The sequence below is a fragment of the Papaver somniferum genome, chromosome 6 (genome assembly GCF_003573695.1).
Source record: "Papaver somniferum cultivar HN1 chromosome 6, ASM357369v1, whole genome shotgun sequence".
In the NCBI taxonomy this organism is placed as follows: domain Eukaryota; kingdom Viridiplantae; phylum Streptophyta; class Magnoliopsida; order Ranunculales; family Papaveraceae; genus Papaver; species Papaver somniferum.
In genome coordinates this window covers 121,114,813-121,186,901 of record NC_039363.1, presented here as the reverse complement: position 1 = coordinate 121,186,901, position 72,089 = coordinate 121,114,813, and the positions used below count along the sequence as shown (strand labels likewise).

The 72,089-nt window shown below is 37.4% G+C and overlaps 3 protein-coding genes across 3 annotated transcripts; 2 read left to right on the top strand and 1 right to left on the bottom strand.

Annotated features, from left to right (window-relative positions):
- Positions 1-30,587: 30,587 nt before the first annotated feature.
- Positions 30,588-35,760, bottom strand: LOC113289090 (protein S-acyltransferase 10-like). The gene is made up of 11 exons (XM_026538261.1): positions 35,339-35,760; positions 35,145-35,259; positions 34,355-34,429; positions 34,145-34,213; positions 33,855-33,992; positions 33,573-33,606; positions 32,626-32,735; positions 32,192-32,278; positions 31,880-31,963; positions 31,180-31,245; positions 30,588-31,068 (listed from the first exon to the last, which is right to left on the bottom strand). Exons 1-11 carry the CDS (start codon positions 35,430-35,432, stop codon positions 30,897-30,899), a joined length of 1,044 nt encoding a protein of 347 aa, XP_026394046.1. The 5' UTR covers positions 35,433-35,760; the 3' UTR covers positions 30,588-30,896.
- A 2,329-nt stretch (positions 35,761-38,089) lies between these two features.
- On the top strand, positions 38,090-39,651 carry LOC113291402. The gene is made up of 3 exons (XM_026540938.1): positions 38,090-38,236; positions 38,570-39,003; positions 39,315-39,651. Exons 1-3 carry the CDS (start codon positions 38,090-38,092, stop codon positions 39,649-39,651), a joined length of 918 nt encoding a protein of 305 aa, XP_026396723.1.
- Positions 39,652-55,854: 16,203 nt separating this feature from the next.
- On the top strand, positions 55,855-56,430 carry LOC113291401 (zinc finger protein ZAT12-like). The gene is made up of 2 exons (XM_026540937.1): positions 55,855-55,965; positions 56,002-56,430. Exons 1-2 carry the CDS (start codon positions 55,855-55,857, stop codon positions 56,428-56,430), a joined length of 540 nt encoding a protein of 179 aa, XP_026396722.1.
- The last annotated feature ends 15,659 nt before the right edge of the window (positions 56,431-72,089 follow it).

Below are 72,089 nucleotides of genomic sequence, written 5' to 3'. Positions count from 1 at the left end.
TGACAGAGTTGATTGCTTTTATCTAAAATCACATTGCTTCAGTTGTCGATATCGTCGTCTAGATTTCTTTGGCTTGTAAGTCTTCTTTGTCTTTTCACTTTTTGAGTTTTAAACACCTTTAATTTGTTATTGTCACTTCCATACAATATAATTGCCACATTAAACGTAATGTCTCTACAAAATATGTAGTTTGACCTGATCTAAATATATGCTGTGAAATCCAAATTATTTGGATTAGTTGGAGAGGAAGCTTTGCTTTGGATAATAGAAAGGAACTAAAAATAAAAATGACTGGATTGAAGTTAGATAAGATTCATAAGACAAGTTATTGGACATTGATGATTTAGTTTTTCATTTCTAGTTTCCCTTCAACATCTTCATACAGCTCCTTCTAACCATAATCCATTTTGGTATAAACTTTTATATAGGAATTAAACACCAAAAGTTATTGGATTTCTTTTTTATACTTTTTTGGTAACTGAGACTTGTGTCATCTTCTAATCCCTATGAATTAAAAGAGCAAAGATGACTTTTATGAGAAGTACAAGAACCTGAGCTCTTTTCTATGTTGTTGCTTTTATGGGTTCATTTTTTCCATCTGATTCTTATTCCTTCGGATTTATCTGGTCTCCTCTCGGGTCTTTTTACAATTGAACTTTCTTGTTCTTTAAGCTTTAACGCGTTCTTAGGGTTGAAATAATTGTATATATTTTTTATTTAATAAGGAACCGATCTATACATTGTCACCAAAAATGTAGTTTCTCTTTTTACCCATGCCTCTTCCGCCTTTAGCAGCTGTGAATTCTTTTACTAATTTTAATATTTTCTTTGGATTGTTCCTACGGGCACTTTAAATTTTAAAAAGAATTACATAGTCGATGCTAATGTTTTTGATGTGTACATAGTTATACACATGTTGATTCTTCATGTGTACATAATTATACACATGTTTTTGAATGTGTACATGGTTGTATACCTGTTGATTTTTCATGTGTACATAGTTGTATACCCGTACATTTGTTAATGCGTACGTAATTGTACACCGTGTCTTACAAGATTTTGTTGTTGTGTATGAACTATAGAAGGAAATTATACCCAAACTTTATATTGCTAATTGTAGAAATCTTTGGTTATTGAATATATAATACGATTCTAGGTAAACATTATCTCGCATCTATCCTTCTTTTATTTTCTTTCTTTTTTATTATATTTTTATATATTGGGTTCCATGACTCGTAAGTTGCTTAGGCATCTGGATACATCTCTCTGGATGCACGCTTGTTTCGAAGTGGTAACTTAGTATATGCTAAAGTAAAATCAGAGTTGATGTTGGTCTTTGTCAAAGTGAGACAAAAATGTGGCACATGATATTCTCTGAGACAGTGTTTTTATTGACATAGGAGCTTGTTGCAGTGTGTTCATTGAAAGTGTATTTTATGTAAGGAAATACGTGAGCCAAAGTTGTTAGTGTACACCAATTGATTCTTAGTGTGTACATAGTTGTACACCTTTTTATTTCAGATGTGTACATAGTTATACACATGCTAATTATCAATAGTTTTTCTTATTCAAATCCGTTAATAGTGGGGCATTCAGTAGTAACATCTAGATGCAAGTTTAGAAATATGGATCCAAGATCGCTTTCAACTGTTAGGACATTTTAACTCATTTTTTGTGTACACATGGTTTCTTAGTTGTGTCTGAACACGTTATGAAAGGTGTTACCGATACTTGCATTTGGAATGAATTTATATATATGTCGTGTGGTATTTTTACTTTCATTAAAACCCTTTGATTTTTTATTCATTTTTCTAATTTTGATGATCAAGGAGGTACTGGATCTGGTGGTCGATCGATACACCTTAGTTTCTACTTGCGCAAGGTGTAAGCCTTTTCGCTAACATTATTGCCAATATTTTGGCTGCAGGTGGTCGCGTGAAAACGCGATGAATCATTTCAGATAGAAGGTGAAAAGAAAGAATTTTTTGATGGTAAAGAATAGTGTCGAGAAACACTGAGTATGTCAACAAGCTTCACCGAGCTGGAATGCGCACCAGCGAGTTCCATGGAGGTAATTCACTTAACTTCTATTCTCATAAAACTTCAGTTATAGGGGTAGGTAATAATTCACTCACCTGTTGAAGAGAAGTGGCACTGAAACAAGATGACAGTATCAGTAATTTTGATGTTTAGGATACATTTTTACTCCAAATTCTTAATCAAAAAGGTATACTTCATATTAGAGTTTTCCGAATTTGAAATCAGTTGGTAAATTGGGTTTTATACCTTAAAATGTTGAGCTTACTTATCTTAGATTATTTTTGTGACTAATTCTTTTCATTTCTAGGATAAAGACAATTAGTTTTTAAAAAATGAAAATTATATTCATATGGGTACTCTTTTCGCAGGTCCAGGGAAAGCATTAGTGGTATTTAGGTAGACGATTCAAGGTGTATGTGGATTTAGTGCAACTTGACTTGTCTTTGGATTTTCTAAATTTTTGTAGATGTGTACATGTTTGTACACCAGTGTAAACTAATATTTTTTAGAAAATGAAAATTATATACTCATATGGGTACTCCTTTTGTAGCTATCGGAAAGAGCTTCCCAAATCTATAAAGTTTGTAAATTTTGGACAAACGGTTCAAAAGATAAATTGTTTTTTATGTTAATTAAAATTGCTGACATCATCATAAGTCATTGTGGACTAAATTGCAAATATTTGGACTAAACTGTAAATGATAAGGGTTATTAATGTACTTTCCCATTTTTTTGACTAATTTGTACCTAGTTGACCCAGACTGGACTAAACTATATTTTTGGACTGCTTTTGGACTAAACCGTATTTTTTCCATCCCCGATAGGTTTTCTTTAGACCGGGTCTTATGGAGGTTCCCAGCAGAAAAAAATACTAAAGTCATAGGGCATGTCTCAGTAAATAGAAGTGGAAATTGAATTATTGTCCCTACTTCTAATGGGTCTTCACAAATATTCCTAACAGACTTTATAAATGTCCCTGATGGCATAATTGAAATTTTCTTTAAAAATATAATTATCATATTTCCTTATATAGCCTTTCCTCTTACTTTGTTCTTCTCAATTGTAACAGCAGAAGAAAGAAAAAGAACTCATCTCTCTCACCATCATCTTCTCAATCGCCCCCTGTCACCGCCAAGATTTCTATCGCCGCCACCACAACCAGCACCACCATTGTTACGTCCGCCGTTAGTATCAACAAATCTACCACGATTTTTATGTCCGATTTCAACTGATTTCAAGCCAGATACAGAGATCGATTTGATTTTCAGTTTTCGATTTAGTGGTTTCTTGTTGAGATTCAGATTTCGAGTGGACTTTGAGTTAAAAATTCATATTCAGTGATTTTGAGCTCGAGATTTTTTTGATTTCGAACTAGTTGAAATAATGTTATAGTAAGGTTTAAATCAGATATAACGAGATGGAGATTTGATTTAGGATTTGGTGAAATAATATATTGGCAGATGATTCATTGATTTCATCTATCTACGACTTTTTCTAATTTGTAAGTAATTTCGTTTAATTGATATGTGCACCATTACAATCTGTTTTCTATAATTTCAATTTTTGTTAAAAAATTCATTGAATATGTAAATGTCATTACTTTACCGCAGCTATGGTTCTTAAAATTATTTGGAATGAGGATATGTAGATCAAAGGCTTGAGGTATATGAAGGTGCTCTGTATCATAATTGAATATATCCATCTTTTTTATTAGTGAATTTGAGGTCGGAAGACTTTGGGTGATAAGTAGTGCTTTTTATTTGTGTTTAGTGAATGTAATTAAATAATCAAGGCTTTGGAAGTTGGCTATCCATGATAAATTAAAGGTTTGCTAGTTCATTCACTTCGTGAGTCTAGGCGTATAAGCTGCAGAACAGAACATTCAGCTAGTTATGAAATGACATGTGGTTTAGTATGCGTAGTTCGAATTAGCAAAATATCTTGTTCTGTCTACGATAGCTCGTGATTTCTTTGGAATTCTTATGTCTCAGGTAAAAAATTTATTTATGTTTATTTACAAGGTTTTGAGCTTGGTGATATTGCAAGCCGATATGGGATCAACTACGATTGTTGATCTATTTGTGGGATCAATTCTTGTTGTTGATCCATTTTTTTATTGGATCAATTCTTGTTATTGACCCAATTTTTTATGAGATCAACTATTGTTGTTGATCCTTTTAATTCCTATTGTTTACAATAATTCTTTTGGATAAGTATAATAATGCTTGTAGTTTAAATCATGTAAATTTCTTCCAATGTTGAACTTGTGGTGCAATGGTAGCATGACTGACTCCATGTCAGATGATGCGTGTTCGACTCATGCCAAGTTCACTCCATTTACATGGATCAATTTTCATTGTTGATCCAATTTAGGGGATCAACTACTATTGTTGATCCACTAAATTGGATCAACTTCTACTGTTGATCCTTTTTTTGGATCAACTACCATTGTTGATCCCCTAAAACTAGATCAACTTCTATTGTTGGTTCTATTTTTATTTGGATCAACTACTATTGTTGATACAAAAATATCTGAACCAGTGGTGGTGGCGGCGGCGGCGGACTGGTGGTGGTGGTGGCGGCGGCGCACTAGTGGTGGTGGAGGATTGGTGGTGGTGTAATAGTGGTGGTGAAGGAGTGGTGGTAGAATATTAGTGGTGGTGGAGGTTGGTAGGTGGTGGTTGTTGAACGGTGGTGATGGAACGGTAGTTGAATGTTGGTAGTGGTGGTGCTAGTGGTGGTAGTGAAGTGGTAGAGAAAGAAATTTGTTCCATTTTGAAATAAAGAAAAATATTATATGGGTGAGGGCACTAAGGTAATCTAATTTTAGATGTATAAGGTTATTAAAAACTAGGGACATATTTATTGTTGCATAAGGATATATTTATTGGTGTCCAAAAGTAGGAACATATAAATAATATACCCTTCTTATTATACCATCTATGGATTCAACGACGCCCCAACGAAGCCGCTAGGAGACATCGTGTTAGAAGTAAAGGCATGACCAATGAAGATCAAAACCCGGTTCAGTGTGGTCGATGCTCCTTCTCCCTACAACGCCATCATCGGTCGAAGATGGGTACTGATGGTTTATCAAAAGTGATTGTAGTTGAAGTGGTAAAACGGATTCGTATCATACTTGTGAAGAAAACAATTTTTCTAGATTTAAATTAAACACGCAAATAAATAAAATAGTTCAAACCTTTAGAGAAAAACACCAAGACTTGGATTCCACCATTGATCCATTATTTGATAAATTCTAATAATTAATGTTCATGCAATTTTTCTTTTAGAGTGATTCTAATATTATGCCTTTTGTAGATTTTTGAAGTAATAAATGTAAACACCAAGCATGAAACATCAAGAGTCTTAAACTAAGCATGCTCCATCAAAATGAATCACAATTATTCAATAAAAATCAATTTTTCAATAAAAATTCCATGCAAATAATCATGTAATAATATTGCAAATAAATAATAAAGTTAGAATTATACCATAAATAAGGACCAATGGCTTCCTCCGTCGCCTTGGCTAAGGGGTTTAGCTCCTCATCCCAAAAACACACTCACAAGATAAATTCATGGCTAAAATAGGTGTTTTTATTGATGTATAAGATGAAACAGGAAATTGTAACGCTGTGAAAGTGTTACAGCATCACCGTTACAAAGGGGTCACTGTTACAAAAGAGTATGGTAATTTAAGACTGATGTAAACGATAACTATCTACTGCTGTGAAACAACAACAATGGTATTGAAAATAAGTCTGCTGAAGAACGATAGACTCTGCGAGTCTGTTCTTCGTGTTCTTCAGAAGCTTTAATGGCAGCAACGGCAGCAGCGCTGTCTCCTCTATAATTGCTTCTCCTAGGCTCTCATCGACTCTAAACTCTTTCCTAAGGTTTTCAAAACTTTTCTTTGATGTAAACCAACACTTATATAGCCCAACAGATCCATAAATCTCGACTAAATATGCGATTATTCTTTTTCTTCTTCTCATGCAGTTGAAACGATAATCGCTTCTGTTGGATATAAAATAGCTACCAAACTCTTCCATAATCTTGAATAGGACCATGTACATGTTAATCCAGCGTCAAAGTCCTCCAGAAATCTCTCAAAAATATTCTAAAAACCCAACAGAGAACACGTCTCTTGTTGGAAACTTTGAAACCCTCTCTCGGCCATTCCAGCCCAATTGGTTGGTTCCAATCGATTGTACTAGGCTGTTTAGTCCATCCCAAGTCCAGCCCAACTGATTTCGGCGATTGTATCTCGTTAAAAACTCCATCAAAATTCGATTATCAATCTGCCAGTGAACTTCCCGCCAATTGTCCAATTCAAAACGTGAAGAAGGTGGGTGCCCTTATCCTGTGCTGTTCTCCTTTAGCAGCTGCCTGGAAATAGGTCACCCCTTAGTAATTAGGTTACCCCTTATCCAAAATCGAGGGTCTTATAGTGATTTCTCTGGGACATTTCCGCACTTTTTTCGGGGTTCCTCCGGATATTCCTGGGGTACTTCCGGTATAATTCTGGGCGCTTCCGGCACGTTATCAACGGAGGTCCAAATGCCGCATTTTTAGCCAATTTTCCACAAAGCCTTATTCTTCCAAAAACACCTACAAATAAATAAAATAACCAAATAAGTACGATATCGAGCACTAACAATATATACAAATGAGCTATATTAGACACATAAATGCGTCTATCAAATACCCCACAAATTATTATTTGCTAGTCCTCGAGCAAATCTAATCTAAATAAAATGACTACACTTAGCACGTGCAGTAAGCCGTTTAAACCACTAGGTGGCCCTAGTGGCGGAGTGTTGTCTCCGGAGGGTTACCAGAGGTGTACCCACAAAACCTTAATACTCCAGAGCTTAGCTATCTACGCAGAACCTTGGAAGGCACTAAAGAATCTCCTTGGTTGGCATACTTATTGACTACAGGAAGAAGTACCCTGATGCGAAATTCCAATTGTTGTACACGAGTTTGCACTCAAGCATACTAAAATTCATATAAAGTGACAGAGCTCTACTCAGATAGTTGCACTATGGACATCATATTCGGAGTCAAAACTAATCACATGGATAGATCAAGAAGATGGATATAGAAAACATAGATGGTTTTGATTGTTTACTAAGTGAACGACGTTTCCCATATCTGTCTGAAGGCCTCGCCAAAATGAACCTCCTAATGGATTGAGATACTAGTCTGACTAATATCAACACACTGGCATATACAAGGGTACCAGTGGTCGATAACCTAACTCTAGGTCAAACACAACTGGCATATACAAGGGTACCAGTGGTCGACTTTATTGAATTTATTCCTTTTGGTCAAATGGTCTGGTCTCAATTTCTTTCTTCTTCTTTTTTTTTGTTTTTCTACTTTTGGTAACTACCATTTTTTTTTCATCTTTTTTTTTTCATCTTTTTCTTTTTCAACTTTTTTTTTTCATGGTATCTCAATCACTCTAATTCACCCTAGCATTGGTAACAACTTGAATCGTGGGCCCCACCTATCACTTAGAGAAACATAATTTAAAAACAAAATAAAATTAAAATAGAAGTGAAAAGGACTCAACGAGATATGGTGAAACTATCATGTTATTTCTAACACCTGAGCTCTGTGCTTTTATGAATAGACTCTTTAGATGTTTCCATCTAATCAGATTGGTTCCTCAAACTCCTACAATCAAAATGCTTCCATCCACTTAGATTAGTTAGTGCAATCCTCAATAGGCATAATTTCTAAGCTCTGGAGTTTATTTATTGCAACTAAAAGCCAAAAAGTGTTTCTTCCCCACCCCCAAACTTAAATCTAACATTGTCCTCAATGTTTCTACTTATGAAATTAAAGCACATACAAGGAGAAAATGTTACCACTGGAGGGAAAAGAAATAAGGAAGGATATTACCGTATCACAAGAACGCGGGAGCCTCCCAGTAAATGCTAAATTTATAGTCATTAGCTAGACATCAAATACCTCAAAAATAATTTTCACCTTCCAAAGTCGTATACCAATAGTCGAAACAATTGTGGGTCCATAAGACCAAATAGAACTTCCACTAATAGGAGACAAATAGTCAAGAACAGAAAAATGAGCAGAAAGAGCACAACCTGATCTAAAGTTTCTCGCAAGACAATTGGATTTATCTGGAGTGCCCAATTGGGCTTCATATGAGTGTCTCGGGAAACATATTCATCCGAAAAACGGGCCTCTAACATATGGATTTTCTCCTGGACAGTATCAGGAGGATCGGGTTGTGGAGTCTGAATAGACTCAGGGAATACCTCACTAGGCTCGAGTCCCAAGTTAGGGACTTCCAATGGGGATACTTGACTATCACAAGAATCATTACTACCTCCAAACATATTTATTGTTGAACTGTAGGGTCCTTGTACTAGGGATACTTGAACTGTAGGGTCCTTGTACTAGGGACATATTTATTGTTGCATAAGGATATATTTATTGGTGTCCAAAAGTAGGAACATGTAAATAATATACCCTTCTTATTATACCATCTATGGATTCAACGACGCCCCAACGAAGCCGCTAGGAGACATCGTGTTAGAAGTAAAGGCATGACCAATGAAGATCAAAACCCGGTTCAGTGTGGTCGATGCTCCTTCTCCCTACAACGCCATCATCGGTCGAAGATGGGTACTGATGGTTTATCAAAAGTGATTGTAGTTGAAGTGGTAAAACGGATTCGTATCAGACTTGTGAAGAAAACAATTTTTCTAGATTTAAATTAAACACGCAAATAAATAAAATAGTTCAAACCTTTAGAGAAAAACACCAAGACTTGGATTCCACCATTGATCCATTATTTGATAAATTCTAATAATTAATATTCATGCAATTTTTCTTTTAGAGTGATTCTAATATTATGCCTTTTGTAGATTTTTGAAGTAATAAATGTAAACACCAAGCATGAAACATCAAGAGTCTTAAACTAAGCATGCTCCATCAAAATGAATCACAATTATTCAATAAAAATCAATTTTCCAATAAAAATTCCATGCAAATAATCATGTAATAATATTGCAAATAAATAATAAAGTTAGAATTATACCATAAATAAGGACCAATGGCTTCCTCCGTCGCCTTGGCTAAGGGGTTTAGCTCCTCATCCCAAAAACACACTCACAAGATAAATTCATGGCTAAAATAGGTGTTTTTTATGATGTATAAGATGAAACAGGAAATTGTAACGCTGTGAAAGTGTTACAGCGTCACCGTTACAAAGGGGTCACTGTTACAAAAGAGTATGGTAATTTAAGACTGCTGTAAACGATAACTATCTACTGCTGTGAAACAACAACAGTGGTATTGAAAATAAGTCTGCTGAAGAACGACGGACTCTGCGAGTCTGTTCTTCGTGTTCTTCAGAAGCTTTAATGGCAGCAGCAGCAGCAGCGCTGTCTCCTCTATAATTGCTTCTCCTAGGCTCTCATCGACTCTAAACTCTCTCCTAAGGTTTTCCAAACTTTTCTTTGATGTAAACCAACACTTATATAGCCCAACAGATCCATAAATCTCGACTAAATATGCGATTATTCTTTTTCTTCTTCTCATGCAGTTGAAACGATAATCGCTTCTGTTGGATATAAAATAGCTACCAAACTCTTCCATAATCTTGAATAGGACCATGTACATGTTAATCCAGCGTCAAAGTCCTCCAGAAATCTCTCAAAAATATTCTAAAAACCCAACAGAGAACACGTCTCTCTGTTGGAAACTTTGAAACCCTCTCTCGGCCATTCCAGCCCAATTGGTTGGTTCCAATCGATTGTACTAGGCCTGTTTAGTCCATCCAAGTCCAGCCCAACTGATTTCGGCGATTGAATCTCGTTAAAACTCCATCAAAATTCGATTATCAATCTGCCAGTGAACTTCCCGCCAATTTTCCAATTCAAAACGTGAAGAAGGTGGGTGCCCTTATCCTGTGCTGTTCTCCCTTTAGCAGCTGCCTGGAAATAGGTCACCCCTTAGTAATTAGGTTACCCCTTATCCAAAATCGAGGGTCCGTATAGTGATTTCTCTGGGACATTTTCCGCACTTTTTTCGGGGTTCCTCCGGGATATTCCTGGGGTACTTCCGGTACAATTCTGGGGCGCTTCCGGCACGTTATCAACGGAGGTCCAAATGCCGCATTTTTAGCCAATTTCGCCACAAAGCCTTATTCTTCCAAAAACACCTACAAATAAATAAAATAACCAAATAAGTACGATATCGAGCACTAACAATATATACAAATGAGCTATATTAGACACATAAATGCGTCTATCAAATACCCCCAAACTTATTATTTGCTAGTCCTCGAGCAAATCTAATCTAAAATAAAATGACTACACTTAGCACGTGCAGTAAGCCGTTAAACCACTAGGTGGCCCTAGTGGCGGAGTGTTGTCTCCGGAGGGTTTACCAGAGGTGTACCCACAAAACCTTAATACTCCAGAGCTTAGCTATCTACGCAGAACCTTGGAAGGCACTAAAGAATCTCCTTGGTTGGCATACTTATTGACTACAGGAAGAAGTACCCTGATGCGAAATTCCAATTGTTGTACACGAGTTTGCACTCAAGCATACTAAAATTCATATAAAGTGACAGAGCTCTACTCAGATAGTTGCACTATGGACATCATATTCGGAGTCAAAACTAATCACATGGATAGATCAAGAAGATGGATATAGAAAACATAGATGGTTTTGATGTTTACTAAGTGAACGACGTTTCCCATATCTGTCTGAAGGCCTCCGCCAAAATGAACCTATCCTAATGGATTGAGATACTAGTCTGACTAATATCAACACACTGGCATATACAAGGGTACCAGTGGTCGATAACCTAACTCTAGGTCAACACAACTGGCATATACAAGGATACCAATGGTCGACTTTATTGAATTTATTCCTTTTGGTCAAATGGTCTGGTCTCAATTTCTTTCTTTTTTTTTTTTTTTCTACTTTTTGGTAACTACCATTTTTTTTTCATCTTTTTTTTTTCATCTCTTTTTCTTTTTCAACTTTTTTTTTTCATGGTATCTCAATCACTCTAATTCACCCTAGCATTGGTAACAACTTGAATCGTGGGCCCCACCTATCACTTAGAGAAACATAATTTAAAAACAAAATAAAATAAAAATAGAAGTGAAAAGGACTCAACGAGATATGGTGAAACTATCATGTTATTTCTAACACCTGAGCTCTGTGCTTTTATGAATAGACTCTTTAGATGTTTCCATCTAATCAGATTGGTTCCTCAAACTCCTACAATCAAAATGCTTCCATCCACTTAGATTAGTTAGTGCAATCCTCAATAGGCATAATTTCTAAGCTCTGGAGTTTATTTATTGCAACTAAAAGCCAAAAAGTGTTTCTTCCCCACCCCCAAACTTAAATCTAACATTGTCCTCAATGTTTCTACTTATGAAATTAAAGCACATACAAGGAGAAAATGTTACCACTGGAGGGAAAAGAAATAAGGAAGGATATTACCGTATCACAAGAACGCGGGAGCCTCCCAGTAAATGCTAAATTTATAGTCATTAGCTAGACATCAAATACCTCAAAAGAATTTTCACCTTCCAAAGTCGTATACCAATAGTCGAAACAATTGTGGGTCCATAAGACCAAATAGAACTTCCACTAATAGGAGACAAATAGTCAAGAACAGAAAAATGAGCAGAAAGAGCACAACCTGATCTAAAGTTTCTCGCAAGACAATTGGATTTATCTGGAGTGCCCAATTGGGCTTCATATGAGTGTCTCGGGAAACATATTCATCCGAAAAACGGGCCTCTAACATATGGATTTTCTCCTGGACAGTATCAGGAGGATCGGGTTGTGGAGTCTGAATAGACTCAGGGAATACCTCACTAGGCTCGAGTCCCAAGTTAGGGACTTCCAATGGGGATACTTGACTATCACAAGAATCATTACTACCTCCAAACATAGGGTTTTCACTACTCTCAGTCAAACCTTTAATTATTGCTTGGATTTCCGAATCTTCGGAGTCCTTGAAATGCTCAAGAGCTTCTTGTAGTTCTACAGTAGGTTCACCTATCTGTCTTAGTAAGATTGTCTCATCAAATGCATCCACACAATCATTAAATAAAGTGTCATCCCAATTATCCTGAATTTGAACTAAAGTGCTAATCATATTCACTTCCTCTAAATCATTGGAAGGTTGTCTAGTAACATTAAAAACATTCAGTTCAGTGGTCATATTACCAAAGGATATGTTCATGAGTCCAGTCCTACAATTGATGATAGCATTAGATGTGGCTAAGAATGGGCGACCTAAAATCACCGGGACGTGAGCACTTGGGTCCTGAACTGGCTGGGTGTCTAGAACAACAAAATCAACTGGATAAACAAACTTATCAACCTCAATTAGAACATCCTCTATGACACCACGAGGGACTTTGACAGACCTATCAGCTAATTGTAGTGTCATGTTGGTCGGTTTCAGCTTACCAAGACCTAGCTGGGTGTATACATGATACGGGAGTAAGTTAACACTAGCTCCTAAGTCAAGTAATGCCTTATCGACCATGTGATTACCAATTGCACAAGATATGGTAGGGCATCCAGGGTCCTTGTACTTAGGGAGTGTTTGGTTCAGAAGAATTGAACTTACTTGACCAGCTAAAAAGGCTTTCTTATGGACATTAAGCTTACGTTTTCGTGTACAAAGATCCTTAAGGAACTTGGAATAAGATGGTAGTTGCCTAATTGCTTCTAGTAACGGAAGGTTTATGGTAACTTTCTTAAAAACCTCCATTATGTCATTAAAGTTTGATTCATTTTTTGTTGGTGCCAATAACCGGGGAAATGGGGCTCTGGGGACAAAACCAGGCTCAACAGGACCCTCATTGGTCTCTTTAGAGACTCTATCAGTCTCCTCATTTTCTGGCTCATAAGGGTGAACTACAGCATGTTCACTTTCAGGTATGTCGACCTTATTATCAACTTTCTTTCCACTCCTAAGGGTCGTGACAGCATTCACATGATTGTACGATTTCTCTCCTCTAGGGTTAGGATCAGTATGACTAGGGAACCTTCCATCTTCTCTCTCACTTATAAACTTAGCTATTTGTCCTACTTGAAGTTCTAACTTGGCAAGACTCTGGGAAGTATTCTTCAATTCCTGCCTAGTTTCTTGTTGAAAGCTCATGTGGTTCTTTGATAGCATGTCATGGTTACTTACTAACATAGTGATAGCTTCCTCTAAGGTAGAGATCTTTTTCTCGGAAGTGTTCTGAAACTGGGTTTGACCTGAAGAGTTCTTAAAACCAAAACCTGGGGGAGGCTGAGAATTGCTAGACTGGCCTTGACTCTGGCCCTTAGACCAAGAGAAATTAGGATGGTTTCTCCAACCAGGGTTGTAGGTTTCTGAGTATGGGTCAAACTTCTGACGGTTCTCAAACCTAGCATTGTTATAGACAGCATGGGCTTGTTCTTCACTAACCTGACCTTCCCATAATGAATTATCGGGCTCTATTCCACAACTAGAGACTTGAGAGGCTCTATTAGGTTCAACAAGGGACCTATTTTTAGACTGGCCCATTTCCAAAGCTTCTAACCTTCTAGATAAAGCAGCAAACTTAGCATCTGAACCAAAACTTGTATCTACCACATTGGTGCTACTTCTATTGACTAAGAGTCTTTTAGGGGGTTCAACACAAGATTCCCACTGTTGGGATTTTTCAGCGATAGCTCCTAAGAAGGTAAAAGCATCATCAGCATTTTTACTAGTGAACTCACCAGCGCACATAGACTCAACCATGGCTTTGGTCGAATAGTCTAAACCATCATAAATAATCTGTACGAGTTTCATATTATCAAATCCATGGTGAGGACACTGAGATAGGAGATCATTGAATCGCTCTAAAAACCTATAAAGAGACTCTCCCTCTTGTTGCACACTAGCACTAATTTTCTGCCTAACAGCTGCAGTTTTATGCTTAGGGTAGAATTTCATATAGAAGGCAGCGATAAGTTCCTGCCATGTTTCTATGGATTCAGACGGTAGGTTGTTCAGCCAGGTCTTGGCTTTGTCTCTCAAAGAAAAGGGAAACATCTTAAGTTTCAAGACTTCATCGGTAAGGTCCTTTATCCTAATTGTCCCACAGATTTCCTCAAAGTCCCTAATATGAAAATAAGGGTTCTCATCATCTTTTCCTAAGAATATAGGGATCATCTGAAGAATACTAGGTTTTATCTCGAAATTAGCCGTAGTGGCTGGCAATTTAATGCATGAAGCTCGGTTGGTCCTAGTTGGGAACATGTAATCTTTCAAAGTTGCCATCGCTGGCACAACAGAAGTACTAGGGGTACTTTTATCACTCAGAGATAAATTCTCAAAACTGAAGTTTCCAAAAACAGGGCTCTCAAAAGAAGAGTCTTCGAGCTCCCTGCTTAAATCAGAAGAACTACTAGGTTTTTCGCTAATCAATCGACCTAGAGTATCTCTTTTCCAAGCCCTATTAACAAAATCGGGCATACACTAAAAAGAATTCAAAAAGAAATAAAAAATCCTAACAGGAAGGTTCTAGCAATCACACAGCAGGCTGACTCGACTTTACCACAGCAAACCTAAAGATTTCTAGCAAACAACAAGCATGATGGCTCCACTTAGATTGTTTCTAGACCAGCTTCTAATCCTTCGAAAGGGAATTCGTTACAATTTGAGCAAACCCCTCTGGAATCAATCCAAGTTAAAGCAAGTTGAATCGAGGCGAGGGAAGCTCAGTGGAGCTTTGATACCCAAAACCTCACCGATCCTATGCGGCGCAGTCACGCATTCAACTCGCAGAAACCGTCAAGAACTTCGAGGTGTGCTTAAAAGAGTAACCAATATTTTTCGAATGATTGTCCTGTTAAGCTCGATACCCTATAGGTCTCTTTCTAGTCCAAATTTTAGGCTTAGGTTCGCTTTAGGTTTCGTTTTCCTAAGGCGGGCAAGAAGGGAGCGGTGATGAAATCCGAACCCTTATCTTGTTTAGGCCAGGCCTTTCCCTTTACTAGGAAAATAAAGACAGTCCGGTTCGTCCTCAAACAATTAGCACCTTAAGGAGTACAGTAACTCGCTTGCAGGGGATTCGCGAGTGTTTCGATTGGACTTACCTCCCGTACCAGACGGGAGAAGAACCGCTGTAGTCGACTCGGGCCACGACTCCTATGCCGTGTGCGAACCCGAGGGGCCGAGACGATATTGTAATCGTCGTCCTTCCCTGTAAACAGTTTATATTTAAGGATACCCTTCCGTAGGGTTTAAAAATAAAAATCAAAATGTCCCAAAATTAATGTCCAAAGTCCATAAAAAAAAATACAAAAGAAAAGAAAGTCTAAAAAAAAAAATTACAAAAATAAAAATGTCTCTCTTTTTTTTTTCTCTTTTACAAAATAAAGAAAATCTTCTTCTTTTGCTCCTTTAGCTTTGCTTTTCGCTCCCAAACTTTAAGTAAATCACCACAAGCTTTGGCAAAATTGTCTTTCGCTCCAATCTTCAAAAATTTGCAAGGAAACAAAAAAAAGCCAAAAAACGTAAAGAAGAACAAAAATAAAAAAAAATCTAAAAAAAATGCTAACTAAACACAGGTCCGCGTCGGCGGCGCCAAAAATTGATGGTTTATCAAAAGTGATTGTAGTTGAAGTGGTAAAACGGATTCGTATCAGACTTGTGAAGAAAACAATTTTTCTAGATTTAAATTAAACACGCAAATAAATAAAATAGTTCAAACTTTTAGAGAAAAACACCAAGACTTGGATTCCACCATTGATCCATTATTTGATAAATTCTAATAATTAATATTCATGCAATTTTTCTTTTAGAGTGATTCTAATATTATGCCTTTTGTAGATTTTTGAAGTAATAAATGTAAACACCAAGCATGAAACATCAAGAGTCTTAAACTAAGCATGCTCCATCAAAATGAATCACAATTATTCAATAAAAATCAATTTTCCAATAAAAATTCCATGCAAATAATCATGTAATAATATTGCAAATAAATAATAAAGTTAGAATTATACCATAAATAAGGACCAATGGCTTCCTCCGTCGCCTTGGCTAAGGGGTTTAGCTCCCCATCCCAAAAACACACTCACAAGATAAATTCATGGCTAAAATAGGTGTTTTTATTGATGTATAAGATGAAACAGGAAATTGTAACGCTGCGAAAGTGTTACAGCGTCACCGTTACAAAGGGGTCACTGTTACAAAAGAGTATGGTAATTTAAGACTGCTGTAAACGATAACTATCTATTGTTGTGAAACAACAACAGTGGTATTGAAAATAAGTCTGCTGAAGAACGACGGACTCTGCGAGTCTGTTCTTCGTGTTCTTCAGAAGCTTTAATGGCAGCAACGGCAGCAGCGCTGTCTCCTCTATAATTGCTTCTCCTAGGCTCTCATCGACTCTAAACTCTTTCCTAAGGTTTTCAAAACTTTTCTTTGATGTAAACCAACACTTATATAGCCCAACAGATCCATAAATCTCGACTAAATATGCGATTATTCTTTTTCTTCTTCTCATGCAGTTGAAACGATAATCGCTTCTGTTGAGCTTTTTCACGTGCTGTTGGCTATAAAATAGCTACCAAACTCTTCCATAATCTTGAATATGACCATGTACATGTTAATCCAGCGTCAAAGTCCTCCAGAAATCTCTCAAAAATATTCTAAAAACCCAACAGAGAACACGTCTCTCTGTTGGAAACTTTGAAACCCTCTCTCGGCCATTCCAGCCCAATTGGTTGGTTCCAATCGATTGTACTAGGCCTGTTTAGTCTATCCAAGTCCAGCCCAACTGATTTCGGCGATTGAATCTCGTTAAAACTCCATCAAAATTCGATTATCAATCTGCCAGTGAACTTCCCGCCAATTTTCCAATTCAAAACGTGAAGAAGGTGGGTGCCCTTATCCTGTGTTGTTCTCCCTTTAGCAGCTGCCTGGAAATAGGTCACCCCTTAGTAATTAGGTTACCCCTTATCCAAAATCGAGGGTCCGTATAGTGATTTCTCTGGGACATTTTCCGCACTTTTTTCGGGGTTCCTCCGGGATATTCCTGGGGTACTTCCGGTACAATTCTGGGGCGCTTCCGGCACGTTATCAACGGAGGTCCAAATGCCGCATTTTTAGCCAATTTCGCCACAAAGCCTTATTCTTCCAAAAACACCTACAAATAAATAAAATAACCAAATAAGTACGATATCGAGCACTAACAATACATACAAATGAGCTATATTAGACACATAAATGCGTCTATCAGGTACACAAACTCAAAGGAGTAGCAGCAACGTATCACCAATACCTTAGATTCCCAACGCCCGAAGGGGTAATGGAAATTAAAGGAGATCAGGTCACCGCCCGAGAATTTCAAATTCTGCAAAACCAACTCAATAATGAATAAGATGAGCAACGTAACTCCCGGAGAAACAAAAACAAAGAGGTCGCCAAGGACAAGGCAGTTGACCTTTATCTCGAAGAAATCTCAAGAAAAAGCTTGACTAAGGAAAGCACCGTTCTAAACACTGAGGCAGGTACCTCAGCAGCTAAGGGGGCTGAAGAGCCTACCAAATAGCAATTAAAGAATGTCCCTCTCCTATGGGAACCAAAACCTACATTCAAATCTGTAGAACCCACGAAGGAGATCAATATAGGGACCGAAGAGAATCCGAAGATAATCAAGATAGGAACCTTAATGGATGAAGAATGGGAAATAGCGCTAATCAAGTTACTCAAGGAATATGCGAACATATTTGCGTGGAAGTTAGGAGACGTGTCAGGAATTGATCCGAAGATAATCCAGCACGAGCTTCGTATAAAGCCGGGAACGAACCCCTTTAGACAAAAAGTACGAAAAAATTGCACCAGAATACCACCAGGAGATTGAGAAAGAACTTGACAAGCTGTTAGAAGCTGGATTCATCAAGGAGGTAAAGTACCCAACGTGGATTTCGAACATGGTCATCGTGCCAAAGAAGAACGGAGGAGTGAGAATACGCATCGACTTCACCAACCTCAATAAGGCATGTCCGAAGGATAGTTATCCACTCCCAAGCATCGATCAACTGGTAGAAGCCGTCGAAGGGTACGAAGAATTATCATTCATGGATGGATATTCTGGCTACAACCAAGTAGCCCTGGCAGAAGAGGACCAACAACATATAACATTTTACACCCCGCACGGCCTCTACTGTTACACAATGAGGCCCTTCGGACTGAGAAATGCAGGGGCAACATACCAGAAGATGGTTGATGCTATCTTCAAGCCATGGATTGGGAACACTTTAGAAGTCTATGTTGACGACATGCTCGTCAAGAGTAAGTTGCGGAAATACCACCATAAAAACTTGCGAGATATCTTCGACGCCATGAGGAAGCACAAGATGAAAGTGAATCCAGAAAAATGTACGTTCAGTGTCATGTCGGGGAAGTTCCTTGGATATCTAGTGACGAAGAGGGGCATCGAAGTTGATCCCGCTAAAATCCAAGCCATTGTGGAAATGTCGTCCCCAAGAAACTTGAAAGAGGTCCAAAAACTCAACGGATCACTGGCAGCATTGGGAAGATTCATCGCCAGATCGTCGTACAAATGCAAGCACTTTTTCAACATCCTCAAGAAAGGAAGTAAGTTCGCATGGACCGATGAATGTGAAGAAGCCTTCCAGAAGATTAAGGAATACTTGGCCATAATCCCGATCCTCCAGAAGCCCGATCCTGGTGAAGTGCTGGCCCTTTACATAGTAGCAACCGAAGACGCAGTCAGTGCAGTATTAGTCAAAACCAACACAAAGGTCGAACAACCAATCTACTATGTCAGCAATATTCTCAACCCGGGAGAAAGAAACTACACGAAGATTGAACAACTCATACTAGCATTAGTATGGGAAACCCAAAAGCTGAGAACCCACTTCTTAACCCATTACGTCCGTGTCCCATGCAAGGCACCGCTGGAAGCTGTCCTCAAAAACGACGGGAAAGTAGGAAGAATAGCAAAATGGAATACTCATCTTGATCTATTCAATATCATCCATGAGATCCAAACTGCACAAAAATCACAAGTCTTGGCGGATTTTCTAGCAGACTTACCCCTGGACAATGACGATGAGGTAAAGGACATCCCAGAAGCAGAAGAGGAAGATAAATTTCCGGTTGATGTAATCGAACCCTCAAGTCAAAGACGATGGGGAAGTTTTCGTGGATGGATTGAGGAATAAAGAAGGAGCGGGCATAGGCATCGTTATCACCACTCCGGCCGGAGATAGGATCATGCACGCATTAAGACTGGAGTTCAAGGTGCATACCAACAACATCGTGGAGTACGAATCCGTAGTACATGCTCTTCGGTTGATAATAGAAATGGGAATAACGGACGTACGTCTAACAAGTGACTCACAACTAGTCATTCAACAAGTGGAGCTGGAATACAATGTTTATGATGAGACCCTGTCAGCATATATGGCTCTGGTCCAGACCCTAGCATCACAAATATCCAACATCAAGTTTCGGCATCTATATAGAAGAGACCTCAGGCATGTTGATTCCTTAGCATACATATCATCTATGCTAAGGGATGAAAGCGTCAAGGTCATCAAGATAACAAGAGTATATGAACCTTCGATTAACCCGCAGCAATCCTTCGCTAAAAATCGTGAAGACGATGTGGGGGAGGACATCGCTGACGACAATGCTGAAGAAGATATCAAAGAGGACTTTGTCGAAGATGATATCTTGTCACGAGCCAACGAGGATGAGGATTTCAGCAACGAAGAGGACTGGAAAACCGGAGTTCATCGATTTCTTAAAGAATGAACGCTGCCCACAGACCTGAAGCAGGCCCGAAAAATACAATCAAAAGCAGGGAGATATGACCTTCGTGACGGAGTTTTCTACAAGAAGTCCTTTCTGTGTCCCTTATTACGCTGTTTATCCAGAGAAGAAGGACATCGTATCCTTAAAGATATCCACTATGGAGATGCAGGCAACCACCGCGGAATGAGATTATTAGCCGACAAGGCCAAGATGCAAGAATATTACTGGTCGCAAATGATACTGGACACAACCAGGATATCTAGAAGATGTGAAGAATGTCAGCATTTTTCCAAGAGAATCCACGCCCCAGCAACGAAGCTAAATTCAGCAGATATCCCTTGGCCATTTTCAAAATGGGGAGTAGATATCGTTGGGCCCCTGATCGAAGGGTCATGGAAAAGACGATTCTTGATCGTAGCCACGGATTACTTTAGCAAGTGGGTGGAGGCCAAAGCTTTAGCCAGAATCAGATTTGTGGACGTATTCATATTCGTTTTTCAGAATATTATTTGCAGATTTGGCATTCCTGCAGAAATCGTCTCCGACAATGGTAAGCAGCTACAAGGAAAGAATATAGACATGCTCTTTGATACCTTCAATATCAGGAAGAACAAATCGACTCCCATCTACCCCCAAAGTAACGGCCAGGCCGAAGCCACAAACAAGACTCTGGCTCTTATCCTTAAGAAATCGTTAGATGAACACAAGGGTTGGTGGTGTGAATAGCTGCACAATGTGCTATGGGCTTACAGAACCACACGCAGGTCCGCCATCGGTGAATCCCCGTTCCTTCTAACTTATGGGGCAGAAGCAGTCATTCTGACAGAAATTATCATGCCAACCACGAATACTGAAGCATAGGAGAAGAACCTAACAACGGATATGATGTTGGAAAGGCTCGATGACCTAGAAGAACGAAGGGAGACAACGCTAAAAAGAATGGAGAACTATCCACGAAGATTGGCAAGAGAGTACAACAAGAAATTAGTCATTAAAATTTTGTAGAAGGACGGTATGTGTTAAGGACTATACCACAATATCAACGAGAGAAAAGGTGGGGAAAATTAGCACCAACATGGGGAGGGCCATTTATAATACACAACATCGCAGGGAACGGATCTTACTATCTGCGTAACCTGAAAGGTAAAATCCTCGGGCACCCCTGGAATGAAAAATACCTCAAGCCATACTATCCATGAAGCAATGCAGTTCTGCACCTGCATGAAGAATACCAGAAGAAGAAGAAGATGGCGCATCCGCTTGACATGTTTCTATCTCTGGTCGAGGAGTAGCAGACCTCGACACATCAATCAAATGAATCTTTTGCAAAAAATCTATTGGGGAAAGTAATTATACACGATCTCTCAGGACTCCCCTATCAGCGACTATAAGTATAGGACCATGGGGAAGGATTCCAGTAGAAGGAGATACCCCACCAATTAATAAAGCAGTAGCTCATCATAATGGGTGCATGTAAATAATTCAATAACCCATCATATGTCTGAGAACGCTGCATTAACTCCCATCGATCGGTAATCCTCTGGCCCAGGGTTAGCCGATGGGGCGACAGGTCCGAAGTCAATGACGAAGGTACCTCCCTTCGTTATTGCTTTCAAACACTTTTCATTACTTAATCATTTCTCAACATTTATATAGGATCACTATATAAAAGTTTATATGAACTAAAAATGCAGATAAATCATGGTTGTACATATCCCAACAAATGCTAATCCATTCCACAAAAGTTGATTATAAGTTTGGGGAATTAAACAAGAAATACAGAAGATACACAAAAAATGGCCCGGAGCCAAGTAATCAACAAATATCAACTTTCTATAACGAACATAGAAACCTACTTCCCTTTGGAAGACTCGACGTGATCAGCTGGATTCTTCTTCTGAGACGAAGGGACACTTCCTCCCGAAGAAGGATCGGAGGTGTAGGTTACGGGCTCAGGCATAGGACAGCGAGGGTACTTCTTAACAACGCCATGATCCTTCATAAGGCTCTGCTCGATCTTGGTCAAGGTCTTGTTAACCTCTTCGGCAAGATGGAAACGATCCTTATGTGCGATAACGGTGGCCTTGAGTTCATACTACGACAACGAAGACTTCAATCGGGATACTTCCTTGGCTGCCTCCTTCGTTGCTTCGTCCCGAGATCCATCCAACCCTTCGTAGTACTTAGTCTGACCCTGTTGGTGCACTAAGGAAGACTGAGCCTCTTTAAGCTTTTCATTTGCAAGGCTAAGCTGTCCCTCGAGCTCTAAAAAAAGTCACAGATGGGTTATAAAAATAAAATTATGAAACCGCCCACGTCCAAACAAAGGTATACCTTCGACACTAGCTGAAGCTATCTCATATTCATTAACTACAGCATCCCGGGCTTCATCGAGAAAATCATACTCGTCCGAAATTTTCTTATAATCCAATTGAAGATTTGTGAGAGCAAACTGACATTCATCCAACTCTACCTGTTTCATGGAGTCTAAATGATGAAGGCGATTGACTTCATCACTCATTTCTTCTATCCCTTTAGTAAGCCTATACATATTAACTTCAAGATCTTTCTCAGATTCGGATAAACGAGCAACATCGTCTCGAGAAACACTTAAAGCGTTACCTAGAGCACATGCCTCTTCCATAGCATCGTCTCTTTCCCGAGCGAGCCGTTGGATGTAAACCCTAATGTCAGGATCGTGGGACGAACGAACGTTACCTAGGGCACATGCCTCCACCAGTTCCACCACCAACATCTTCAGCACTTCTGTGACTCTGAGGAGAAGTACATGTGCGCTCCTCATCATCGGTATTCTCTTCATCAGAATTCTCTTCTTCATTAACCGGGTTGTTCACCTCGGGGATCTCTTTCTCTTCTTCACCAGCAGTGGAAGACTGAACGAGTCCGATCTTCTTCTTCTTCGAAGACTGTGACAAAGCACCTGATCAACTTCTGATTCCATGGGAAAACATACATAAAACAACATACTTTTATAAGTAATAGAATCATACCTTGATAGTGGTGGTACTCTTCAAAGGAAGAACCGCATCGGAACTCTCCTCTTCATCAGAAACATCAATAGCATACTCAAAGTTCATGCCATCGAAATTTAGTTGCCAAGGGAAGAAGTCACCATAGCGGGATGGGGCATTATCACGAGGCTGACTACCAGCAACAGGACGCCACCCATGTTGACCAGGTACCCAACCATAGGCCCAAGGACCAATAACTTCAATAATGGTGGAATTCCACTCATAATCATGATCATGCTTGAGTTTCTCATTCTTGGGGAACAACCTTTGAGAAGGAGTCCCTTCGGTACCAGGGACATAACGAAGCTTTGAGTCACTCACTTTGCTTAGAAAACGAGCCTCACCTTGAGAAGCCGCAATCGTACGAAGACCTACACTCCATGGCTTACGATTTATACCATTAACATAATCCCCGAAAGAAGCGTTGAAATTCTCAGGAGTATACCAATCTTTCTCAGCAGGGTTGGGAACGTAGCACGTCATCGACATCTCGCCTTTACTCCGAAGATAACACTCTTTCAACGTACGAAGATAATTTCCACTCAGTTGTACCACTGAACGACAGTGAGTATGAGGAGTGGAACCCTCACGATGGTCTAGAGCGTCATAATAAAAAGAATCCCCCGACTTATATAGAGGCAACATCAAGCCAGCTTCGAAGGCCTGCACGGTTGTCAGCAAATGGAAGTCATCGTACTTATAGTTCACAATCATATCATAAGTAAGATCATCATCTGGCGCATAAAACTTAACTTCAAAAGCCTCGAGGTCATGCTTTATCTTGAACGCTTCGAGATCAACATGCTTAAAAGTAACTTTCTTCTTGGAAACCGAGACGCTTCGTATAAACGGGGAAACGTCAGAACTATCAGCTTTGACCGATGAAGGTCTCTTCGGAGAACTCATATCCGAAGCTTTTCTCTTGGTTGAAGGATTCCTCGAAAGGTCCACCTTCGGTGTAGCGCATTTAGCAGAAGATTCATTTACGGGAAGGGTAGACTATGGAACCTTAGGCTTCTGAGAAGGCATCGTAACTGGGGCAACAGAACAAATAGGCTGCACATTCAGTGGTTCAGCATGATGAGAAGAAGGACGCTGCACATTTGTCGGTTCAGCGCGTTGAGAAGAAGGATTAACGGAAGGACGGTTAACTGCGTATCGAGAACCCTTCAGTGGATCCCCCCCTCTTTGTAGATGTAACCCTGGGACCTGATGAAGACGAAATCTTATTAGTACGAAGATCCGGTTGAGAAGACCTACATGGACCACCCTTCGGCGGAGATATATCATGACTTCTAGATGGAGGAGATCTGTAAGGGCATGACGGAGGAGTACTATAAGGAACACGAGGACGATCATCCATGTCTGCAAGGGGCAGAAAGAAGAACGAAGATCAGAAAATAGAATCTACAATTATCATAGTTCATCAGCAACATCATCAAAGCATGAGAAAAAGACTGGAGAAACAATCAGTTTGATGAACTCCATGAAGTCCGAAAACCCTAATCCAATCATAGCCATAAGAATACGAAAAATCCTTGACCCGAAGATCAGCAGAAAAGCTCTAGGTTTTTTGATAAATAACAGGGGAAAGTATATATACTTTCGTATATTATGTTCTTCATCACAAAACCCAGACACAGCAGCAGCAGAAAAGGGAAAATAAATCAACACCAAAAGCAGGAAGAACACCATACCTGAATTGAAAGCGCTACGGATGAACGGAGATGATTGACAAGCACCTGATGAACGAAGACGGCGATATAACTCCAAAGATCTTGTCAGAACTAATTAAAAGCAGTAGCTTAAGTGAACAGTAGTAGCAAAATTTAAGAAAATAAAAAGAAGAATGAAGAGGTTCAGAGAAGAGAATGAAGAGTTTTGGACTGACAAGAATGAAGAATAGAATAAAACTTATTTCACTTGGAACCTCTCTCATATTTATAACACAAACATGAAACCGTCACATAGTTCAAGGAGAATTTATTGCTAGTAGTGGGAAACGTGCCCTAAGTATAAGGAGGAGTTAATGAGAGGAGTGGGAAGACTGTGAAGACAGTTTTCTCCCAACTTTGACCAACTTCAATCTTGGAGAAAAGGGGCAAATTGTATACACATAAGTTATCTTCCACCACGTGTCGAAAGAATTACACGTAGAAGGCAGACGGCTCTTGAACATCGAGATAGGATGCCACATCTTAACACCCAAGGGGCATCTGTCATCTACATCTATTCATCATCAGACCCATCCAACGACATAGGATCAAGGGGCACCATAAGAATGAGCTACCGCGAAGTACCATAGAAGGCTGAGGGATTTACTTTACTCCATACCGAGGAAGATCCGAGATCAAGGGTAGGGATGAGTTTTGCAGACAAAGATGTGACAGGGGGACCAAACAGCCACCTGACGCGTGCAGGCGACCCCAACCACCCGCATTAAATGACACAAGCATAGGATACGTGTCAAACATCCTATGGAGGAGAAGGGGGCTCGCCTTCGTTTCTGCATAATGTCGTTGGGGGACGATGGGTCATAACGAAGGTAGCGTCGGGATGACGCAGTAACCTAGAGGATAAGGACTGTTGTACTCTAAGAACGAGACCCACAGAAGAAGCCTATATATACCCCTCTCCACTAAGAGAGAAGGGGTCGACCATTTTTTAGTGAGAGTAAGAGAGAACCCATGAGAGAGAAATGGGAAGAGTAAGTATGAGTTTTATTTCCCTCTTAGCTTCGTTCCTCAACCAAAGTCATTTGACTATCTTTGTAACCTTTGAATACATAGTGCAACACCAACCCCCGTAAACGTATACCTTAGTGCTGAACCACGTAAATCCGCGTCTCATTTACTTTCTGCATTTTACTCTTCGTACTTAACTATCATTTTTGCCCATCATCATAATTTTCATTATGATGAAAGACGAGGACGAGCCCGAAGTCTTTGAATCTCCCTTATCATAAGTTTTATTTACATTCAATCATTTATTAAGTTTTGGTTGTATTGCGAACATTGTTTGTGGACACGAAGGTACCATTGTTATTTCCGTGTTCACAAACATCATGAGTAAATGCAGATGTAACGAATTCAGAAGGAACGTACTTACTCAAATGTTGTATAAGAAGTTTAGCCAAGTCGTTTATCGAAAGCGAACTATCAGCTACAACATCATATAATCTTTCTTATGCTTCTCATAACTAATCTTGAGATGATGATGTAAGAACCAGCAACTATCCTTGGTATGTCCAGTTCGCTTGCAATGACCATAATTGTAGTTCTCTTTTTTATGCTTACTGTAATGAATTTGCTTACCTTTTTCTGCTGCGAAAAACGTATCAACAAGAAGAGCGCACTCGTGTTATTCATCTCTTTAACAGTTTCCGGCTCAGCACTCATAGATTTTCTTCGAGTTTCTTTTTGCTGAATCTGAGAAAGTAAAATTTTCTAAAATTGAAACTTCCATGGAATTAAGAAGCCAAGATCCAACAGTATGATTTCTTGATACCCACTTCTCATACTTGGATTCTTCTTTAGACGGTGACAGTTTGAGTTTCCATTGATAAAACTCAATTTCTTTTTTCTACCAAGAGTCAAGGCTATTATATGGGACCAAATAACATAATTCTTACTATTCAGTAACACAATGAATAATCTCAAAGAAATATTGCTTTCTTCATTTAAAAAAAATACTCCCAACAAAGTGAAGGGAAAAGAATAATATCACAGGGACGATGCTTGGTCGATGATACCATGAAGAATCAGTTGGCACGAGTGAAGATTGAACAAAAACACAAAGGATTAAAGTGGTTCGGCTCTTTAAGTCTACATCCACAAGAGAAGAGATGATTCTTTCTTATTAAGAATCTGTTACACAATAAAATGGAGATTATACATGAGTGCCACTTTTATATGGATGATACACCATCCATTTACAGAGAAGATACGATCTCCTATAGGGAGTAAGTTTGTTAACGGGTTAATTGTTATAAGGAAACAATATAATATTATACCAGCAATATCTGTCCAGTATCAATACTTCCTTATTCTTCACCAATAAGGTATATGTTGCTAAAGGATGAGGAATAATATTTGTTTATTTTTTTGGACACATCCCTCCATATTTTTGGTGATTTTTGTAACATCTCCTTGTTGTTTGTTCTTTTATTTTCAGAGGTGTTCCTGCAAAGGTATTCCATTCAGCAAGGGTATTTGTAGAAACTCGGTGAATTTTTTTGTACGTAAACATGACATGGGATCAGTTCCACCACTGGAAGAGCTTGAAAAAATATCAAGACCCTACACCTTCTCGGATGTAATATGCTGTCATTGTGTAAAGTTATATCTTTCAGAAAGAACACTTATGTTAGAATCTTCGGTGGTGACTCGTGTAACTCATGAAGCTTGTATCTATTTTTATATAACAATATTGGGAGGGGTATGTTTTTACATTGGATTTATTACTGGTTTTCAGAAACCCAAACCCTTTTGACGAGTTTTTAGAATTTTTTTGGCTGAGTTATGTACATACATTAATTTAAAAAACTGACAGTAATGATGCACGAAGGTCAACTTACTTACCTAGAGTTTTGACTAGGAGAAGTGGAGGTAAAACAAAAATAAATATCCTAATCTATTTTTATTTTATTTTTGCCGGACTCAGACCCCTACCCAAATCCGGTCAGTTGGACGAACCCCACTGCTAGACCCAACCCCGTTAAACCCCTCTATACAACTAAATTAAGTTAAATACAAACCTTTACTACGGCGGGGATCGAACCCCTGACTTCCTCTTTACTGGAGTTGATGGGATACCACTGAGCTATGCTCTTGGACCCAGCCCAATCTAATTTGATATTCATCTCTCAGTGTAAGCTCTATCTAGAAAACCTCTCACTTACTCATTACACGGATCTCGTTGGATTTGGATCATCAACCGAGAAAAATGAGAAGAATCGAAGATTTTCCTGCTCCTCCGAGTCCGAGAGTTTAACCTGATTTGAAGTTACCATTTTCCTGCTCTTCTCATTGAACAATGCTTCTCTACGACTTCGACTGCGGTCCTTTTAAATGGTTCTCTTGGTAGATTTTTTAAACCCTCTAGAGGATTACGTCAGGGAGATCCCTTTCTCCATGCTTATTCATTATTTGTATGGAGATTTTCTCTAGGTATCTTCTCTCCCTAGAACACAATAAATTTCTCCATGGCGTTAAAATAACACCTAAAAGCGAACCTATATCCCATCTCTTCTTTGCTGACGACTGTCTTCTCTTTGTAAAAGCCAATCTAGTGGAGTGCAAAAACCTTCTAGAAGCCATAGACAAATTCAGTAAAGCCTCTGGACAACTAATCAATTTTGAGAAATCATGGGTTTTTTTTAGTAAAAAGGTTGAACCGAAACACCAAATAATGATGATGAAGATTCTAAAAATTAAACATATCAACCTCAAAGATCCTTATCTAGGTGCTCCCTCTGTTCATTGACAAGTCAAAAGTTAAAACATTTGACTCTATCATAGAACGAATGGAATCTAAGTTAAAAGGATGGAAAGGAAAAATTCTTCCTCAATCCAGTAGAATGGTGTTGATTAAAGCGGTCTTAGCTAGTGTCCCAACTTTTCAAATGGGATGTTTCATCATCCCAAAAACATTAACTAAGAAAATAGATGCTATCCAGAGGGACTTCTGGTGGGGCAAGGATATTAATTCTGGTGGACTTTATCCGAAAGCCTGGCCAAGCCTTTGCAAACCTATCCATAAGGGAGGTTTGGGATTTAGGGATGCCAATAAATTTAATCTGGCAATGCTATCTAAATTGGTATGGAGACTAGTCAAAGAGAAAGGCTCACTTTGGGCAAAAACTATGAGAAATAGGTATTTCAAAAATAAGAAATACCCTCTCAGAATTAAACCCTCTACTAGAAGCTCTTGGAGTTGGAAATGTATCTGCCAAGGACTTGAGTTAATCCAAAAACATAGTATTTGGGAAATAGGAGATGGTTTAAGCGTTAACATTTGGATGGATAACTGGATTCCAGGTTTAACTTCTTCTTTGCTAGAATTTAAGAACTCGTCCAATAACCACCTATCCCTAGTAGCTGATATTTTTCTTCCTAACTCGCTATGCTGGAACATTACCCTCGTAAAAAACTCTTTCCCTGAAGACATGGCGGCTAGAATTCTGAACATGAACCTCTTTCTTGATTTTGATGGAAGCCTAAAACAAGACCAACTAAGATGGAAATTGACTACCAATGGAGAATTTACTATTAAATCTATGTATGACAAGTTGAATGAACCAGGAACAGAAATAACAAGCCTTCTTCTACCAGACTCTTTCTGGAAATCTATTTGGAAATTAGAAGTGCCTCATAGAGTTAAAGTTTTTCTATGGAAATGTCTGCAAAATGTCATTGCGAAAGATGTAAATCTTTACGGTAAAGTAGAGGATATTAATCCAAATTGTACGATGTGCGGAGAAGATCTAGAATCAGCTGAGCATCTATTCTTCCAATGTCCATATGCTAGAGAAATATGGGAAATGGCTCCTAACCTTACCTCTTTAAAACTAGATCCCTTACTTCCTTACTAGACACCTATAAGGAATGGATTAAAAAACCAAGACATGGGATATCTATAGAACTAATTCTAACAAAAAATGTAGATGATCTGGAAAGAAAGGTGTAACAGGGTCTTTGAATATAAAACTAGAACATCAACACAATTATCTCAGGATATTCAACGACATCTATCTTTTTGGACTAAGAACCACTCTAAACCTATTAAACAGACAAAGAAACCTGCTACTCCCAAACCGTCTTGGATAGCTCCGGATGATAACACACAAAAAATCAACATTGATGCATCTTGGGATTCTGATATAACCCCCTCAAGTTTTGCTATAATTTTACGTACTGATACAAGAATTTTCAAAGGAGGCAGAGCAGGACCGTCGCTATCAACAGATCCAAAAGAAGCATAAGAAATAGGAGTGTACCAGGCAGCAGTTTGGGCGAAGGAAAAGAACTTCAAAGATTTCAGCATTAAAGGAGATTGTGAAAGCTGTTTCAACTACTTGCAAGGAAAGCGCTCCGATGTTTCATGGAGAAGTAAAGCTTTACTGGATGAAGCATCTAAAATCATTAGCGAAATTCATAACTTTTTGGGGTTTCATTTTGTGCCTAGACTAGGAAATGAAGTAGCAGACTCTCTTGCTAAGTTTGCAAAAAAACTAACTTTTATTACGGACTGGGATATGACCCCTCCAACATGTGTCTTAAAAAAACTGGCAGTAGATAAATCTAATATAAGGAGAACTACACAACTCTCTATATTAGGTGGCTCTACTTCGGATGTAACTGAGCCTCCTCCGGAGTGCTAGTTTTCTTCTATGCAATTCTTTATTCACATAAACAAAATGTAGAAAAACTATCAACAGTGGGAATAGCTCAGTTGGGAGAGCGTAGGACTGAAGATCCTAACGTCAGGTGTTCGATCCACCTTCACAGCACAAATATTTTTTTAATTTTTTTGGCTTTTTCTTTTCTAGCTTTAGGCTTTGTTGTTTGAGCCATTTCTTTTGCCAGCCTCATTGCCACAGGCTTGATATCTCTACAAATTTAGAACTCGGTAATGTTTCGTTTTTTTATTAGTAGAAGTACACTTATAAAGGATGAAAATTGTTAATTCAACCAACCAACCTGTGTGATCTTTTATATTTTGCGCCCGGGATAAACAAACTCCAATATACATGTACAGTTGCACTAATTTTGTTCTCTCATATATGCATACACAGTCTACACCTCAGCCGAAAAACTCTAAAAGCTCATCAAAAGGGCTTCGGGGTTCTGAAAACTAGTAAATCCCATGTAAAAATCTACTCATCTCATATTGTTCTGTAAAAATAGGTACAGGTTTCATGTGTTACAAGAGTCACCACCGCAGATTAATTACAACAGAAGAATTCTTTCTGAAAGATATAGTTTTACACGGCAATCAGCAGCAACGACAGCATAATACATCAGAGCAGGTGTAGGGTCTTGCTCTTTCTTCAAGGTCTTCAAGTGGTGGAACTGATTCCATGTTATGTTTACCCCACGTACAACAAAATTCCCTGACATTTCTACAGATACCCTTGCTGAATGGAAATACCTTTGCAGGAATACCTCTGCAAGTAAAACAACATAAATTAAGGACATGTTACAACAATCACCAAAATAATGGCATGTGATTCGACAAAAGAAACAAATGTCAATGCTGATCCTTCAGCTACACATACCTTAGATATGGAATTCGACGCTTTCTCACTAGTTCAAAAGTGGTTTGATTTGTGAGTATAAGATAGCTGCAAAAAAACGAATCATAATTTACCTTATTATTGAAGACTTTACACTTCATGCTAATATAGAAATCCAGACAGAAATCAACACAATGACACCAAACAAACGAACACTCGGGTTATTTTTCAGACTTCAAGTTTCGCCTCCTTATAAACTAAACCAAATATTTTGGCTTGATATGCTATCAACTTGAACTGAGTATTGGCATTCTTGACATGAATAACACTCAATGGGTTGCATAATGGTCTTCTAATCATTTCCGAAAGAAAGAGAAGTACTAATAATAATCGAAACTAACCCAGGATGTGCTTTTAAGTCCTATCATATAACTTGACCACGATATGCCCTAAACATATCATATGCTGTATCCGTAATCCCAATTCTCAACCTTTTGAAAGAGCTAGGGAATAAGCTTTACATGTCTATCAATGACCTTGGTATTTGTAAAGATAGTCGAAGTTACTATCACTGTCTGACCACTGTAACTACCACCCACACTCGGCTTATACATTTAAAACATCACAGTAAGTAGACAATGATGCCAGTAAACCATGCAACCAACGCATAATGAATTTTTGTAACAATAATACCAAACTGAAGAATAATCAAAATGATTGCTCTTCGAAGAACAGAACTTACTTGTGGAAAATAAGGAGGAGGAAAATGAATATGGTGCACATGAACAAAGTCGCCAGAAGTAATATCATAATCGCATCAATCCACCTGATGAAGGAAAGTGTGGCATTATTAAAATTTGTTCAGTGAGTTATAAATTACCTCAATCCACCCAGCAACCCACATTTCTAAGTGGATGACACTAAAACATACATACATTGGTTTTGATCGATAACTGTAGATTCAGCTATACATATCTGATACTAACATGTTACCGGAATATGATAAATTTTTTATAACAGGTAAACAGTGTTTTTACCACAGAAATCAACATACCATGCTCGAAGAGTATCAGACCGCAAATAAGAGATGTATAAGATGACAGTCCAGAAGCACAATATGTTCTCTTCGAAAATATACCACCTAAAAAAAATAATTTGCATCAAGGAAAATGAAAATCATATCATCCCACAGTAAATACATCTTTTTATGCTGAAGTCTAAAATAAAAATTGGGCTTAAAAAGTTCATTCCCCTTTCCTGATAGGCCGCTTTCATACAAAATTGAAAGCTAGGCCAATCTCCACATCAGGCAAGATGTTTCTTCCCAAACTATGTCGACACAAGGAAATGAATCTCTTATTTTAACTGGAGAAAATGTGAAGCCAGTGCTGGCTTTGGTCGATATAAGATAAAATAGCCTAACCGTTTATCCACAACAAATAGATCAGACTACTAAAAGACGAAATTGTACAACAAAATAAAACTCACCAAAATCGAAAATGATTATCCTGGCCTATGCATGTCCCGAGCCAAACACAATGATGGTCAAACTTAAGAACACATTTATCGCAGTCATGACAATGCTTTGATCGTGGAGGCTGAAAAAACATCACACACCGTGTAATATACAAAGACGTTAGAAGACCACTGATAAATCCTACAAATGCAAAGAAATCTCTGCAGAATATCTAACACATAAAAATTTGAAAACCTTCACTCACACACAACCAAAATGCTGCAATCTTACAACCGCAACATGCAAGTTAACAACAACAAATAGAATTCTTGTTACGTTGATAAGGTTACTAAACTCAAACTAAAAATTTCAGTTCTTTTTGGCTATTACAAGTTTCCTATAGTTGATATATCCAGAAAAGCAAACAAACTATTAACATTTAGCTCAAAAATTGCCTACTTAAGACTCTAGAGATGAACAACACTTCTGGATCTAGTAATGGAGAACTGTCTAGGTGCAGACTCTTGGAAGATCCTTGTGAAAAGTTTATGTGCTTATGTAGTTATAAAGTTTTGTTCCCAGTTTTAAGTTTCAAGCTACAGTTTGATAACTTGATCTTGTTCATGCTTGTGTTATTATTCAATAATCACTGCTTTTCTTCTGTTTCTGTCTTTCCTACAACTTTTTTAGGTATTAGTTTCTCGGTGATAAACGTCTAGGATCTACCTGGAAGGCTAAACAAAGAATCATGTGTACCCAGTGACATGTTCTATACAATGAAGCAGGAACTGGAATCAAGGATAGTTAGTAGATTCATGTGATGCCTAGCCACATATGTGCATACGTGAAACACTGTAACTACTACGTATATACCTCCAGTTGAATTTCAATACATCATCCAATACAGGTAAGGTAGATGTTACAATTCATCCCTAGTAATACAGTAAAGAATTATGTAGCATAAATTTGATGGTATTACCTGCACTATATTACAGTGGCTGCAGGTCCAAGTCCTGCAAGATCAAGTCAACAAGTTAGTTGCAATTTGGGGAATAGCACTGATGTTAACTCAAAAGCGTGGAGAAATTATAAAAATATATATTAACCTAGCCTCCTTATCCGAGCCATATTAATTGGATCAGATGGGGTTAGTTAAAAGATTCGTAAGTTCAACAACAGCTCTCCCAAGTAAACAATCATCGTATAACTTTTTCACTGACCTAAACATAATGAAGCAGAAAACCAAGCGGAGTTTCTGTACCTTACTGATGATCCCGGGGGGTACATGTCCATAACCATCTTTGTCCATGGTGTGCTGAATGATCCTGAATAAGTTCTTCCGACCTGGTCCCCTTCCACAGAGATAGTCAAGCTTCCGTCTCCGCTTGAAGCAGATTGTCTTTGCTTGATCATTATAAATTAAAGTTAGTAAATAATCATATTGGTAAGGATTTTCCACTTTCTTCTAATAGTATTATTAGAACAAGCAAATATTATCTCAGTGATACCAAGTCAAAATACGAAAATTACGGAAAAAATCATCAATCTTACTTCGAGTCTGATGTCTTTCTGAATGCAGCATGTGACTCATTGACAACCCTCATTGCGTCAAGGACATACCTAATGCAAGATATATGCATAATGAGAATATGGACGACAGAAACAAACGGAAAATGACAGCATATGGTTAATCTTATCAACGCTTTTAAGCAAATGTCCAAGTCAAAAGATGGTGTTTAAATGAACTGAGATGGTAGCTACCCAGGAGAAGTTCCTGCTGTAATGAAATATTGGGCTAAGGTTGCAAGAAGCACAAACAAGTATGCTGCGGTGTACCTGAGAAAATAGGAATAAAGTTAGCAAATAGCCAAATACAAAAGAAATAAACTATGGTGAAATGCAGTAATATAGACCTGATAATCTAGAAATTAATCACTCCTACAAATAAATATAAGGTCTAAAGTAAGTTTTAAGTTGAAGTGCCAAAGAAATTGTTTGTATCAGCTATAGACACCGTACTTCCAGCCTACCACATAGAAATAGGCACAGAACATCTGGGAGGAACACGGTACCAAACAATTCTCACTTCTTTTCTTAAAGAAAAAAGCTAGGAAAAGTGGCAACAAAAATCAATCGCCACAGTTCACTTGAAAGATTAATATGCGGGTATTTTGTGCTAAAGACTATAGTACAAGTGTTAGGCCTAAAAATTGACTTGTTGGTGAACAACCCCCCTTGAACCTTCCACTAAACTATCGCTACCTAATATTAAATCGATCTAACAGTTGCTTCTATCAGTTGGAGATTTTAGGGCCAGCAGTGGTCAAAAACAAAAAACGTATCCGAACTAGCTGCAGCACAATAAATGAAACCACCTTTTGTACTTATCATTGTTAGCTTGTTATTCTAGTAACTTTGGTTAACTTGTACAATCTACCCATAGGTACTGTGAAATGCTTAGCTTACAATTACTAGAGTGTTGTAAATTTCATTAAAAACCTAATATAACTAGAAAATACAGAATATAATTAGAAGGGTTTGACATACATACCATGGTTGATTAACCGTTTTCTGGATCAAATCTTTGTCAAAAATAAATAAAACACCAACATATAACAAATGAAGCATCACTAGAGACGCTTTCAAACCCCATGACGATCTCGTCTCTGAAAAATCAAATCCCACAATTAAAAATAAATAAATAAATCCTCAAAAATCAAAACTGATAGAGAATAGAAAACTAACCAGGATCAGAGAGACAAGGGATTATCTTAGAACAGCATCCGCAAATTGTATCGCGTAAGCCGCGAATTTGGCTGCAAAACCCAATGTTTGTCATCAAAACCAACACCTTCTCATTACCATTGACTCGACAAGGACAAGGAAATTATTTGATTCCAATTTGGAAGAAGAAGAAGAAGCAGTAAAATTGAATGTCGGAAGGATGAAACCGAGGGTGATGAATCGTGGAGAAGTAGTAATTTATGTAGACTATGGAGTATTAATTATGAATCGAGAGAAAAGAACAGCGCAGCAGCAGAAGAATTTAATTCCTAGATTTAATAAATGATGGATGGGTTACTGGTTTTTCCCCGCGGACTTGATTGAATTGAATGGATGGTGCGTAATGGACACACCTTTGTGCGTAATTTAGCATCGATACTTGGGAATATGATTCTGTGCAAGTTAGCAAAGAGTTGAGTATGTAATGATTATGTCCTATGCTACATGGTCCGACCATGAGATAAACTCTAGTTTGGGATCAGGCTTTGGTTGAAAAGAGTTTTATGGTGGTGACTCATCGGAGAATCTAGAATCTAACTCATTTTTGAATTTGACCTATTGCTGCAAATATCACGTATTCAAGTATCCTGACGGCGATATTCGTTGACCTGTTTGTACTCGCCAATTCAATTGGGAAAGGGTCGAATAATTGTCGAAAAGAATCTTTCATTAGAGCCTTGAATCCTAATACAACATTCTTTTCTTCACCATGTTTTAGTGTGAATTTTCCAACAGTTTTTCGACAATTATTCTCGACATGGAGGGTGAATCTTCAATGGCTGATGCGCAATCACTGCAAATCATGAATCAGACTTTTAATAGGTTAGAACGATTTGAAGGACAGGGTTTTACTCACTGGCAGGAAACTCTCAAATTCAATCTTATGTTTCTGAAACTTTGGTACATTCTGGAAGATGGGTTAGAGGCCATTCCTGCTGTTACTAACAAGGACGATGAGGAATTGAAGAGAAGGCGAAAGAAGCGTGAAGAAGATGATTTCATGGGCCGAGGTCATACTCTGAATGCTTTGGGTTTGAACGTTTACAATGCTCATCGTACTTATGGAACTGCGAAGGAACTATGGACTGCACTGGAGAACAAATACAAGATTTCTGAGGCCAGTAACAAGAAGTTCCTGATTTGCAAATTTATGGATTGGAAAATGGTTGACAGTAAGTCTATCATTGCCCAGGTCAGTGATCTTTTGCTTATTGTTAATCATCTTAAAGATGTTGGTATTGATCTTGTAAGTTCATTCATTGTTGGGGTTATTATTTCTCGTCTCCCCTCTTCATGGAATAGTTACAAGAAGAAACTGAAGCATGCTGAAACTGACTATGACTTAGAAGGCTTGCAGCGTCATCTTCGCATTGAAGAAGATGCTCGTAAGCGTGAGATTAAGGATAGTCAGCAAACTGAAAATTATTCTAAGATTAATAATGTGCAAGAATCGAAAACTTCGAATTCTTTGAAAGTTCAGAATGATTCTCAGTTTAAGAAGCAAGATCCAAACAAGAATGGTAAGAAGAAGGGCCCTTGCTGCTTCTGTAAGAAACCCGGCCATATTGCTCGTGATTGTCGTCAAAAGAAGAAACAAATGAATAAGGAAGCAAATATGGTCGATGATTCTAAACTTGTCATTGTTGTGCAAGAGGCAAATACTGTTTCAGATCATGGAAGTGGATGGTGGTACGATACTGGTGCAACCATTCATATCTGTAAAGACTGAAATCTTTACAAGACATATGAGCCTGTTGTCGGAGAAGATGTGATTTCTGCATATCGTCTTCCTAGTAAAGTACATGGCAAAGGCACTATTGAACTCAAGTTTACTTCTGGAAAAATTGTTACCCTTACCAATGTATTACATGTCCCACACATATGTAAAAACCTTGTTTCTGGAGTCCTTGTTAACAAGGCAGGTTTCGAGGTTAAGTTTGGATCTGATAAGTTTGTATTGTCCAAAAACGGAAAGTTTGTTGGACAAGGATATCCTTGTAACGGAATGGTTAAACTTAATTTAATAAATAATGGTTCTGCTTATATGGTTTAATACATGAATTTAATGCACCATATACACCTCAACAAAATGGTATTGCTGAAAGAAAGAATAGGACTTTGATTGACATGGTTAATGTTATGCTTATTAGTTCTGGTTTGCCTAATTCTTTGTGGGGTGAAGCCATGTTTTCTGCATGCTATATTTTGAATAGAGTACCTTTGAAAAAGAAGAATGTTTCCCCTTATGAACTGTGGTTTAAGAGAAAACCTAATTTGAAAAGACTTAAAGCATGGGGTTGCCTAGCGTATGTTAGAAATCCTGATCCTAAAAGACCAAAGCTAGGAAATAGGGCCTATAAATGTGCTTTTGTTGGATACTCTCTTAATAGTATTACCTACAGATGTTTAATCCTTGACACTTTTGAGATTATAGAATCTGTAGATGTGGAATTTTTTGAAAGCATGACAAGGACAAGTTCTCAGACACTACCCACTGAATACCCATTGTTACCAAGTCTAGAACCAATGGAGACTGATAACAATGATGAACCTTCCTGCTCTACACAAAACAATGATATTTAAGTTCCTACTGAATATATTGAACCTACAAAAAGTACGAGAGGAAGAATAGAGAGAAAGCCTGGCCCAGAATTCAAATATTATCTTGTAGAAGGTGATAAGAATGAAATTCTTAGCACCACCATGTATAATATGCATGATGAAGGTGATCCTAAAACCTATGCTGAGGCAATAAGCTCCAGAGATGCTAATTTCTTGAAAGAAGCTATCAATGATGAAAAGCATTCCCATTTGACATATGGAACTTGGATATATTGTGATTTACCTCCTGGTGCTAAGGCAATAGGATGTAAATGGATATTCAAGAGAAAGTTGAATGCTGATAGTACCATTTATAATTTTAAGGCCATATTGGTTGCTAAGGGTTACGAACAACAACATGGTATTGATTACTTTGATACATATGCACCTGTTGCATGAATCACATCTATTCGTTGCTTGATTGCACTATCTTCTATTCATAAGCTAGTTGTACATCAAATGGATGTCAAAACCGCTTTTCTACATGGTGATTTAGAAGAAGAGATATATATGAAACAACCTGAAGGTTTCATATTGTCAGGCCAAGAGAAGAAAGTGTGTAAACTAGTGAAATCTCTTTATGGCTTGAAGCAAGCTCCCATGCAATGGCATGAGAAGTTCGACAAAGTAGCTCTGTCATATGGTTTTGTTGTGAATGATGCTGATAAGTGTATCTATAGTACAGAAGATAAATCTGAGTTCGTGATTCTATGCTTGTATGTTGATGACATGCTTATTTTTGGGTCTGACTTGTCTATTGTGGAACAAACTAAGAAATTCCTTAGTTCAAACTTTGACATGAAAGATCTAGGGGAGGCTGATGTGATATTAGGAATTAAAATCTTAAGCAAGGGAGATGAGTTGGTCTTAACCGAATCTCATTACATTGAGAAATTTCTCAAGAAATATGGTCATTTTGATCACAAACCAGCACTTATCCCTCTAGATCCTAGTGTGAAGTTAACGAAGAACACTGATAGAGCTCATAAACAACTCGAGTATTCCAGTGTTGTTGGCAGTCTTATGTATGTTATGCATTGCACAAGACCGGACATAGCCCAAGCAGTGGGAGTGTTATGTCGTTTCTCAAGTAACCCTGGAATTGAACATTGGAAAGCAATTTCAAGAGTGTTGGCTTACTTGAAGGGAACCATAAATTATGGTTTACACTTCCAGAGATATCCCGCTGTATTAAAAGGATACAGTGGTGCGAACTGGAACAATGTAGAATCCAAATCCAAATCTACCATTGGATGGATATTTACATTGGGAGGTGTTGTTGTGTCTTGGAGTTCCAAGAAGCAGACCTGCATTTCTGATTCAACAATGTTGTCAGAATTGATTGCATTACAGATGCATGTAAGGAGGCAGAATGGCTTAGAAATTTACTAGTAGAAATCCCATTATGGATGAAGCCAGTTCCTTCTGTTATGATTAATTGTGACAATCAGGACACGATCTATAAGGTCTCAAACAAGACTTATAATGGAAAGTCAAGACATGCTAGTCTTAGACATCAGATTGTCAGACAATTACTCAAAAGGGGAGTAGTTGCAGTAAACTATATTGAATCGAAAAATAACTTGGCAGACCCTTTCACAAAGTGTCTACCAAAGGATGTGCATTCAATAAAGTGTAAGGAGATGGGACTCAGGTCTGTGAAAGAAGTTTGATCACCAATAACGGAAACCCAACTTATGTTATATTTTGAAAAAGATAAACTAAGTTCAATGTGGTACTACCAAGTTATTGCAGTGGTTATGGTACAACATTAGAGCCTTGAACCCTAATACAACATTCTTTTCTTCACCCTGTTTTAGTGTCAATTTTCCAACAGGTGTCAGTTTAGTTTATCGGGAAATATACCCAAATGCATGTAAGACTAGCTAAAAAAAATCGATTTTATATAAATTCTGATATCTCCATCGTAAACTGGCACCTCCCATTAATAATGTTGGTGGTCTTAAGTCATAATACCCAAATATCAGTACTCCATGTTATTTTGGGGTTGTTGTTTTTTATATATTCAAATTGGAAACTCTTGAACTAAAAACTACCTAGTTACCTACCTCAAATGCGAGAATCTGCCTCGACCAAATGAAAAGCCAAGTTAGCACAGAAAAGTATATATCCTCTTGGCACTATCAGAACACTATCAGAAAAGCTCTTTTGCGGTAGACAAAAGAGAAAAGACAAGTACAAACGACCAATTATTCGGTTATGTTGTTGGAACTTGGGATCGTGATTTGGATCTAGCAGGTCACCGTACAAAGTTGTTCAAATATGTATGCATATTTTTTATTCAGATTATAAACCTTTGATCAAAGAAAACACTTTAAAGTATTTAGTATCCTCATATCAGTCAAACAGTTCGATTAAATTAGGACATGAACTCCTATGGTGGTAGGGTTACATGAATCAATGTCAATGTGTGCATTATTATACCTGCATTCTATGCAGCATCGAATTATATACATAAAATCGGTCAATTAACCCAATAATAATAATTTCTGGATGAAAAAGATATGTAAAATTTTATACTGTTTAAATGGACGAGAATATAAACACATCCAGGATGTAAATAGTTTATCCTACCCATTTCAAATATCTTTTTTTATTTTTGATTTATATGAGGATGCATCGAGTTTCATCCTCGCTATTTTTTAAGTTTAAATCAGAATGAATCTAGATTCATTCTTGCTATTTTTTTGGTGTCCATTTCACCCATACTAATTTTTACTCGTCCATAACAACCTTGTTTTAACAATATTTGAAAAACTGTTTCCGAATTATATATCCACAAATAGGTGGCCAAGAAAGAAAAAAATATTGCACGAGTATAAACCTTACCGACCATTCTCATGCAAGTAAGTGGGTGGCCAAGAAAATCCTGCACACCTAACTAAATGACTTAACGGTGCACGTGCTTTGTCATGGGCTCTAACTAAGAAAAACAACGGCAGTTCATGGGGTCAGGTGGTACTTACATAGTCCGTTGGATCAAACTATCATTCCTTATTTTGTCCCACGTATACACCCTACTCATGGTTTTGTGGCACCTGGATAACTGAAGTCTTGTATGAATTGAGAGGCATTTCATAACAAAGTGGTTGTTGAAGTGTGAGGTCTACAGCCATTAAAACTCTCGAGGTTCATTATACGACCGTTCCACATGTCCTGCATCTGAATTTCATGGATTCCTGGACTGGACTCAGCAGATCAGCTTATTTCGGGCCTAGAAACGAAAGGGAAACATACCAATTCTCTATTTTCTTACAGTGGATAGGGATGGCTCCACCCTGGAGGGATCACCCCAGATAAAGTCTCGGTCTATTTTGACCATATGCCTCATTAAGCCTCTACTCCCGACTAAATTCGTAGGAGAGGGATTAGAGCATCCACGGTCATGAAAGTCAAAAAAGCCAAATAAGTAAAAAAAAAAAAAGGGTAATTCATAGTAAAAGACTAACAAACACTGTTAGTATGATTTAAGAGTAGAGTTATCTAATATGAAGGGGTGATTACGATCTATTTCAAGACTTTGTCTAATGGAAGGTGATGTGTTATAGAAACTGGAAGGAAAAGATTTGATTCTCAAACTTGTAAAGATTTTGATTCTAATTTAAATTTCTAAAGCTAAATAAATAAAACTCAATTTTAAGTTGATATCAAGGTTGTAGAGAAATCAGGCTAACAATTCCACTATTTATAAATATCAAAGTGATTTAAATTCATTAATTATAGTTATGCAATTGTTCACACGTTCAATTTGATTCTAAAATATTGCCAAAGTAGATTTTTAGAAGTAACAACTGTAAATTGAAAGCATGGGACATCAAAACCCTAAGCTAAGCATGCTCCATCAATAGAAATCACAATTGCTTAACAAAAATTATTAACTCAATTTCTATTCAAAGCAAAATCATAAATATAACTGCATAAATTAATAAAATAGGAAATACCACTTTTTTATTGGCAGAATAGGTTCCTCCGTCACCCCAGAAATTGGGTTTAGTTCATCATGTTGGAAGTACGCTCAAAATATGAATTCATTGTTCAAAATGTGTTTAAAAAGATGAAATTATAATAAAACAGAGAATAGTAACGCTTTAAAAATGCATTACAAAACCCATTGTTACAGAGAAACAGTTGCAAAAGGTAATCGGCTGTCACTAAAAGTCTTTAGCAAGCAATACTGGATGCGACAGTTTTGTTGATCTGTGACTAACCTGAGCAGATCAATGTTCTTCGTGTTCTTGAGCACGTTGTAGCAAAGAACTTTCCTGCAACTTCTGATTTCTCCTATTCTTGCTCTCTAAACTTCCCCAAACTCTCGATTATTTTTCTTTAGATTCCAATAACCCCCTTTTATACCCAACAACACGTCCGAATCTCTATAATAACTTCTCAAAATTCTGTAATATTTTATTTCCGAGTTACAGGAATTATTTTCTTTTTTATCTTCTCCACGCTATTTTCTTCAATCAACACACTCCAACACGTTCCTTCTTCATCCCACACAATACCAAACAGGCTGCAGCTTATGAAATCCTTGAAAAATATCTCAATCAACTCGTGGCAGTTAAAGGAAAAACCTGAGCCCTATATTTTTCTTTCACTTGATTATCCAGCCCAGTTCTATCAAATCAATCAACCATAACATCCATGTTAAGCCCAAACAGATCCATCAAAACAAAATCCAGCAATTGAATCTCCCTCAAGCACCTTCAAAAGCCGAACCCTAATTTCTGCCTATGAAATCCTAATTTCTCGCCAAAATCCTATTCAAATTGGGAAGAAAATGGTGCCCCTTATCAGAAAACGGGTCTCTTTAGCAATTGGTGATACAAATAGCAATCTTGTGGTGCAAAGAAATTTGTGGGATGCAAGCAGTAGTTTTAGGCTGTAATTAGTAATTTTGGGGTGTAAATAGTAAAACTCATGGATGTCTTTATCAACTCTTCTGGGTTCCTTTAACACATTTCTGAGGTGTCTCTGGAGGTTCAAATATCATATTTTGAGTAAATTTTTTTCGCAAGAGTTTATTTCTCCAAAAACACCTACATACACATAAAACACCATAATACGTACAAAAATAAGCATTATCAATAATATAGATTAAGATAAATCAGATACCATCGGTAGGCATTCCTTCCCAATTAAGATCACATATAAAGTTTCTAGCTTTTTTGGTAAGGGTATTATCTACTTCATTGCCATACCTACGAACAAATTTCAAACCAATAAATTTTTGGCAACACGCTATTAATTTGTTTGTTTCATCCAAAGCGCCCAACTTACTCTGCTAGGAAATTGAGACAGATCATCCATTCAAAATATCCATGAGATTCTTATAATCACCCTTTATACTAAAATTATGCACATGCTCCTCTTTGGCCCAAGTTGCTGCTTGGAGAAGACCTATTAATGCTTTTGCTTCTTCCGGGATGCTCTCTGAGATTGGTTCTACTCTTGCCTTTTTGAATTTACTTGCAATATTTCTGAGAATTAGGAGATGCATAATTTTTGGAGATCCAAGAAGGATCGGTATTAATATTTTGGGTCCCTGTTTCAGGTTATATACAAGTTGTCCAAATTTCCTTTGTGATGTTGTTTTAAATATTATTGTTATTTGATCAGACCAGAAATTTGGATGTCTTTGTAATTTTAGGGGTACTTGATATGGTGTGTTTCGTTTTCCTTGAAAAAACTATGACACATCTTCCTTTCGATGTGAACCACATTTTGGCTATGGTAATTTCAGAGGTCATAGAGAACTGGAAATCTGAGATCCATTCTTTAAAGATATATTAATAAAGATACTTGAGGGTGGAAAGTTAAACTATATGGATTTTGAGATAGAAGCCACACAGATTTAGCAAAAGGACAATGAAAGAACAAGTATTCTACAATTTCATTATTACCACAACCAAATTAACAAGAATGTGATATATCTTTAACAATTCGAAAAGTCTAAGTTTATGGGAAGCGCATTCTGCAGACATTTCCAGAAAAAATAATTTATTCTTTGAGAAATTTATAAATTTCATAATCCTTTCAAAAGTTATCCTGCATATTTAGATTGGTTGAATCTAGGCCAGGTGAATTCAGCTTTTTATACATGGATTTCGCAGTGAATTCAATTGAAGGGGTTAAGATCCATTTTATCTTGTCCACCCTAGGATTATTATCAAAGTAAGTGAAAACTTTGATATTACTTATTTTGGTAGCGATATAAGAAGGGAAGATAAAGTGAATGAGAGTGGAGTTACACTTTTTGTTGACATCTAAAAGATCTACAACGAGTGTTAAATGGTTGTTGGAGTTATTCCTGAATTGTGCCAAAGAATCTTCCAAGTTTGGTGCCCAGATCTCATCCCAGATGTTTATTTATTCCTCACCCCCCCACTTCCTAGATACGATTTTGTTTGAAAAATTTTAAGCCCTTCCATATCTAAGAGTTAGAGGGGATGCTTTGGCTCTCAGAAGGAATTTCTTCTTAAAGTGTTAAGGTTTTAAGGAAGAGGCCGCATGGATTTTGGTTTATTTATCAATCTCCAAACTACTTTTGTTAACATTGTTATATTATTTAAGTGTACATCTCTGAAACATGGGCCTCTTTCGCACATTGGTTTACATAGTTTTCTCCAAGATCTATGATAAAAGCCTTTAGCACTAGACTCATTTCCCCCACCATAAGTCCCTTTGTGAGACATTTATTTTGTGGGTTATTTATTTTTTGGAATGATAAATCATCCCAATTGGAATGTCGGTAAGCTATCCAGGACATACTTATTTAAAACCAATTTTCTGGGCTGAGAGAGAAGTTTTCTCTTACAACCTTGGCTTTTAGTTCCATTTTCCTCATAGTGGAATCAAAAACTTTTATTTTGGATCTATCTATGAAAAGTGGCTCTCCTAAGTACGATTCCTTTAGGTTAATCTGTTTGATTTTAAGAAGTTTGGAAATCATCCTCTAGTGTTTATGACGCATTTTTTACTGAAAAACAAACCAGACTTATCAAAGTTAATTAGTTGTCCAGATGCTTTACTGAAAGTTTCAATAGCTATAAGTAAGTTTTTACATTCTACAAGGTATGCTTTCACAATAGGCAGACAATCAAGAAAAAAAGAAAAAGATGAGAGATAGGAAAGCATGGTGGAGTTAGCTTAACCCCATGGTTTTTCCTTTAAAGAGAGAGAATATATCTAAAAATATTTTTACACAAATTATGAATAGATAAGGAGATAAAGGATATTCTTTGTTAGAGCATTGCTCAGTTGAACCCACCAAGCGTTGGTATGCCAAGTTTGGTTGTCAAATTTTAGTATTAAAACTCAATTAGGGTCACGTGATTAAATTACTAGAGTCAACTTCATTTAGGTTAGACTAGAAAGTCTATGAGTGTTGAGACACACAAGTATTACTCTGAAGAACTGAAGAACGTGAATACGTATCGACTACAATGAAGACATCATCTTTCCACTTGAGGTTAGTGATACTAACTTGACTTGTTTCCATTCGTTTCTTTCAAGTCGTTCATAACATGCAAGGTTATGTATATGATACTATAGTATTAGACTTGTTCATATTAGTATGATTAAAGTTTCAATGAAGTATACTGAATTACGAAATATAACGTTTATCTTTTGAACTTCGGAAATGCGACATCGACATAATTTAAGTAATTTGTTACTTGATTGTGTATTTGATATAGGTGTGATTTCATCCTAGGAAACTATGTTTCATTACATAAGTTTAAAGGAAGTACATATACGAACTTTCTTTGCAATCAAAAATAAATCAATAGGTATTTTGTCCGGTTTTCTATGAAGATCTTTTGGATGACCAATTCGAACCTAAGGTGGGAATACAGGTAGAACCAATCTTAATGTATGTTGAGAGTCAAGGTAGAACCGACCCATACCTATCTTGCGATACTTGGTAGAACCGATCCTAGCTTTTGTTGAGAATCATGGTAGAACCAACCCATACCTATATTAGGATTCTTGGTAGAACCGATCCTAGCTTTTGTTGGGAATCATGGTAGAACCGATCCTTACCTATATTAGGAGACTTGTTAGAACCAATCCTAGCTTTTGTTGGGAGTCATGGTAGAACTAATCCCTACCTATATTTGGAGTCTTGGTATAACCAATCCTAACCTACGTTGGGAGTCATGGTAGAACCGTTCCCAAGAGAAAAATCGATTTTCATCATTCACATATCACTTTACGGTTTTGTGTAAGTTTGAAATTAGGGTTTTCTAGATAAAAAAGTTCCAGATGTCAACATAATTTGAACATTACATAAACCTTGATAATCAAGGTGATCCTATTTTGATTAAGATTTTCCAATAATATGATTTTCCAGCAATCAAAACATATCTCTATAAAAATTATATTAGTTAAGTGTTAAACTAATATTAGATATTTTTTAAAGAGAAATTTCGGAATTACAGGTTGGATATTAGTTGGAAATATTAAAACCTAAATTAGGTACTTTATTGCATATCTTGAGAATCTTTCGGTTTTGGAATTTCCTTCTTGTCCAAACAACCTTGGTATATAAATAGAGAAGTTTGTTCTTCTTACAAACTATCCTTAGCCAGGCGAACTTCATTGTTACCGGTGGATCTGACAACTGGTATTGTTTGTAATACTATATCAGAGAGGAAAGTACCCTAATTAGTCGAAATCTCTTACGTCCGCCTACTTAAAGACTATTCTGGGATCAATAAGCTATATCAAGTACCATTGGTGGGAAACTAAACAAGAGCATTGATATCTAATTTTCGATTATTGATTTGATTGACTAACGGTTGTTGAAACTTTTTTTTTAATTATTCTTGAGATCCGTATCTTCTGTCATAAGTTCACTCAAACTAGATCAAAGTATCGACAGGATCTTCGAAACTATTTTTTGATCTGAAGACAACTTGTGATCATCTATTTTTAACATATTATGTTCTGTGTGTAATCGATCATAAGTGAAATCAAGTTTTTTGTGTACAATTGAAGATTTGAAGACAAGAAGATTTTTCTGATTGATTTAGCATCTTGTGATATTACTTTAGGCATACATCTTGATTGGATGGGATCCGACTAAGATCTGAGTTATTTTTGATATATTCGATCAAGTAGTTGTATAGATCAACAACTATCATTTGGTGGTATTCTTCAGTATCTGAATCTGATAGTTGTGAATCTAGATCTGATTATTTCAGATCTTGATTGATCTTACCCAACAAAAGAGTTTATTTTTTTAAACGGAAGAGCCTCTATAAAAACTCGACATATCTTTATTCTTAATGATTGATAGAGGAGTTAACAAAAGGCTTTGTTCCTTTAATGTTCGGAATACGATCAAAAGGGGTTGAGTGCTTAAGACTTTCATTGTTAAAGCAACTCAAGGTAGTGATTTCTATCTTGGGATTCACGTGAGTTGACCAGATGGTTGTAGACACATGGATACTGGGGAACTAAGTAGCTAGAGGTAGATTTTCTTGGTTATAACCATACGAAGTTGGATTTGTTCTTGTATATCGGCTTAATTTTGAGAGTATTCAAAATTGGACTAGGTCCCGTGGTTTTTCTGTATTTTCAGTTTTCTCGTTAACAAAATATTGTTGTGTGATTTACTTTATATTCCAAAATTATAATTGTTTTATTATAGTTAAAATTAAATACACTTGTACGTTAACCCAAGACACTTGATTGTGATCCTATAGTATATCGGTTTCATACCGTAACTATTATCAAGTGTATACCTTATTGTCGCATTGTATCAACTTTGTCCATATACCATCAAAATTGGTATTGGACTTATAGGTTGAAACGAAAAAAATTGTGGTGTACTTGGGTACCCTCATCATTTCATCCTTGCCTGAGGCCTCTGGTGGGGTGAAAAAAATTTCCAGGAGAGCCATTAAGAAGAATGGAGATAGATAAAGTGGTAATTCATTGTTCAATTACAAACTGGATAGAATCCAAAAGCTTTAAGAGTTTTTAGAAGAAAATCTCGGTTGACTCTGGCAAATGCTTTAGACATGTCTATATTGACTCCTAAACTTCATGTTTTTGTTTTTTTCTCTTTAAAAGAATGGACCATTTCATGTGATGTTATAATGCTATCTGATACAGTATTTTCCTAGAATTAACGAATGCAAATGAAAGGAGGGATTAAGGAATAAAGAAGGGGTTTGATTTTGTTGACTAAGATTTTTACATAGTTTTATTGGTCTGAACACACTAGGGTCTTTAGGATACTTATATTTATGGTTGATGAAAAGATGTGTGTTGTTAATTTTTTTTTGTGCAGATATTTAGAGGAAAAGAATTATTGTATTCATCTGGACCACCAAGGGTCCAAAAGTACCCCAATATTTTTAAAGAAACTTGTCGAAAACCCATCAGGTCCTGGAGATTTTTTTGGTTTTATTCTCTTTTTGAGATTAAAAATTTCTTCGCCTGAAGGGATAACTGTCAAGGCAGCGTTATCCTCATTAGAAATGCAAATTGGAATATTGCAAAACATATTGCGATATTGTGAAACATCCACAGGGTCATAAAAAAAGAGATTATTAAAGTACTCAGCTAAGACATGACTGATTTCAGATTCTATATTACTTATGAGACAACCAATCGAGTTCTATTTCCGTATTTTAAGAGTTATAGTACGAAAGCATTTAGTGTTCTTTTCTCCTAGGGTTATGGAGTTACCTCTAGAGTTTTTTTTTTTGCCATAGCTTCTTTGATGTCATAAAGTTGTTCAAAAATCTTAAGCTTCTCTCTAATAGCTTATTATTTACTGAGGAAGGTCTAGAGTGTTTTAATATTTTTATTTGTTTAAGAGTGATTCATATTATTTTAGTTGGTTTTCTAAGGATATTTTTCTTACAATCTAGCAGACTCAGTCCTAGAGTTTTAAGATTAATAACTAGAGATGATGTAGTGCCCTTAGATATGCAGTTGTTCCAAGAATTCAATCTTGATTACAAGAGGGCTCGTTTAACCAAGTGTCATAAAAATTTAAAGACCCATTTAAGCTTATTGAAAGTAGAGTCTAAGTTCATGGAGATAGGACTATGGTCGGAACCTACTTCTACTAACTGAGTTTAAGAAGCATATTGGAATTGTAGAAGCCATTCAAAATTATGATAAGCTTAGTCAAGTCTTTTTTGAATGTTTTTACTTCCTAATATATGGTTTTTCCAAGTGAATTCATAACCAGAGAACCCTAAATCTAATTATTAGAGCACTGCTCGGTCGAACTCGTAAGCGTTGCTATCTCAAGCTTGTTGTCAAGTTTAATTGCCAAAATTATAAGTCTTGATTTCTAGTCTACTTATAGCTAAGTCTCGGATAATGATAGAAAGTGTAGTTGAGCATTAAACTTCACGGCATTCATCGATTGAAGACGAAGAAATACTAAGGGGAGCTTGTGGAACTTCATCAATAAAAGGTATGTGGAGACTTGAACTCATATATCACTCAAAAGTATATCTACTCTATCTCCTATTTAAGACAAAAGTCGTATAACTATATAGACTTCGATTATACACATTTGATATTTTGAGTTGAGTTTAACTCGCTTACATATTTCTCGAAATATGTGTTGGTAAGCTTTCGCTTTAACCAATTTCATCTTATATTCTTGATGAAAGTCAAAAGATGATCATGCGAAAATCGCCTTATTACATCTTACATGATTTGTGTGAGACAGTCATTTAATGTAGACTCGGAATGTTTCATATTGATCATTTGATCACTTGAAAATTGCTTCGAAGCTAATAGTTTGTGTGAGACATCTATTGTCGTATTCTAAGAATGTTTCATTGATTGAATTTGGAGTTTAGAACAGTTAACCATAATTGGATTATGTGCACAGTATGCGTACTTGCATATGTGTTGATCCAAGACCGGAATTTAGTATGCATACCCGTATACATACTAGAGGTCAGGTAAAGTCCGGGAGCTAGAGTATGCGTACATGCACGTGTACTAGCGAAGTCAGTTGAAGTCTGGGTACTATACTATGCGTACCAGTACACGTACTGGATTCAACTGAAACTTGAAAGTGTACGGAAGTATGCGTACCCGTTTGCATACTGGCAAACACAGTCCAAGTACGGCTCTTTATGTATGCGTACCCGTTTGCATACTTGAATGGGTCATGTTCTAAAATCGGTTTGTTCATGAACTAATACATTTATATATTAAGGAATACAATCTTTTGAAAACCGTGGCTATAATGTTCATGAATTTATTCTAGTGAATCAAAATCGATTTTACTTTAATTGTGTCTTGTATACTTCTATGAGAATATAAACAATTGAACAACTCTAGAACTAGTTTCATTTGAGTCATTTGAACTAGTTATGGTTAAGATGAATAATGTTTATATGAAAGTGTTCATATGGCTAACTTCGGTTAACTATTGTTGAGCCAACAAAGGTGTGCATGTTTAGGTACGGTTACTCATATCTAAATGAAGTCACTTTTCATTTGTGTGTAACAAGCTAAGTTCGATCTAACAGTTGAAAGATATTAGCTTGTGATCTTGTTTGATGGCATATGCTTATTCTTAGGTACTTATAATGTGCCATGTTTATAATTTGCATCTAATTTTTTAAAAAATCTACCTTGGAAAAGAATCACAGTCAATTTTTTTTTTATGTGAGGTATAATTATCTAAAATTAATAGTTAAACCACGTGAATATGAAAATTGGTAGAATCCCAAGTCCTAGTATCCCTTGATGGTGTTATTATCCTGTACATATTTGTTAGTTTAATTTAGAATTAAGTCTAAAAACAAATATTTACAAGTCTGAGAATCGAATCTTTTTCTTACCACTTCTACAAACACATCACTTAACATGTCTGAAATATTGATAAATATTTGGGTGTCACTCTCCTTCTTGGTAGAAACAAAACTAAAGCTTTCAAATCTATTATGTATGCTTTTGATTTTATACTCAAGAATTTGAAAGGTAATACCATGAATCAATCTGCTAGGTCCATTATGGTTAAACATGTTCTTAATGCTTTTCCATCTCATCAAATGGGGAGTTATAACTTATAATTCCTAAAAATATGATTGCTCAAATGAATACAATGCACAGACAAATTTCGTGGGGTTACAAAAATAAAAGAGGTATCTACTTTATTGGTTTGAGTAAGCTTAGTACTCCTAAAGCCTTAGGGGGTTCGGTTTTAGAAATCTTGAACATTTTAACACTGCATTACTTACTAAACTTGCTTGGAAAGTTTGTAGTGATGAGGATGCACTTTGGATGCAAATTGTTAGAGCTAAATATGGAAGACATGGTAGCATTCTTCATTTGAACAAACTCAAAAAGATGAGTGTTCTTGGATTTGGAGAAGCATTTATTCTGATCTTGAAGTGTCCCAACTCCACCATATGTGGGTAGTTCGGTGTTACTAAAATTTACATTTGGTTAGATTGTTGGGTTATTGGTTATAATAACCCACCTATTCCAGTTACTGGATTTTCTAGCCTTTTTAAAAAAAAAAAATTTATCTCTGATTTATCTCCACCTGACACCAGATCTTGGATTATTGATCTCATTACTTCCTTACTGCTAATGTTATTCTAAATATGAATATTTTTACGACTGGTAATGATTCATTTATATGGAAACTTAACAGGAAAGGAAAGTTTTCCGTCAAGAATGCCTACAACACAATATGCAGTAATTATGTCAATGAACAAGTTCATAGGGGTATTATTCCTAGTAATGTCTGGAAAAAACTTTGGCATGTTAGTTCCTCATAGAGTTCAGTTATTTTTTTGGAAATATTTAAAAGATATAGTGCCCACTAGAGATAAAATTGCCAGATACGAACAAGATATTGAGTTGCATCGTAGTTTCTGCAATGATAATATGGAAATGTTAATCATTTGTTTATGGTGTGTAATTTTTCTAGAGATATATGGACGGGTATGGATGTGAATATCTATGTCATTGTACACAATCTTAGTACTTTTCATGAACGGGTGATAAGTTGGTTTACATCTAATGATATGCATTTGAATGATAGTTTTATGGCTCATGAAAAGTAATATTTGCATATTAATTTGGGTGGTTTGGCATATTCGGAAGGACAGATGTATTTTGGTGTTTCAGAATACTAAACCCAATCCATGGGGGACAATAATTAGGATACAATTTAACTCAGCAATACGATCTTTCTATTTCAACTAGTAACTTGAATAGAAACCTTGCTATACTGATCAAGCAGTGGTTACCACCTGAAAAGTATTTTATGAAGATTGATTTGGATGTTTCATATATATCTGACATCAAAAATGGTAGTATTGGCCTTGTTGTTTGTGATTCTGCAGGGTAATGCTTAGGAGTTAAAGGACTCAGGCTGGAAGAGGAGGTGGATGCTGAATTTGGAGATTAACATTTGAATGCAAAACTTTGGAGAAAGCAGCGAAGTGGATTGAAGACTTGGGATATAATAAAGTCATTTTTGAGCTGGATTGTGAGAATGTTGCGATCTCTATTAACACTCATGAGTTGCAAGTTCACCGGTTAAATCAAGGTTTAATATTTGCAGTTAAAAACAAATTCCCAAGTAATAAGTTATGGTTTTTTAAGTTATTTAAAGCGTAATAACTCACTGGTCTAGCTCCATGGCGCCGAAAATGTGTGAGGGTCACGGGATTTATCGAAGCGACGAGACATCGAATCATTGACGGAGCCGTAACATTCGACCGTCTGTAATTTTGGTTCGTGAATTTATTAATTCTAGGGATGTCATCCCTATTTCGTAAACTACCTCATCTTCAAGACAAAATATAATATGTTTTAGTAAATACAAATAATTATATGATCTCAAAATTACGCTCGGTCAAAGACATAAATAAGAAGGGGGAGAAAAGTGCAGAATGGAAATAATATAGTAAAAAAGAAAAGATAACATACTAAAAAGATGAGTAACTTTCGCCCAAAGACTTAAGAATGACTGCAAGATCGCCCTTTGGAACTTTCAATGGAGCCAAATCCATTAAGCAGACCCCTTGACCCCAGTATGCATCCGTCTGCCACTAGTTTTTTGGTTCGGGACTTTTTATGGTTTGAAAATTATTTTTTCCGATATCCAAACCTTTTCTCTCCTTTCACCCTCCCCATCCACAGGCAATTTCTGGCAAGGGAAACAAGTTTTCCGACGAGTGTTAACTACTCAGATATGCTCCTTTTAGAGTAGATCTGGGCAGTAGAAGTTTTATTTTCTGTTCTTTAGTGTTTTTCATAGATAGAAGATTATGGTTCAGATTTCCTTTAAGTTTTTTAGTTTTCCGGCGTCGTCTCCGGCGATGTCAACTCTCCGCCTTCGGGATTTTCTACTGCATCTTCAAGGTATTTCTTATTGCGTGTTTGTCACGCTTATTCCTTGCATTAATGGCGACTCTACTTTGGTTGCATGGTGTTTTAAGTACTCCGGCGTCATGCTCTAGTCACCGAAATTTGGATTCTTTCGGTCAAGAATTAGACAGAAAACTCCTTCTATGTAGTATCTCTTTTCAAACAAGATTCAATATCAAACGGTCAGATCGTGTTTAGAAGACCATCCTTCTTCCTATTTAGTCGACTCTTTCATACTTGTAATTTGTCGTTCCCGGTATTCCTTCTCTTCTTCTTATCGGAATATTCGACCATGTACTTTTACGGTATGTTCTTCTTGTCCTATAATGATTTTTTGATGTACTTAATCACCTTGTAATCATGGTTTGCTATCAATGAAATGGAATCATTTTTATCAAAAAAATAAACAAATAAATATTTTCCCCAAAAATCATGACTAAATATATAGGGTTACTTCTTGCAATCTTATGTGCAGGGTGGATTGAATAGAAATAGTAGAATTATGGATGAAAAACACACCAAGAGGAAAACACAATTATAAATGAAGTCAAAAGAATGATCTACCAGTGGGGTCACTTCAAAATTGGTTTCAAGGTCGCTCATTTAGAGCATCCACAATCATGAAACGGAGTAAAGAGTAAAAATCAGACTAGAGACTAAAAAGATTGGTATTTTTAGACGTGGAGCATAATGGTAAAAGGAGTAAATTTAGTTACCCACACATTATACTTGCGCTTGATGTGGGCTCACCTTATACTTGTGCTTGGTGATCAAGCGAACATTATACTTGCGTCAGATTGTTAGTGTAGTTGGTTGGGGAACTTTATATCTTCGCTCCACTATCAAACGGATGCTTCACTCTACACTTGTTGCGAGACGATGATTCTATATGCGTCTACTCTCAAATGCTGATTATATCTCTGCTCGAGTAAATATAGTTTTGGTCAGGTTTCGGGACTAGATTTGGTCCCAAACTCTAGAAAATTCGATCAAATTTGGTTATGCTCCTCCGTACCACTGCAATTGGTTTTTTGGCCAAATTTTTGTTTGCTCCGTGCTTTTGCTCCATGATTATGGACGCGCCTCTGAGAGACTTAACTCAATCGGAAGGAGGTAACGGGCTGTAACTAGTCTTAGAAACTTGTATTGTAGGCCTGAGTTTTGGGCTTTTGTTATTAAGTTGTTCGTTTGGCTAATAGCCAGCTGCAGCGGGATTTGGCTATTCCCAGGCATTTGAATTCAGGCAACACTAGGTCCGATGCTGGAATTCCTGATTTATCTCGAGATAGTAAATATCCAAGACGATGTAGAGGATGCAATAGAGTGGGCGTTGTTAGAAAGAAAAAAAAAAAGTACCGTAACTAAGCTCTAGCTAATCTACTTTCATTAGTTCACGGCTCACAGCACCTGCTTCTAACAAATTCGAGTTCACTTGGCGCCAAAAATACCCACCAAAGGTGGCCTTTTTCTTCTGGTTGTACCTTCTGCTTGCGTTTTCTGCCCTAAGGACGGAAGCCCAACTCATCCATTTCTTCACTGTTATTTTGCTTATAACATATGGTCTTACTTCAAGCAACCGTTGTATTGGTCCTTTGTTGTGCCATATATGATGTTGGAACTGCTATCTTTCATGGGTAGTTGGTTCTTCATTGAAGCGATGCAACCTTTTATGGAACACAGGCTGGCTGATGTTGCATGGTGTTTATGGCTTAAAAGAAATGCGAGAATCTTTGAGCCTTAAAGGACAAATCTATCACCCAACTGATCCCCACACTCTTTACACATGGGCTTTGGTCTTCAAGGATTTTGATAATATCAACTATCAACACATTTTTGGAAAATTGACAAGATTTGAATTTAAACCTCCATAGCTTTTTGTAGGTCTTTTCTTTTTAATCACTAGCTTGTCAGTGATGTTTGCTTGATTTTCTTCTTATTTTCTTCTCTTTGGTGACATTTCCTTCTACTCCGATCAAAAAATAGGTCCTTGACAGCAATTGCAATGGTGCCATCAAAACCAAAGACCAAAGACCCAAAAAAACGACAAAATTTGAGTTTAGTCCGTGGTGCCACGGTATGATAATGGAGTATATTTAGTCGAGCGGCAGTATAGCCTTCGTTTGCTGTGGAGCGAAGTTATAAAATTCATCCCACTGAGGCGTACATATACATTACGCTTGTTGCGGGGCGTTGAAGGCGTTGAAGAAATATACCTCTGTTATAGGGCGTACATATAATTTACGCCGGAACAAGGGACAGAAATATTACTCACGGCGTTTGCTCATATACACGCCTGAAAGCAGCCGAGCATTATATATCCGCTCACTGTATACACACGTTCAATTCTAAGGTTCGAAAATTACCAAACAACAATTTCACACTTCAAACTCTTTTCTAAGAAGCAAATCATAGTTTCGAAACTATAAAAATCCTCGATATATCCTTCTAGTTAATCAAATCACTACAAAGTCATTATGATGAGTAACAAGAGAAGTAGAGGGGACATGGAAGATATCAGCATAGCAAACATGGTAAAGTTCTTGATGTTATTATCACGTAATCAAGGAGATCATGTCGATTATCAATCCGTGGTTCAGGCACAAAGGACATCAATGAGCACTCAGAGTCGTGTTTTCGAGTGCAAAACATGCAATAGACAGTTTCCATCATTTCAAGCATTAGGAGGACGTAGAGCGAGACACAAGAAACCAAAATTAATGGATCCAACAACGTTAGATGATCAGAGTAATAGTAGTAACCAGCAACAAGCAGTAAAACCAAAGATCCACGAGTGTTCAATTTGTGGGTTACAGTTTTCTATCGGACAGGCCTTAGGTGGGCATATCAGAAGACAGAGAGCTGCCATGCTTGAATCCTCATTCACAACAGCAGCAGGATTTTCATCCTCTTCATCTGATGTTACAACCGATGATACTACTCCAAAACAAGTACCGGTATTCAAGAGATCGAATAGCAGCAGAAGAACTCTGGGTCTGAACTTGGATTTGAAAATTACCAAGTCGGTGTGGGACGTGAGCTTTATGCACGCATGAACGGGGCGGCCTTAAAACGTACGCCTGGATGGGGCGTATATATTTCATTAGTCTAAGTGGGGCGAGCTTATATTGACCGCCTATAATCAGGCGTACACTTTACCAACGTCTGGTCGGGCGTACATTTTACCAACGCATTGAAGCGTAAATTATATACACGCGTCACCAACGGCACGAGGAATATACATACGCTTCATATGAAACGTAACTTAAAAGCTCGCCTATTAACAAACGTACTTTATAACTTCGCTCGACTAAATTTGGTTTTGGTCTGAGTTTCAGACCAAATATACTCTGAGATTTGGTTTTAGTCTAAATTATAGTCTTTAGTCCGTTCGACTTAGTCTGCTTTCTGAACCAGATTTATGATTTTACTCGTCCACCGTGGTTTCTCTAAGAAATTAAGAATACTATGTGGCCTATAGAACATGTCATCACATGAATGTATATGGTTACAATATCGATCAGAAACTAATTTGTAGTAAGGAATTCCCGTCTCGTTGACTAATTAAGTGGATTTTCCCATAGGCAACGTTTACAAAGTTGCGAACCATTTTCCATGGTTAAATATCGTGCATTCGATTCTATCTGTCTGTCTTATACATGATGGATTAGGTTTGGTAATTTAGCCTCGTTTAATTGGGGGCCATGAAAACTAATTTGAGGCCTTGACATTTTATTTGCACCCCAAAATTATCAGGGGCGTATTCAACTGATTGTGAAAATACCATTTGATCCTTGACTAATACTAAACATTAAAAATCAGTTAACCAAATTAGAAACCTTAATTAGGCCCCCAATTCATATACCCTAAACTAAATCACAAAATCAGTTTCTTTCCTCTTCCCTTCATCTTCTTCTTCTCCCTTTCTCTTCTCCACCACCATTAACGATCCCCTTTGAAGAAAAAAAAATCCACCCGATTCATCACGTGATCGCCGATGATAAAGCTTTAATCGACGATTAAATTCTTCTACAAACATGGCTCGTACAAAGCAGACCGCTAGAAAAGCACTTCAAATCCCTAATCTCGTAGATACGGTAAAAGCCAAGGTTGCTGAGGGAAGAACTCCCAAACCTATAAAATCGAAACCCAAGAAAGAAATGGCTCCAATTAGAAGATATGTGAACTAAAACCCAGCTTCTATTCGATTTTTTGTTGTATTTTGATTGTGAAACCGAGTTCGGTAACTGAAAATTAGCAGTATCAGTGTAAGGGTCGTTAGTATCTAAATTGGAACCCCTAACGACTTTTGATTTGCATGCGGATTCTATGAAAAATCGTTAGTGTATTAGGTTGAAGATGACGACCCTAATTCTGCTACTTCAACATTTTTTGCCCTAGAATAGAGTCGTTATTGTATTAGGTTGAAGATGACGACTCTGTTTTGACGATCCTTTTTTATTGGTTAACGACTCTAGATGGAACTCGAACAGCCTTCTGTTCCAAAAAACGATAGTGTCATCATCTTAGATCCCATAGTCGTCAATTATCTATATGCCCTAGAGTCGTCAACCCATCATAGGATCGTCATTGCCTTTTTGATGACCCATTGTTACACGATAACGACCCTGTAAGAAAAATAATCACCCTCTCTGTCCAAATATTTGGAGGGTCGTCATTATATATATTTGAGTCGTCACCTTATATTGAAGGGTCGTTTGCTTTATAGATCATCCCACTGACGACCCTTTAACTGATACCATAAAATTGATATCTTCTTGGTTCTTTTTTTTTTTTGTGTGTTTGAACTATAGTACCAAGAATACCAAAGACAAGGTTCCAATGATGATAACTCCTCCTTCCAAAGCTCCCCGCCACGATAAATACTTACTTGCCAGTACATTACGCGGAAAAAAAGCCGAGTGAGGTAGCATTTTCTATCAGCGAACCAAGAGACAAAGGTAATGAGTTATCGGATTCGTCGGAATCATCCTCTCTTTTTATTTCCGCTAACAGTAGCGATAATGAAGAAGATGAGATACAAGAAGATCCTCACGTACGAGGTGAAGAAGAAGAAGAAGAAGAAGAAGAAGAAGAAGAAGAAGAAGAAGAGAGTGATAATGATGATGAAGAGAATGGTAGTGGTGATGATTCTGATGATGGTAATTAATGGTGGTAATGAGGAGGAGGAAGGGGATGAAGGTAATAATGGTGGTGATGAGGAGGATGAAGGTAATGATGCTGGTGATAAGGATGATGAAAAGGATGAAGGTAATTATCATGGTGATAAGGAGGAGGAAGAGAATGAACATCCGAAGCCATCAAAGAGGGTACAGAAGGATGGAACGTATATTGCACCCAGCGCGAGACACGTTCCCGCTACTTATTTGCTGCTGGAACCTCTTCGCAGTGGTAAACCTAGAGGAGAACCTAGAGATGGCTGTGAAGTTCTATTTGGATATCCCGGATCGTGGGCTCATACCATCTATGAGACAATCGTAAGAATCCCAACTTTGCTTGTTATTTGATTAGTTGATGTTAACTTTCTATTTATTTTTTAATATTTACATGTTTATCTTTTATAGGATCATAAGAATGTCGAACCTCTTTTCAGGCACCAATCTTGTTTTAAAAAAATGGAGTTGTGGCCGCTAGAAGGTGAATGTGCAAGATTTAGAGAGTATGTTTAAAACTCCGGTTTGTATCATGCCATTGTGAATTCTGTGATTGCGTATGACAAGGTCGCAGTATCTAGTTTCTGTGAAAGTTATTACGGTGAAGTCGACACATTCCAACTCCCTTTTGGCGAGATGGCAGTGACTCCTGATAATGCAGAACAGATATTAGGCCTGCAGGTCGAAGGTAAATCCACCAATGACAAGTTCAAGAAAAAGCTTAGTTGGGATGAAATTTATGCATTGACCAGGAACTTGTTTGTCTGAGATAAAGAGACGACTGATGGGCTTTTCGTGCTGGGAACTAAATACCCGAAGAAAGAGTTCAAACTTGTAGAGATTAGGGCGATGTTTGCTGACACATTAACCAAAGAAAAAGTGGGTGTTCTCTCTGATATGGAATTTCGTTATGCCGCGGCTGCGTATTTGTTGTACGTCCTTGCGTCGGTTGTATTTCCCGACAACAAAGGTAACATGGTCAGCGCCAACCTTCTTCAGCTTTTGGATCCCTTAGAAGATGTGAACAAGTACTCTTGGGGAACTGCCATAGTAGCACATTTGAATGGTCAGCTTACCCAGGGATATCGCGAACGAACTTCTCAAATTAATGGGAATTTTGCTCTACTCCAGGTATTTGGATTGATGAAAGTTGTCTTCTTTGTGTACGTTTTTTCCTTTAATATCTTTATGTTTATTTGATTATTTTAAAATTTTCAAATATGCTTGTTATAGGTGTGGATTTATGATCATTTCCCCTCACTGTTCAAAGATAATGAAGACGTGCAACTCAACCCAAACTGGAGCAATGGTAGTCCAACAGGAACCCGATACTTGTTCACCGGTTCTCAGGATAAGGAACAAACTGATGTGTTGATAGAAATGCGCCAAAAATTTGACAACATCACGGCGAAAGAGGTAATATTTAATCCGTATAAGGATGGTAGAGTTGGCGCATTGGAAGATGTCGTGTATTACCATGGCCTTTTGTTTCACCCTTACGGTTTTTCAATGTATAATCCGATGAGAATCATGCGTCAACTTGGGTTTATTCAAGATTCACCCGATGACGACTATGTACCTCCGTTCAAGCACAAGTTGGACAAATGCGAGGATGACGTGTCGGACATAAAGGTGGTTTACGAACCTGAACCTGATACCAAGCATTGGAATACTAGACACTCTAAGCCAGTAGACATTACAGATTGGGTGCATGTCAATGAAGGTTACGAAGCAACAACAGATTACTATGCATGGTACGAAGGCTTCTCCCACGGTCGGGTGATACAAATAGATCGGACTACGGGTAAGAGGACCAACAGAGCATCCCCTCTGCTTCTGCATCCAAAACTTATAACCGGCCTTCTTAGACCCCTTCCTCCATTTCACGTTAGAAACCAACTCCCTAAACTTCAATTCCTTCTCTTTTGTATCTCCTTCCATGATCATTGTCAAATAGAGTTGCTTGTCCTCAACGAGTTTTTATGCCATATTCGATTTGGGTGAGCTTAGGTTCTTCGGCCTCGTCGAAATGCCCTAATTGTTCCGTTGCAACATGGTAAACACAATTTCCATCGCCGTCAATGTTGTCGGTGGATATAAGGTGATCCAAGATGACGTAAGGTAGTTGATCGGTATACTCTTTATACATAGTGTAAGCAACACGATGTGGTCTTCCTTGGGAATCTCTAGGGGTGCGTGGATTACCCTTTATTCCTCTTAGCATCACCGTTCTGCTCGTTTGGCTTTGCTGGGTACCGACAAAATGCTCTCAACATCCATGTCTGCCTTATGTTTCACTTCTCAATCACTTTGGGTGAATTCTTGCTTTTTTGGCCGACCCCTTGCCTTGGGAAGGAAAGAGTTCTCATACTCCGTATAGTTCGCCTGGACATACTCATGACGTGATGGGTCACTAGTGCAGCTCTTGTCCGCATTCACAGTTTCTCTAAACGACTTTTTAGTTGTTGGTCTACCCGGTGGTTTTTGTTTGATTGGCTCTTCTTCTAATCCCAATCTCTTACGGGCAGTCGACCACAAATTAGAAACCAATATTTATCTTCCTGCACAATTCATTTTTCGATATTTCTCATTGATGTACTTGCCAATCTCCAAGTCACCAAATTGTTCATCAGCGGCTCATGTGGGATTTGGGCTGAATGAAAGTTTCTTCCAAAATGGATCGATATCTTCAAGAGGAATGATCAACTTGTACCCACCAAGCTTATGTTTACACGGGAGGACAAGCCACGTCTCGGTTGTACATTTACATTTAATCACTTTTCCATTGGAAGATTTCTCTCGAAATTTGTTAAGTTCAGTCATCATATGCTTTATTTCACACCATGATACTTGGTGTGCAACCCCCCATAGCAATTCTTTGTCTTCTATGTATTGCATCAAAAAACGGTCTCTACTATACTCCATCTGAGTCACTGTCTTGCTTAGATCATCCTCAGCGTGCTTGTGAATAGCTTCCTGTACTGTAACTACCCCACCCTTGTTCTCTTCAAGAATTTTTTTCAAACGCCTGTGAGACTTCTCTGCAATACTCGTGGACTCATTTTTGAAGTGCTTGTACTTATTGGTCCATGCATAAACAAACTTCTCCTTCCAAGTATTCAACCATGTATCTAGGAAATAGTCGACCACCTTCTTATGATTCGTACTCCAATCATCAATAAACTTCTGCAAATTATCATAGTACTTTACTTCGGTCTTTGAATGAGCCAAATGGTCCCAATCTTTGCAGAAATCCTTCCATAGATCCCCCTCTTCATCATATTTTTCCTTTTCTCTTCCGCACTTTTTTTTTTGAAAGTTGACTTAGACGCTCGTCTTCCTCCTTGGAACGTTGATTACCCTTCGCAGGTTTTATCTTTTGGATATGATTCTTGCAATTAGAAAGAAGATTAGTTTGGACGTACTACGTACAAAGGAAATGTTGAGCAAGTGGTAAAACTTGACGAACGACACTCATAACTGCAAAATACCTATCCGTAAATATAACCTGCAGTGTCTCTTCGCCACCGTAAATCAACCTCACTTGTTCCAACTCCCAAACATAGTCCTCTATTTCTTATTTTTCCATAAAGCACCATTCCACGGATAATGATTGCTTATTCGAAGTATGACTAACCATGTTCTACATCGACATGTTATACTTGTTGGTCTTATAGGTGCAATCTATGATCAAGACCTGGTAAAAACACTGATCCAATTCCACCATCCTAGGATGGGCAAGAAAAATATGAGTCACTTTTTTGCCCAGACCCACCCTTGTTTGCATGGCGTAGTTAAGTTTTTCTGCCAACCACTCTGATTGTTGCATAATTAATCTACCATCTCATTCGGTTCTCTTGATCGTTGCTTTGGCAGCTTAGATTGTGGAAATAGTAGACAAGTTTGTCTTATCTTCCGCCCCTATTTCATTTAGGATCTTAAGGGGCCTACATCCCTTCATCTGCCGGACCTTTTCCATTTGATGTGGTTTCAATCGGGCATATGTTGGGTGTCCTAAAAGACTTTTAGGTGGAGGATGGTTGTGACGACCATCTGGAATACTATACAAACTCCATAGATGAGTTTCATGATGCCTTTTGAAAACAATCCTGAAGGGGCATTGTTTTATAGACCCTCGTCGTCTTCTTCTCATACTTTTAATTCTTCCCTTTGTGACTTTCTTCCTTATCCCCCGCTCTCTCGCATACCATATCCATTTGCTTAAAATCAATGTATTTGCTTTGAACAACTACGCACATCTTCTCTTTTGCCTTAGAAATAATCCATTCCTTGACCTCCCCTTAGTTGTCCACGTCTACATTGAACAAATAACACGTTCATGAGAACACTAATTAAACAATTTTCAAAAAGATATACATCAATTCAAACAATAAAAACGTACCAAATTGGTCATATAGTGTTGGGAGGTATCCGGATTGATAGTGGAGACGGGTTCAGGTTGAGAGCTCGTTTGTACAACCAACTACAGAAAAATTAAAAAACAAAATCATTAAATAATCGTCAATTTATAAGATGTTAACATGACGACTCTATTTTTTTTTTTAATTTTCCATATAAAGGGTCGTCATCTTGTCATTTGTAGAATGACGACCCTAAAAGTCGTCACCTTATTGTACAGGTTAACGACTTATTTGCCTGAAACTCTGATTTTCGTCCCTAGGATAGAGTCGTCATGGTGTGTTTTAGCATAACAACGACCCTTTTTTGCAAACCGACGACTCATCATAAACCCTAACGACTCTACATTGACATATATACACCATTCTGTTCAGTTTTCACCCTGAGTCGTTACTGTATATATATCTAACATGACGACTCTAACCGAAGTTATTGCAAATTTTGAAAATCAACGGTAAGTTTGACTAGTACGAGCAGTTATTACATAATTGGGAAAAAGGTAACCGTTTTTTTTTAAAGTAGTCGTTGGGTATTTTTTTCCTATAAAAGGAGACCTATCCCTTTCAAAGTTATTCACTCATCACTTTCAATCTTCCCAAATCAGGCACCCATTTCAAACACTAAAAATGGCTCAAACTCCGTTAAATAATCAAGAAGATGTTGCTATTGTTAAAGCACACATCACGGTCACGAAGCACGACTTTGAAAGAGCGTATTGGGTCGCCAGTAACCACGACCAAACTAGAGATCCATACCTTAATATTGATCAAACATCCAATGCTTGGTGAAACATGTATTTAAGGTTATTTAAGCACTAAACGGAAATCGTTATAGAAGGACGCTCCAACAGATAAGGGAAAGGTATGATTATTTATATAATGAATGCGTATTGCTGAGAGACGAATCGAAATCTCGGGCTGACGCTCTTCCCAACGAACTTCGAATGGATAAAGTAAGTTTTTGGATCAATTGGTCGTTCATCAAAAATTATTTCTTTGGTTATTTTTATTCAACAACACTAACTTATAAAAAAAATTGTTTTTCCAGTACTCTTTGGGTCGCAGCCAATACGAATTAAAGTACGGCCATGAGTTTTTGCACGAGGACTGCTATCGTCTCTTGAGGGAAAGTGAATGGCAATTCGACGCATATGATTAAACTCGTTTAGGTGTTCAAGCGCAATGTAGTGAACTATTTTATGTGTTTTCCTTCTATTATATTTCATAGTACATGTATGTTTTTTTCGGATTCAATAAAATGCATGAGTTCAAATATTGATTCAGTAAATATAATTCCCAAAATGGGTCGTCAGGGTTTGTAAATATATGAGTGACGACTCTATAGATTGTTTGAAATTGTTGGTATGAGTCGTCACTTTTGGAGAAAGACAGATTAATGACTCTAAATGTTATTTAACACATAGACTTTCTGATAGTAGAGTCATCAGCCAATTACCATAACATATGACGACTCTATGTATCTGCAAGCATCATCACTTGGTTAATTTGACAAGTAACGACCCACTTAGCAGTTAATGTGAATTTTGAATTCACCAAATATGGTTGAGTCGACAAACGGAAAAAAATTCAAAAACTTGGTAGTTGGGTCGTTAAATTCTATAAATAGGGACCCATATCTCACATCTTCCTCACCCAAACCATAATTCTCAACCTTCTCTTCCCCTTCTCATTTATTTATCATCCAAGAGGAAAAAGAAGAAGAAACACCATGGATACTCTCTACACTTCCAAACATTGTGAGAGCTTGGTTGACAGTCACAAACCACTTTGAAGATCTAGGAAAAGACATTGATCAAACATCGGATTCTTGGTGGAACCGCGCGTGTATTCATCGTTTTTGTGGCGTTAGATGGAAATTGTAACTCAAGGTCTTTGAAACTCGTCAAGGAATGGTTCGAGGAGATATTCTTCGAATGTCAAGCTTTCAAAAGAGAAATCAAGGCCGTAATGGAAGCCTTACCCAATATGTTGGGTGCTATAAGAGTAAGTATTTAAACAAAAGTAAAACTTATCGAAATCTTTGAACAATACTAACTAAGTTTTTGTTTTGTGTTTTCAGTTAGGGAAGGCGTATGCCCGATACGAGGTGCTTCGTGGAAAAAAGTTTGAGTTCGATGATTGCTACCTCATCTTGGAAGGCACTTCCTATAATTACGCCATTTAAGGTTAAGTGTAAAAGTGCACCGTTATTATCTAACGAAATCCAAAGGGGTGAAACCAATTTCAAAGTTTGGAAAATGAACTGAATTAGTGGTATACCACCACCTCTCAATGAATCCATAAGATAATTGTTGATCACTTCTCTTCATTCTTATTTCAAAATATATAGCAAGCCCGAACCTTTGAAGAACATACCTAGAATTTGGATTCTTTACCACAAGATCATGGAATTCTTCAAGTTGTTCTCAATTACTTCTAAAAGTCATGTCATGGAATTTTTCAGTTGGGTTTATATTTTTAGCAATATGTTTCTCTTCCCAATCCTTTCCACTCAAATGCATATAATCATCCATAATCTATCTAGAATCATCAAATAAAAGTAATATAGTCACAAAACACAATCAAATTGATTACATAATATAAACTAAACATGTTAAATCATGGAAATTACATGATCTCATCGAAAATTCACACAATACACTCTTGAAACTATGTTCATCATCTAAACCCTAAATTTTATGTCAAAATCATCATAATTGGGTTCAACTTGATTATCATTGATCAAGCAATCAACTATTATGTAAACAATCAACAATCATATCATGTAAACCCTAAGTTTTTGTCAAATCATGGAAAAAATTCAAATTACAAGGAAAATACAAATCAACTAACCTTTCTTTGGATTCTCAATCAAATTGAGAAATTGATGTATGCTTAGCTTCCATATCAACCAACGAAAAAATCTTTTGAAGAAATTTCTTTGATTTGATTCATTGAGAGAGAAATCAAAAAGGGAAAAAACTAGGTTTTTTTCTTTTCTTTTAGAGAATAATAAGAAGAAGAGAGTAGAGTGACTTGGGATAAGAGAGTGCCCGTGGGTTTTCTGTAATGATATTTTCAAAAGCATTAATCTTAATACCGTTAAGCGCTATTCATATTAGCGTTTGACCAATGACATGGTCAAGCGCTATTCATAGTAGCGTTCTCTTGACGTTGTTCTAATTAGCGTAAAACACTATTTTGAATACCGTTTTTACGGTTTCACCACTACACTTGTGTTAGAGCATTGCTCGGTCGAACTCACAAGTGTTTATATCTCAAGCTTGTTATAAAATTTAGTTGTCAAAACTATATCTTGATTTCTAGTCTACAATTAGTTAAGTCTCGGACTAGGATATAAACGTAGTTGAGAAACAGAGGATCGTAGTAGTCATCATTTCGTTCTACTATTTGAAGGAGAAGATCAACCGGAGCTTTTGGAGAACTTCATCAACAAAAGGTAAGTGAAGACTAAACCACCTATATCTCAAGTTATATTCACTTTCTATCATCTGAGACGATATTGCATAACTAATTAGACTAGTATCCAATGGAAAGAATTTCGAGTCAAGTTTATCTTGATAATTTTTCGAAATATAATGACTAAGCTTAATGAACATTTTTTTCATACTTCATGAATTTCGGCTAAGGACAATTTATTATTCGGAATCAAAATTATGATTCGGAAATAGCATGGAACAGTGATATGTGTTATTGATGTTATTCAGGAATATTTCGAATCGATTTAGAGAAATATAGAACTACTATTGATTCAGATACAAGATGGTGGTATCAGTTTTAGTGGGAAAACTGTTATAAGTCTGAACATGTATTACATGTATTCGTACAAGTAACGGAGTAGCTATATACATATCGACTTACAGATTAGTGGTAAACATATTCTTATGTATACCATATAAAAATCTGTGTGACTCGTGTACCAATCGATATACATACTCGTATGCAAACCATTCTTGAATTATGGTTACGGAACCGAGGGTGAATATCCAAACCGGTATGCAAGCTAAAACAGTTTTGTGTTTCTGAACTCGGTAGCATTTCCAAATCGGTATGCAAACCGATTCAGTTTTATGAACTCCGGAACCGACGATAGTCTTTGAGTTTTCAAACCGGTACGAAAACCTTAAAAGTTTTGTGAACTCTGAGACTTAGGTTTGGTGGAAAGTTTGTGAACTGGTACGCAAACCTAAAAGGTTCTGTGAACTATGGAACTCGGTTTGGGTTTAAAGTTTCCAAACAGGTATGCGTATTGTGGCTGAACCGACTCACGAGCTACTATGTATTTGTACTCGTACATCTACTAATCATGTAGATTATATTTTCAAGTGTGTTTAAATTATTTCTTCGATATAATTAATATTTTATTAATTATCTATAAACACTAGACTTAATTGATCATATGTTTGTGACTCCAAATTAATGTCTTATGTTAGAGCACTGCTCGGTCGAACTTACAAGCGTTGCTATCTCAAGCTTGTTTGTCAAGTTTAGGTGATCAAAACTATAAGTCTTGATTTCTAGTCTACTTACAACTATGTCTCGAATTAGGATAGATTGTGTAGTTGAGCTTTAGACTTAACAGCGATCATCGATTGATGACGAAGATCTGCTGAGGAGAGCTTGGAGGAACTTCATCAAAAAAAGGTATATGGAGACCAAAACTTATCTATCACTCAGAAGTCTATTCTATTCTATCTTCTAATGAGACTAAGTCGTATAGTTATATAGACTTTTAATTATACACATTTGATATTTCGAGTTGAGTTTAACTCGCTTATATCTTTCTCGAAATATGTGTTGGAAAGCTTTTTGATTTAACTACGTTCATTATTATTCTTGACGAGTTTTGTTGGAAACAATTTGTTTGTTGGAAACTAAACAATGAGTCAAAACATGATCATGTGAAAATTGCCTTGAAACATCTTACATGATTTGTGTGAGACATTAATTTGATGTAGACTCAGAATATTATGTATTGATCATTCGATCACTTGAAAATTACTTATAAGCTAATATTTTGTGTAAGACAGTTATTGTCATCTTCTAAGGATGTTTCAGTGATTGAAATGGGAGTTTAGAACAAATAACCATTGTATGGATATATCACAGTATTCGTTGTAGTATGATTCAGGTCGGGGAACCAAGTTTGCGTGCAAGTATGCGAACGGTTTTACCTGAGTTAGGTCCGGAACGACAGTATGCATACCCGTTTCCGAACTCTCAGAGGTGACCAAAGTCTGGAACTTAAGTTTGCGTACCCGTTTGCAAACTAAGTTGGTTTAAGTTCTAAAATCGGTTAAGTATGATTTCATACTCATGAACAAATACATTTATATATTAAGGAATGCAATCTTTGCAAACCGTGGCTAAATGTTCATGAATTGATTCTTTTGAATCAATCCGATTTTGTTTCAATTGCATCTTGTACACTTGTATGAGAATATAAACAATTGAACAACTCTATGAGTAACACAATTAGATTCATTTGATCTATAAGTGTTAGGTGAATGTGGTTAATACAAAAGTGTTCATATGGCTAACTTCGGTTAACTATTGTTGAGCCAACTCGATATACACGTTTAGGTATGGTTACCCATATCTATATGAAGTATATTTCATTTGTGTGTAACAAGCTAAGACCATCTAACGGTGGAGAGATATTTATTTGGTTTTAATCAAACTTAGCTTGAATCTTAAATCAGGTTTTCATCTAACGGTGAATATTGATTTCTTTGTTTCAAAGCTATCAAACCCTGATTTGAAGACTATATAAGGGAGAACTCTAGCAACTGGAAAACCTAACCTCCCCTGTGTGATACTAGTTGCGCAGTAGAGTCGATTCTCCTTTAACCTAGGTTTTTCCTAAAACCATTATAGGTTAACGACTTAAAGACTTCATTGGGATTCTGAAGCCAGACCCAATTATTTTCTCTGTAGTTGTGTGTTTTGATCTTACTTGTTCTATCGTATTGAGTATTATCTTCTCTAAGATTTGCTCGAGATTTATCTCTGATAGGTAAGATATAAATATTAATCACAAAGATCGTCGTCTCATTCTTTGTGATTCCATAATAACTTGTTCTTCGGGAATATAAGACCGGATTATCAATTGGTTCTTGTTCACCTTGATTTATCAAAAGAAGGAACAAAATATTTGTAGGTATTTCTGTGGGGGATAGATTTATCTATAAGAATAGAGTTTTCTGTGGGAGAAGATTTTCTTATAAAGTCTTCGACTTTGGGTCGTATCAATTCTTAGTTGTGGGTGAGATCATCTAAGGGAATCAAGTGCGTAGAGTCCTTCTGGGATTCAGAAACGTAAGGAACGCGACTGTACCTTAATCGGTGTGAGATTTGGTTAGAGATCAACTACATTCCAATCCGAAGTTAACTTGTAGCAGGATAGTGTCTGTAGCGGCTTAATACAATGTGGTGTTCAAATCTTGACTAGGTCCCGGGGTTTTCTGCATTTGCGGTTTCCTCGTTAACAAAACTTCTGGTGTCTGTGTTATTTCTTTTCCGCATTATATTTGTTTATATAATTAAAATATCACAGGTTATGCGTAGTTCAATCAATTGGTAAATCCATCCTTTGGTTGTTGATTGAAATTGATTGACACTTGAACATTGGTCTTTGGTACCATTCAAGTTGTTTCTCATAATAATCAGGCTCACGGATTCCTATATGTTTGATTTGTTGATTACATTGAGAAACAGAGATATAACTCTTGGATATATTTCCCTGATTGAGTCAGCCTGTCTAGTTGATTCTCTTAGAATTATATTGGAGTTAGTCCATACAGATTTCCAAACGAAATATCGGTTGTGGTTGTTAGACACCCGCTTTTTCAATTGGTATCATAGCATGCAAACACGTTAAAGACCTCATAAGTCTGTGTTTGTAGCAATCTGACTCTATGGACAGAAGCATTATCTCTATAAACGTAGTGTCAGTCTTCGATGGCTCAATTACTTATGGTGGAAAATTTCTATGTGTGCCTTTATTCAAGCACGTGATTTTCAATCATGGGTTTATGTTGTTAATGACTATAATCTTACAATGGTTACAGTAGACAGTGTATTTGTTGCAAAGGATATTGGTAGGTATGAGCCTGACGAGATTCTCGTTGCAAAGCAAAATTCTGACGGCTTAAATGCTATCATACATGCCATTACCCAGATCTTCAGAACCATGTGACTACGTGCACTCGGTCTAAAGATGCTTGGGATATCTTAGAAACCGTATTTAAAGGTGTTGATGGTGGTTTTTAGCTTATAGTTAAAATCGTAAAACCTTAGTCAAACAGTGACGTCACACTTGAGTAGTAATGTCGCCACTAGCACATTTATTGAACCATTCGACATGTCTGCGTAAAATTACCGGGGTATCTTTTTTATGCATATGCCATGCTCCACGGCAGAGCCCTCGGTACTGACTGGCATCATCTCTGCACATGCCAGCCACACCACCGTGCCAATGGCATGCCATGCCAGCCACATCTCCGCGCCAAAGGCATGCCAACCATGCCAGCCGCACCACCGTGCTAATGGCATGCCATGACAGCCACATCTCCGCACCAAAGGCATGCCAACCATGCCATCCGCACAACCGTGCCAATGGCATGCCATGCCGGCCACATCTCCGCGCCAAAGGCATGCCAACCATGCCAACCGCACCATCGTTCCAATGGCATGCCATGCCAGCCACATCTCCGCGTCAAAGGCATTCCAACCATGCCAGCCGCACCATCGTGCCAATGGCATGCCATGCCAGCCATATCTCCGCGCCAAAGGCATGCCAACCATGCCAGGCGCACTATAACATGGCCCAACAGTTAAGCTCCACAGTGGCGCATTACTGAGTTTGTAACCTGGTAGACGGAACTGCACAATCCGACGATGTAGCGCCAACATGACTGAGACAAGAAAGGTTACTTGGCACATGCAACAACTATGAGATAGTGTTACATATCCTTATTCAGAGTTATCCCATTTCAAGGAAGGAATAAAGGATGAGATGCAAAGTCATGGAATGACTTTGGCATGGTCCTAAGCTTTGGAAAAGGCTTGGACTATGCATGTGCATCAACAGCGAGGCCAAACACGCCATTGATGATTATTGCTCGCCAAATGAGATGCAAGTGATGCATATGAAGCATGAAGCTGAACTAAGCAAGTCAAGACTCAAGTGGATGGTATTTGGATGATGGCATCCAAATTAAATAAGTATTCAGCTAGGATGGATGTTGCACATTCCTTGCCAGATACTTGGCAGACATGAAAGTGGCATGTTGCATTACCATTACCAAATACTTGGCAGAGACCAAGAGGGAGTGAAGCGTAATCATTGTTGAAGGCTTGGCAGAAGTACAAGTTGAGTTGCACGAGCATGCCAAACATTGGCATGTCCGAAGTTGCACGTTGCGATGTTGCGAGACTTGAGTTCAAGTGATAGATATGAGTGTGTGTGCGTCACACGCATGCCAAAGTGGAGGAGAAAGTAAAAGACGGTTGCAAAGGAGTTTTGTAACTGAGTTTGGCGTGTCCTAACCGTCCAAGACAAGTGTGGCGCGTTTCTGAGTGCCAGCACTAAAGATAGCAGTTAAAAACTAAGCTGTGGCGGTTAGGGAACTGCCCATGGACAGATGGTTGTTCATGGGGCGTGCAACAGAGTTGCATACGTATTGGCCCTAGTTCTTGGCATTATAAATAGCCATAGAACCCCTTTTAAACGAGTTGTTCAATAGTTCGAGTTTTGAGAAACCACATTTGCAGTAGAGAGTGATTGTTGTGTTAGGCTTAGAGAATAAGCTTGTAAGTCCATTGGTTGGAAGATTTTGTATCTTCCCCTTAAGCTAATAAAAGTGAATTTGTCGGCTTATACGTTTGGCTTTGGTTTACTGTTGATTTGATAATACTCCCCCAACTCTGTGAAGCATAAACATGGCAGGAACCTCTTTGTAGTATGGGCTACATTGTTTGGTAGAGAAAATCTAAGTAAGTCTTTCGTTGCATACTCAAGGTAAGTTTGCTTTTTGCATTGGTGCAAACTTATAAGGCTGAAATATGAGTGGGTGATAAGAGATCACTGAACCACTGTAT

Excerpts from the sequence above, each read along its gene's own strand:
- LOC113289090 (XM_026538261.1), bottom strand. The coding sequence starts at position 35,432 with ATGACAAACATTGGGTTTTGCAGCCAAATTCGCGGCTTACGCGATACA. Across the intron at positions 33,993-34,144 it reads AGAAAGACATCAGACTCGAA|ACAATCTGCTTCAAGCGGAG; the intron begins GTAAGATTGATG and ends GATCAAGCAAAG. Across the intron at positions 33,607-33,854 it reads CCCCCGGGATCATCAGTAAG|GACTTGGACCTGCAGCCACT; the intron begins GTACAGAAACTC and ends TTGATCTTGCAG.
- LOC113291402 (XM_026540938.1), top strand. The coding sequence starts at position 38,090 with ATGCATGATGAAGGTGATCCTAAAACCTATGCTGAGGCAATAAGCTCC. Across the intron at positions 38,237-38,569 it reads ATTTACCTCCTGGTGCTAAG|CAAGCTCCCATGCAATGGCA; the intron begins GCAATAGGATGT and ends TATGGCTTGAAG. Across the intron at positions 39,004-39,314 it reads AGTGTTGTTGGCAGTCTTAT|AATTGATTGCATTACAGATG; the intron begins GTATGTTATGCA and ends CAATGTTGTCAG.
- LOC113291401 (XM_026540937.1), top strand. The coding sequence starts at position 55,855 with ATGAGTAACAAGAGAAGTAGAGGGGACATGGAAGATATCAGCATAGCA. Across the intron at positions 55,966-56,001 it reads ATCATGTCGATTATCAATCC|AGTCGTGTTTTCGAGTGCAA; the intron begins GTGGTTCAGGCA and ends ATGAGCACTCAG.